Here is a 60948-nt window from a genome sequence, read left to right as displayed (position 1 = left end):
GAGGTCATCTAGGAAAATTGCAAGTCGTATGACAAAATTAGCAATTATTCAAATATCCCTAAAATGTTCTAATCAAATTAACTGAATGCCACGTCATCGTATTCTTCTTGGCCCCACTCTTGACAGTGCAACAAAAGAACTTTTTTTTTTTTTTTTTTGGGGCAGAATGTGCAACATAAGAACTTGATTTGTAGCAAAGTCAATATATTATAAAATATCTCATTTGACCGATCACACTAATGGAGTGTGCAAAAGTAAGTATATGTAACATAATTCTAATGTAAATTTTTTTTTTTTTTTATAGTAAATTTAACACACTATATAAAATAAAGTCAATTAATAAGTTTACTTTTATAAAACTCTTTTGTGAATAGAACACTTCGTATACCTCAATAAATTTTATAGGAACTACTTGACGTATTATGTTAAAAACATTAGTAGGAGAGTCCCATGGAGGTTAGAGGGGGCCATGGCTCGCCAAGTAATTTTTCCTATTGATTATGGTCAGAAAACAATTCTACACTGCACGTGCCCAAATAATTTCTTGGAACATTTATGACTTTTCTCCCTTCAATTTACACTAAATCTTAACACCATTATTTCAGGTGTCTGTTAAATGACCAAGTATAGTCTCACCTCAAGGACAGGACAGGATTAAAGAGACTCCGAAGCCAAATAGGCATGCCATGTTCACGGTTCAAACTGTTCAATTGTCTCAAATGAATCGGGAAGTGTGTCAGATAAGATTATTATAGTTCAAATTTCACGACAGCTTCAGCCGGTAAGCAAAAACTCCAGGATATATGAAAAGCCTCATTTTTTTTTTTTTTTTTAACTACCTCAGAGCTGGAAGCAAAAGGCAGAGACAATCTTTACAAAACGTTTTCTTATCAAAGGATCATAACCTCACTCCAAATCTAAAACCCAGCAATTTCCTCAAATTAATTATTACAGTGGACAACACCCCACTAATCTGCAGGCAGAGGCCCCGTCAGGTTTCCTTTCAATGCCCATTTGAAGGCCGGAAAACTCTATACCCATTGACGCCACATGCCGCATTTGAATAATCTGGATTATAGTAAGGGTAACCATCTCCCTCTGTATTCCTCGTCCCGAGTAGAGATAAATCAGAACCGGCTGCCTGCCACTGATTTAGAACCAACCCATCTACCTGCCCATTTACATAAGGTGATGCATTGCCTTGCGGAATGAAATCCCACATCGATTCATAATGGCTGCCAGAAGAGTGAAGGTGCCGTGGAAACCCAACATCATGGTAACTCCGCGATCGCTCAAACCTGCAAGAGCTATATGCGGAGCCCACATCACTGGATATACTTGTGTCACCAGGAAATGAGAACTGCCTATTCAATACCTGTGGCCCATTGCTGAGAGACTCATAAACTGTGCTCCCTGCTTTCCCAATACTACGTTCATCATCGAGCAAATCATTAATGATATCTAGATGCGGGAACTCATCAGCCAACACACCTTGGCTCTGCTGGCCAGATGTACAGGCTGGGAACTGATTGGATAATTGTCCCTGTGATCCGTTGTAAGCAGGCTTGTACAAACTCAAGTTTTGAACGTCATTAAGCAGGGAAGTATGATCATAGTGCATGTTTCTGCTGGCTTCCCTTTGGGAAGACTCCATCCAGTGAGCTCCAGTCTGTAAAACATCCCGCATTACTATGCCATAGGGAAAACCTGATTTGACCATGGTTGGATCAACCCTCTCAGGGCTCTGGGGTAAAAACATTGGTGCAGATACCAAGGTAGCTGATTGTGAGAAAGCAGAGGATTGATTCACCCCTGAGCTTTGAGATTTGGGATGAGCAAAACCACATGAACCTGAAGCAACAGCGTTACCCACGATGGCATTTCTATAGGACTGGGAAACATAACCATGTGTTGCTGGTAAGGGCTCAGGACCTAACCGGCCAGTTGCACTCATTGAACGGGCAAGTGGTGGGGCTGTTTGAATCCTGGAAACAGCAGGAGCAGTTGGCCTGGGACCAGGAATTAGAGGAGCACTAGAGGGCCTTGACATCACAGGTACTTGCTGTGCCACGGCCTTTTCAGTTGGTTTGACGCTTGCAGCTTTCTGGATCTCAGGTTTGGACATAACACTAATTTGGGAGGCTGGAATCAGCGGTGCATGTTGAGTGTCATTTGAAGAAGCTTTCCCAACCAGAACAGAATCAACAACAATACTATTCTTTGATCGAATGGTTGAGGCTGAATTCCTGGGTGGGCTTCTCGGAGAGGATGGTATTGCTGATGTCCTATCTTTAGAGGTTCTTTCCACATCAGTCTGCTCTTTGGTGCTTAGCTTCTTCTGCAGCGAAACAGCTTCTTCCTATTACATACAAAAAGCAAACTCCAGTCACGTTCAACCCAACAAAATTTTAAAGGCGGAATTTTTATTTTTATTTATTTATTTTTTTCCTGACAAGTAAACAAGAGAAGCGGGTTAAAGAAAAGGGGGAAAAAGGGGGAAAAGTTGAATATAGTAGCTCTCTAGACAAACAAAAGAAGAGACTTTAAGATATAAAACAGTGGCTACGCTGCAAGAATGCGTAGGATGCATTTCTTAAATGGGTATATGCAAATTACATGCACTCAGCATTGGTCAGATTCTATCTTCAAAGATAAAATTGTCTCTCTCAACGTCCTCTCCTGTCCGCCAGAATGAAATGGGAGACAACAAGTAACTAGCATCTTACAAACCATTTTGGCCTAAGAATTAAATACAGATAACAACACAAAATTATAAAATTAGAGAAAATTCATTTAAGAATATGGCTCAATCAATTGCAAAGCTAATCATGCCATATTTAGTGAGTCCACCTTCTTAACCATACGCTGCTCGAAGAGAACAGCCTGAGAGTCGGATTCACCAGCTTTACAACTACCAGATAAATCATTTTGATCCCCTGCATCATCTGAAGGAGCGGAAGGCTGATTATCTATCTCATTTGCCCAACCAGTTCCATCACAGGCAGCTTTACTTCGCCGGTTCCTTCCCCTGTGTAATTAAGTGCAAAATCAAACCTTATATTCCGATTTAAGTAGGTGTGAACAGAAATGTAGCTATATATTTACCTGCCAGGTGATTTTTGGTTTATATAGTTTGGGAAAGAGTTCCCTTATAGGGCCCATTTGTTACCACTGATGGTACAGAGTCTGTAGAACACGTTGAAGAACTATCATCCATTACTGAAGGGCTCTTTCTTTCAGAAACACCATTTTGTTGAATTGATAGAGAACTAATTCCACTACTAGTGGCTTCCATTGAGGGATGAACTTCAAATGTGTCAGTATCCCAATTGACAGGATCAGCATCCCGGTCTTCTGAGTCAGGCTGAAGAACTTCAGGAACACCATCTACTGAATCAGACACATCGGAAACATCTTCTAGCATATCAAGCTTATCAACCATGTGTGACACCTCCTCCACGACGCTGTCTTGTTTTTCATCATTGAGGTTTTCCTGTTGATGATTGTCTTGTACCACCATGCTAGGCCTTTCCTCCCTGCCTTTTTCCTTCCCTCTTCGGTTATTTCGTTTTTGTTTTGCCTGTAGCATTATAAACAAAGAAAATGTGTCAATGATTAGAATAAAACCCACTCTATGTTGTTTGGCATAAACATTGCTTGACCACTTCCAAATTCAATGCAATCTAATTTGGAATAACACCTCTTCAGTTAAGAGGATGTAGGTCAACATCTGAGTTGAATTGACATTGATAAAAAATAAAAAGGCAAATCACTTCATCTGAAAACCACAAGATTTTCCCAAGTCTCACATCTATTTCCACGTAATAATAAAGTTTGGCACAATAACAAATTCAAAAATGGAAATTATTAATTATTACAACTCTTGTGTAAACAAAAATCACTATTTACAAACATTCACTTGAATACCACCAACATATCTGAACATTCCGCAGGTAATAAAGCTGAAAACAAGTGAACCGTTTTAGAATACTAAACTCAAATTTAGTAGAGTTGTGAGAATATTAAACCTTGCTTTTCTTTGATTTCTTTTCCTTTTCAGTTGCTCCACGTTTTGCCTTCTGTTCACTTTCAGCAAGCCATGCTGCTTCTTCTTCACGGATGAGCTCCTCTTGCCTCTTCAAAGAGACAGCTTCCTGGTAGGCAACCTCAATTTTATTGCTGCACGTAAAGAGACAAAACTTAGGGCATCTATCAGTACAGATAAGCAAGTAAACATGTTTACTATCTCATGTGTAGACTCAAACAGAACCTATGATCAAATATCTTAGTCAATAGATATTATCCATTATGACCCATTATAACACACTCAATCAGTCAGGACTCAGAACAAACATGGTTCTGTATGAGTGTCAAACCAAGACAAGCTTGCTTTTTCTTTTTTCACAACTGGCCCATTTTATGTCATTACTCACTCCACTTGAGTTTGCCTATTGCTCCAAGTTAGACTAATCATAGTTGCTGAAACCCCAGTGTTGACCATTGTATGTCATTCAAACTTTGGAAGAAGAATTATGCTACAAACAGTTAGATGGTTAAACAGTATAAGAAAGACAACAACATGAAACCCAAGTTTCTTTCATCCATCAAGATTATAACAAGTTCTTGATAAGTAAGGTTATAACAATTCCTAAAAGGAAATAATCATAAAATAATTCACGCCTATGGGCTTTAACAATATTTTACCCCATATACATGTCTAAAACCACTAATAGCTCTTTTGTAGTAAAAGCACCAAATTTCTGCTCTGCTTTTAATTTCAGAACTATGAATCCTAATTACAACTGAAAATTTTGCTAGTAATGACAAAAGGAAATATCAACAAAAACATTGTAACATAAACGACGCAGAAAAGCTGGAAATCCCCATGAAACTATAGGTAAGATGTGACAAAAAATTGATTTGATTGAAGATTTAACGATATTCACATTGTGAAAAGATTATGTCCCTAAACATTTAAATTAAGTAAACAGAAAGTGAAATATTAGAGAAAAAAATTGCTCAAAATCTTGTCCCGAGGATTGCTTATTGATTGAAAGTTAGATTACATTAAAAAAGGCATCACCAAAAAAGGTTCATGAGCAAAAGAGTAAAGATGAAATTGCATGGAGCAACATTGAAGCATCAATGTTTACAAATACATGCGCTGATAAAGTTTTCCTGGTACAGCACGCTGTTATTCAACACATGAATAACTTCCAATATATTATGTCACCACTGATGTGCAGCAATAAGATTTTTTATTTTTTATTTTTATAAGTAGATACTAAAATGTCAATAAGATGCTGGAAACTGAATATGGAAAACTGGTTATAATGATGTTTATAAGAAATCAGCAAGATGTGAGACTCATTGAAGGTTGTTCATGATAACGAGACATCTTTCAGGAAGCTTGCAACTGAAAATCTGATTTCGTTAAAGTTTTTCTTTTGACAAGTAATTGAAGACTTAGGCCTTGTTTGAGAAATGAGATGAGATGAGATGAGATATTTGTGAATAGTAGTGATATGGTTTGTGAATAGTAGTGAAATTGTTTGAGCTAAGATGTTTTATTGGGTTTTGGAAAAGAAGAGAGAAACAGTTGAATAAAAATATTACAAAGTTAAAATATTGATAGAATATTATTTATTATTATTATTTTTGCTTTGAAATTTAAAAAAGTTGAATTGTTTTTTGTGTTTTTTTTGGAAGTTTGAGAAAGTTGTAATGATTAGATAAAAAAGTTGAATATTTGAAATTAAAAGTGTGTGTTTTGAGTGATGTTTGGGAATGAGATGAGATGGATTCCCAAATGAGGCCTTAATTAAAAAACGAAAAAGGCCTAGTCCAGGTAGATAGGAAGTATACAAGAGGTACACCTAATTAGAAATATGGAAGCTTACCCTTAGAGAAAGAAATAACAAAGGGCAATCAACAGATACCAAGATATCAATCCCTTAAGAGAGAGACACCCCCCTGCGGGGGGCGGGGGGGCTTTTTAAAAGTAAAATTACAATTCTAACTAATTACCTGAAAATATGGGCAAGGACAAATATCTCCACAGTTCTGCAACCCAATTCCGTAAGACGCCTCTCATCACGTTCAATAGAATCTTTATTGAAGTCCTCTCCAGAGTTTCCATCCTGTATACAAAGTTAAAGGAATGCTCTGTCATCAAAAGGTGGACTTAGCACCACAGGACTTCATTTTTGGAATTTCTGGATTCTTGAAAGTTTTAAATTTACTAGTGTTTTCTGGGAATTGTAGTACTGAAATGAACAGTTCTCTATCCTATTATCTATTGTTTTCATTTCAATAAAGTAATACCTCCAGAAAAAATTACTATAGAATGACTGAGCATGAAAATAATCTCTAATTTCCCTTTCTTTTCTCTCTAAATGAAGGGTTAAAACTGCAATGGACTTAAACCAACACCGTGTTGAGGCTCATGGTAATCAGCTTTACACAACTTCATAATCAGTAAAAGGTGGGCTACATGCGGCAACTCACCTTTGTACGATTCTGAGGACCCTTGTCATCTTTTGGTGGCAAAAGATCCATGGCAGCCCTCTCAAGTAATGCTAAGACATCATCAGCCAATACAAATGTATCTTTTTCCACACAAACAATGGGGGCAGGAATTTCTTCAGCCTCCAACCTCCCTTTTTTACTCAGAGTCTGGCCTTCAAGAGCCTTTAATCCACTATACAAGGAATCCATCACCAAAGTAGACGTGACTTCCTTTTCTATAAAGAAATGCTTCACAACTACTTTTAAAATCAAGTCTGTCCTCTCCCTGGACATACGGCGCCTAGCATTTTGGTCGATTCCCAACCAGAAAGCACGGAAACTGCACCAATAGCGAACAATCTATTATCATAAAAACAAAATCATATTGAACATAAACGTAATGAAGTGGATAATCAATAGCTACCCTCACATAAGGCACCACACCCTATCCAAATACAAGTAGGCATATATATCACTTGCAAAATTTAACACACTGCGAAAATGATGCACAACTGTATCATAACATGGCCACAGGAACCAGAAAATCATTTTATTACCCAAAAAACATTGAAAACATAATATCTTCCAACACCGAGATGTTACGTAATTATCACTGAAAACAGAGTTCCCACTTATATGAAATGAAAGATTCAGACATGAACATTAAATACCTTGACCACCTAGCTTTATCATCTATTAACTTTCCAAGCTTGCTTCTTCTCTCTTCTACAAATCGCCGGCAAATCTGCTCCACATTTGTCAAATATACCCTAACAAGTTCTCTCCTATACTGACAATCAAGACAACGAAAGGGCCTGTCTGCTTTCTCCCTTCAAACCATATGCCGAAAAAAAAATCTTGTGAAGATTAGTAACTACAGAAAACTATACAGTGAATGTAAAAGACAACAAACTCATTCAATTACAAGTCAAATACTATAATGAAAAGAACAAGATTCTGAATGGGAAATGACTTGGTGTATAAAAAATCATATGTACAAATAGGATGAGATCAGAATCACAGAGGTTAACTTTCTTTTGATAAGTAAAGAGGTTAACTTTCAAAATCAGGTTAGATTGGAGCATGAGTGCAAAATCAACTATGGACTAAAAAGGGTTAAATGCCTTCAGCAATGCATCATCTTCCTAAAAACATAAGTAAACCCACCAACATCTGTACTAGTATAATATGCCAATAGTTTATAATAGTAAATGGGTCACTATGCACATAAATTGTAAAAGATGCACAAGTGCCACGAGGCATTGGTTGGGCATGCAAAGACAGAATATTCAGTTGCCTTGTGACTACCTAGAATATTTGCTTAATTTTGTATTTAACCCCGCTATGCTTAAAAATACACAAACACAATCAACAACAGGTAAAACCTTAAAAAAGATGATCCTATGCCAAGGCAACTGCGCAAAACAGATAAAACTTATTATTGCCAACGAACGCAATACTATAAATAATAAATCCAAGAGAAGCATCTGCAATATCAAGCCTCTTATGAAATATTAAATATCCATAAAAAGTCACACACAAAACATTTTTGTATAAGAGTGTTTCATAAATCAATAACGCAAAAGATTTCACGAATCAATTAATTATAACACACCTTATGACTTGGACTTGAGCCTTTATTATAAGAGTGTCAGCATCAATAAACCCATCAGACACTTTTGACAGCTCCATGAATTTTTTCCACCCCCAGTCATGCTCTTTCTTCCAGAATCGATGTAAAGTGTCTAAAAAAATTTACGTTTACTCAGTTGCATTGATGTGAGAATATCAAAAACTCCACACCACTAAGCCAATAAACCAATAAACCAATTAACCAACCAGAATATTTTGATTTCTTTGGATCTTTATTCACCACAGCTATGGTAAACTGTGCAAAATGGCTCCAGCCTGTTTCAAAAACAAAATCAAGCTGAATGACTACAAAAAAACTGATCACGAGCTATAATCACCAATGAAAAATTTCAAGAGCATTGCTACATACACGGATCCCGTGTACACAAACGCGGACACATGAACAGTAATTCATGTCTCTTGTTTGTGTGCATGGGATCCGTGTTTTTATCATTTCTGAAATTTCAAACTACTTAGATATCCAAACCTGGAAGAAGTTTGTCATGATTGGCAACACAAAGAAACAAAGAAAGATGATTGCAGACATCACAGCCTTGGGGATAAATTAAAATGTACCTGCCACAAATAGCTAAAAGCTTAGGTCAAAACTACCATGTTATAAATTAAAGTAATTAATAGTTTTGCAAAATTTGTTTATCTGTATTACTGTATTTACCAAACCCTAAGAATTGAAGCAAGCACATGGCAATTTAAAAATGAACTTGTGATCTAACTTCATTGTGGTCTGTGACACATCTATGTCAGCTTGATGCATGTCATCAAAATGCACATGTGGGCACCAAATGGTTGCTAGTTAATTACAATTTGGCGTGGCACGTGACTGCCATGTCATAACCAAGGATAAGATACTTTATTTTTGTGGGCTTCTGTCATTGTCCTCAATGGGACTAGTTCCCATGATTTTCTTGTATCCCTTTCTAGATCCTAACTTGTAACTAGGTGTTCTCCATGTAGACTTCCTGTGTACTTGAGCTTTGCCTATTTACCTGATCAAATAAAATAAAATTTTACCTATAAATAAATTTCAATTACAATTTTTGAAAAAAAGGGAAAAAAGCAATTTAATTTTTTTTTGACAATAAATAAGAATTATATTACCAAGAATAGGCACAGCCCAAGTATACAGGAAGTATACAGAGGAAATACCTATTACACACTAGAAAGCAGGAAACTACGACAGAAACAAATTTAGTACACTATCATCATTCCTTACAATGATCCTAGCCCACAAACTCAAAGTAGAATAGAAAAAATAACGAAGATCTTCAAAAGAACGCTCTGTCTTCAAAACATCTCCCATTCCTTTCAAGCCATAACCACCCATTAAACACAAATGAATCATTCTCCATCTAGCAGCAGCACATTTCCTTGCCTCAACACCACGCCAACATGCAAGGAGATCCACAATTTCCTTAGGCATCACCCAATGTAAACCTGTCCGACCAATAACCTCATTCCACAAAGACTTTGCCACCTCACAATGTAAAAAACCAATTTAAAAATTGGAAGACATTATCTAATGGTGACATGGAACTTACAATCCCGCAATAATCTTATTATAATTAAAAAAAGATACCAATATTCAATCAAATCATTATTCTTTGCAATTAATCAAAAACATTTTAGCATGAGAATGCATGGAAGGACTTGAAACTTACCACTACATTCATCATTTGAATGAATAACAAGTTCCATGCAATGTCACAGACAAATGATCTCATGAGCTCATGCTATTTCTCTCCATCAAAAGTATATAGCAAAATCCGGTATCAAATTAGACATGAATATAAATTAAATCCGGTCTAAAATTTAAACTGTTGACCAAGAATACAGAGACGATAAAACTGACAGGTGGATATGAATGCTAAATATCTTTTCATAAGCATACAAAGTACACATACAGTAGATAGACATAGTAGAAATGCTTGAATATATACGTATGCGTGGCCATTCTAATGGTCGTACATATTTATAATAACAATTATATCCCAAAAAAGCAAAAAAGAAAACTATGCCGAACAACATATTCCAGGCCCCATACCATTTGTAGCCGCCAACCTCAAATTGATTACTACGGAGTTCTCTTTTGTTAATCTGTGAAAATTTCTCTATCCTCCACGTATATTTTCCATATAACTCAGAAGGTTTTGGCCCTATAAAGAAGTAGACATATTTATGAACAATTGATTATATACCAGTTTGATTGAAAAATAACAAGCAGAAGTAATAAAAAAACTTCAATAGGATGGGTTTAACAACAATTATTTGGGAGATGAAGGAAACTTAATGTTAGATAGAGAGCATCCCCATCCCTAAGAAATTGGATTTTAACAACTCTTTTATAAGAATTTTATTCAAAGTATAAGTAACATCATTAAGCTCAAACGTAAAAACCAACCAAAAAGAAATGAAGTATAAGGATATGAGAAGCCCTGTCAATGAGACAATTCAGCAATGAATTATGTGCATATAGAAAAATAAACACAATATTTCTACAATATACTTAAGAGCGTGATAGTTTACATTTATGTTTCTCAGAAGTACGTTTAGAAACCAGAGGGATGCAGCAGATGTCCTTAGAAATTTGAAAATAGATCAATATGCAGCAAAAAAAAAGGTACAAAAAAGCAAAGGATCCGGCATAAGAACAGAACATGAATAATTTAGATGGAAAAGTTTTACATGGCTATGTTGAAGGGTCAGAAGCCCCACCATATTGTTTAAGCACAACAATAATGTAGAATGGAAGACAAGGTATTTCACAGATCGCAAGAAGGACAAATATAAGAAAAGAATTTAAATATCACAAGAGGCAAAAGTAAGTATAGAACAAAACAAAAAAATAATAAAACATGCAGAAAACTCCTAGTCATGGCAAAAAACTTACAAGGTGGAAAAGGTTGCCAATTTTACTTCCATCTAAATACAAACAATAGAACAATCTACAAAAACTCCGTGTGTTTTACAATTTAAAACTATTCAAGAATGTGTTAGATAAATAACTTAAAATACTTTCTAAGGATGTTGGCAAGACAATATTCAGTCGTAATTTCCCCAACTTAGACAAATCCATACTTCAGTTTTCCTTTTCAATGGTTAAAAAGAAACTTTATTAATGAGAATATGCAGAGCCCAAGTACAAGGGACATATACAAGAGCAACACCTATCTGTGACTGGATGGGTCAGAGTTTCGTATAGTCAATAACTTGATATTGTATTATAACAGGTCGATTACACCAAATACACACAACCCTTGCATCACATAGCATAAACTTGCAAGTTCCCCATTTTTCTTCAGTGTAGTTCATGCCCACTACATCTGGTTTTCAGTAGGCACAAAATAAAAAGGAAAGAAAAACGCTTAAATATGTCTTTACACTACTCAGTCGAATGGCATTATGAAAGGGAATTATGCTTCCACATGCTGATTATACAGACTTCAGACTATCAATAGTTTGGTGTTTTAAAATTCATGTTTTAATTCCTCATTATTACACTTTTCTCTGTCGTGTCCTTGACAGCCCACGTGAGTTTCTGACTTCAAAGAAGATAATGCCCGGTCATTATTTTTTGTTTCTATAGATATGTGCCCGGGAAAAAGGGGATAGAAAGACAAAAGGCATACCTCCATCATCATCGTCATCAGTGTCCCAGTATGGAGGTGAAGTCGATGGGGTTCCATTTTCTACCTGCTCGGAAGACCGCCATTCTGCCAATGCTTCCCCAGATTGACAACGCTGCGGCTGCCCGCTTGAAATTCCCTCCATGGACCTTCCCACTCCAGACTCCTCATTTGCAGTCCGGCCATCTCCTACTTCAAAACTCTTTCCACGACACCCTAACTCCGCCCACTAGACCATAAGTAAATCCACAATAAATCAGTCAATATTGGCTCTGAAATCACGCTTTGCATGAAACATATATCAAATACACAATAGTATTTACTATTTATGAAAATCTCACAAAAATTCCAAAAACCAGCAAAGCAAATAAAAAATCACATGTTCTTTTATGTATACCAAAAGCTCGTGGATTGTAGATTCTACTATATTACAAACTCGATAAGTCCTTCTGTTGGGCTGCAGGGAATGCAGCAAAATAAATCAAAACTAGATTATCAAAGTATCAAGTTCCTTTCAATCAGGACATCACGAACCAAAACCTCCACTCAAGTGATCCTATTTCAACTAGTTGCCTCCGATTCTGCTAATTCTATAATTTTGCATACCCTCGACGCAGCATAAACATAAGAAATTGAAAACTTTGTTCTCTTGCAATTTCCCTCAATTATTTTGAAAACGGAAGAAAGCCCAACTTTTAAAATTTTCTAAACCAAAGACCGACCCACACCGGTTCCCCCGAACATTCGAATAGCAGTAAATCCTTGATTCAGGTGTCGATTTTTTATTTTCTAAAAAAATGAAGAAAAATTAAAAGGATTAAAAGAATCAAAGAGATGAGACCCAAAAACCCCAAAACGGCAAACCATCCAGAGGAACCCAATAGCATGAAACACAGGCCCAACAGAACCCACAAAAATAGAGCCGAAAGACCGCTGAGAACAATAACCAATAAGACGATCAAATATTGAAACTCGGAGCCGCCTAAAAGCACCAATACGAAATCCAAACGAATAACCGGAAAACTAAAATCCAGAACAACATCGGCATAGATCGAATGGGCGTGCAGACCTGGAACGGAATCGAAAAACAGAGCTCTGTCAATGGCCAAGGGAAGCTGAGAGATTCAGAGAAAGAGGGAAAGAGAGAGAGAGAGAGGTCGAAGGAGCAGCAGAGGTAGAGAGAGAGAAGGCAGAGGCGGAGCCCAAAAAAAGAAAAACGTATATATTCCAAATTATCTTTTTGAGCAAATTTCTAATTCATTTTATTTTATTTCTTTCAATTAAAAAACAGGGACGCGTGGAGGGTTTTTTTATTTTTTATTTGACTTCTTTGAGATCTTGTTTGGATAGATAAATAATTTAATTTAATTTAATTTTATTATTATATTTTTTTAAATTTTTATATAAAATATAATAAATAATTTAATTTTTTATATTTTAAAATAATAATAATATTAAAAAATAATATTTTATTTAATTCATTTAAAATAATCTCATTTTATTTCATTATCAAATGAATCTTAAATAACTATCTCTCCACAAAGGAAATAATTTATAGTGAATAAAATGAATAATAATATATATATCTAAAAATTTATTTTTATTTTTATATCTAATAAAATAAATAAATATATATCTAATGATAAATTTTTATATTTTTTTATAATTATATAAATAAGATTTAGTTAGATAAAATCACAAATTCAAATCAGATAACAAAAATTAACATTTAAAAAAAGGAAAATGCTATGTTTATCGTTGGGGCTCCCGTTGATAATTTTTTTTTTTAGTTTTTGATTAAGTAAGTATTTTTTAATGATGTTATAATTTTTTTTAAATGTTTAAAAATATTAAAAAAATCATGTAAAAAAAGTAAAAATAAATAAAAAAACATATAATGCATTAGCGTGAGCCCCAGTGAGAGAGCTCTCAGTGATGGGTGTAGACCCATCCTTAAAAAAAATATCATATTTTAAATAAAATGATATAAACACATTAATTGAAGATGGTATTTATTAAGGTTTCTATGAATAATTGAAGATGATATATTTTATTTTGTTAAAAATATATATCATTATTATAGACTTTTGAACTTTATTATCATTAAAATATATAATAATTAAGATATCAATTTTCTTATTTCATAAATATAAATCTTAATGTGGGGGCGGATGTTTTTAGGGTTTGTGAATTGTGATGTAGGGCGAAGAAGGGACCGAAGGGGGAAAGGGTATTTATTGGGCCTGCTTTAGGGGGAAGAGAGGGCTTTTTCCAAACGTGGGTTGGGTCATGACTCCTTGGGTCCGTAGTTTGTACGGACCAAATCTTGATGCTAAATCCTAAAGTATTTCATCTCTCTCTCTCTCTCTCTCTCTCTCGCTCTCGCCTCGAATCGTTTCTGTCTGGGCCTTTTTGGCAAAGCACCGAACACGACGCTACTTCCCATTGCTCGGCACAACCGGTGGCAACCCGCGGTTTACCACTTCGCACAGAACCCTCCAACTCCGCCGCACCGCCGCGCACGGTTCGGACCTTCTCCTTCTCCTTTTTCTCTCTGGCTCTTTACCTTTTTTGTTTTTCCAAATGGATTCAAAGGGAAAGAGAAGACTGGAGAGGTAAAGATGATCGATAGAAACCGATGGGCCCAAATTTAGGAAAATAAAAGGAGTATTTCTTTTTGATAAGTGAAAATAAAAAGAGAATTAATTGAGGGATGATCACTTCGAGGGGATCGGAACTCCAATTGTGATTTAATATATGAAAAAAGGACTCCAAGGGGCCGTACGGAATCTGCATGCTTAAACAGAAGAAAATCGCAACCAGTTTAAATTCTACTATGGAATGAAAATCAAAATTAATTCTCGCTGGTGGGTTAGGCGAACCAGGCTCTGGAAAGGATATCGTTGTGCAGCGGGAAGTTTGCATTGATTGGTTTCGGTGTCTGTGAGATGAGCTGTTCTGCATCAACCACCGGTGCATTGATCACCAGTTATGCACCTAAGACAAGGCCTTTGGGCGTTAAGCCATCTGTAAGGAAAATCCCAGGCCTCGTTCCATCACGGAACGCAACTGACCCTCTGAACATCAAATTTTGATTTTAGCTAAACAATGGAAGATTGGTAATTTTCCTCAAAATGTTCTTGCCGAAAACTTTTTTTAACAGGAACTATCATACATGATACAGTGAAACAAATGTACTCCTACTGCACGAAGGGTATTCTTTGTGGCCAGCATGCTTTGGTGGGTGAGACATGGTTTTCCATTTTTTTCAAAAAAAAAAAAATTGAAAAATCATTTTCACTAGATGGCCGTAGTGTTGGTTGGTTACTTGGTTTGGGTTGAGATGCCTCTTTCCTCTCTCTTTGTGGCCAAAGATTTCTCTTATAAAAACACAAAGTGAGGAGCTTTAGCAATCACTCATATAATTATTGAATGTTCTATGGTTTGGACCACTACGTCTATATGCCTTTCCTAGTTGTTGCTTAGCTGAAGTGTTTATGTTGTAGCTTTGATGGACAATGACGAACCTGTTGACCTGCCTTTTGAAGTTGGTCAAATGACAGAGTCAAGATCATTTATGAAGGGATTTCGTGGTGCATGGTTCCAATGCAAGGTATTTTTTAGTTTTATGCACATTGAATTGTTTTCATCTACTGCATGTTTCTGACACCACACTAGCATCTCTGAGTCTTGGACAATTAATATCAAATCAAATCCTACCTTTTTTTTTTATAAGTAAAAATATTATATATATATATATATATATATATATTAACAGGGGTAACCAAGTACACTGAACATATACAAGAAAACACCTAACCCATACAAAAATGCCCCTAATGACTAAAAAATCTTATGAAACCTACCCAAAATACACCAAGCTTGAATTGGAATGAAATACACCTCCCCAACATCAGCCCCTTGTTTCCATAAAACTAATCCTCCACCTGAACATCCCAATACAAGAGCGTCTTCACAATGCCCTCTCTTTATTTTTCCCTTGACTTGAGCTACCTCCCTTAACATCGTAGTTGATTGCACAAAAAAAGACGCTTTAACTTCCTACTTTTCTTAAAATGTGATTTGGTTTCAAGCACGTGACTCGCCTCAATCGTAGTGAGTAGAGCTTTAAATTGGTCTTCATATTTTCACTGTTCTTCATCTGAAAGCCCTAGGATTTGCTGAAACCCATTAACTTTATTTAGAATCCAATCTAATGGTGAACCCGCTATATCGTTTAATGGAGGAATAGAAACCAAAGGTACGACATTATCCCTAACCACAATACCCAACTGCACTCCCGATTCTAAACCTTCCCCCACATGAGGCACCAACGACAAACCACTAGTTTCCTTCCTGCTATGTTGTTGCTCAACAACTATATGGTTGTTGTCCATTGTTTCATTTGCTACCTTTTTCATTTCTGCATTGATGATTTTTGTTTGTAATTACCTCACTTTTCGAAGGATATGGGGAAAAAATGATAGCTTACTACCGTTTTTGACTAAACAATCATATAGTCATTATGGATTTTTATTGGTGCAAGTTTTTCCCTAACGATTTCTTGTCGGAAATTGTCTTATTTAATCTTAAAGTTTGCATTGAGAGTCAAGTGTCCAAGTATAGTGGCCAGCCTTCGAAAATTCATGCTTGAGACTTGAGGTTTGGGGCTAAACTACAAATTTCCTTAAATTTGGACTTAATGTAAATTTCATCGCCAATTTGGTTTGCTTAGCCTGCATTTTTTTTTTTCCAAATTCAGTTCAATGTGATCCCTCCAACCCTAGTTAATAATTGGACATCTTGTAAGTATAATTGAAACTGCACATGAGGTGGATTGTGAAATGGTGACAAAGTTTTGATATTGCAACCTTAATTTTATGAAAAGTCGTGTTTTTAAGCTTCAAATGTATGTGACTAACTGAAACATAGGAAAAAGGAACTATTTTTATAAACTATTTTTATGGTTGAGACATCTAAATATAGCTGAAAGCATGTGTGAAAAAGATTAAGGATTGGTTTGGATTCAGAGATGAGTTGAGATGGGTTGAGATGGTTTGTAAATAGTTGAATTATTTCTTATATTTTGTGTGAAAATTTGGGAAAGTTGTTTTGAGATTTGAAAAAGTTGAATTGTTTATTATATTTTGTGTGGAAATTTGAGAAAGTTGTAATGATGGGTTGGGATGAGTTGAGGTGGGTTTTGAATGCAAACGAGGTTTAAATTATGAAGAGTGGAGAAAGTAGGCTTTGGTGATATAGGGTCAACAATCCACCCAATGCCCAACAATCATCTTTATATCTCATTTATTTGCAAGAGGAAAACTCAATCTTGATCTCTGGTGCCATATTATGTATGAAACACATCTACCTTCATCAAAACTGATTAAAATGACCCCTTATTATACATGAAAAAACCTAATGCAAATATTTCGATTTTGCTCCTATTACGTGAAAACTTTTTTTTTTTTTTTTATAGGTAATCAAAGATAATATATTCATAGAAATAGGCAAAACCCAAGTACACAGGAAGTATACATGAAAAAACGCCTATCTAGAGGATACAATAGAAAGAAGAAGATCATGGACACTACGCCCGTTACAAACTATAGCCCCCACCTATAGGAACAATGTTTTAAAAAAGAAAACTTGAAGCTCGTCCATTGTTCTCTCTTGATCATCAAAACATCTAGCATTTCTCTACCTCCAAATGCACCAACACGTGCATATTGGTACCAATCTCCAAATTGCCGCTACCTGAGAATCTCCATGTAGTCCTGTCCAGCTTGCGAGGAAATCGACCAATCTCCAAGGCATAACCCAAGACAATCCGACTCTTGAGAAGAAATCATCCCATATAGCCTTGGCCACCTTGCAGTGTAAAAGCAGATGATCAACAGACTCCCCATGCTTCTTACACATACAACACCAATCTAGGACAATAACCTGTCGTTTTCTCAAATTATCTATGGTGAGAATCTTGTCCAAAGACGTTGTCCAGACAAAGAAGGCTGCTTTTGAAGGAGCTTTTGTCTTCCATATGCTCTTCCACGGGAAACTAGACAAACCGGAGTTCGTGAGCTTTTGATAAAAAGAACTAACCGAGAAGATACATTTCTTAGAATGATTCCAATGCAACTTGTCTCCAGAGTCCCCTAGAATACTTGCGGAATATAATGCCGTAAAGAACTCCGTAATAGACTCCAACTCCCAATCATGGGTTGCCCTAATGAAGTCAATATTCCATTGAGGGGTGCCATTTACTGTAGAATGAAGAACGGCAATCGATGCCTCCTTTACTCTTGCAAGCGCAAAGATGGCAGGGAAGGTATCTCGTAGACAATGGTTACCACACCATATATCAAACCAAAAAGGGATATGCGAACCATTGCCTACAACAAAATGTTTATATTCTCGGAAGGTCCCCCAAAGGCTCCTAATGTTTTTCCACAAACCCACTCCATAAGTGCGTCGTACCTCATTCGAGCACCATCCTCCCCAAGCTTCCTCAAACTGAGAATCTATAAACGACCTCCAAAAGGCCTCCCATTCATCTCCACAACCACTTACCCAAAAGAGCTTGATTGAATTTTAGCAAGTGGCGAATCCCCAAACCTCCCCCAGATATTAGGGAACAAACTGTAGACCAATTAACCAGGTGGAATTTGAACTCTTCCCCCAATCCGGTCCATAAAGAATCTCTTTGTAGATTCTCAATGCGGTTAGCCACCTTTGTGGGAAGAAATAAAGACAAAAAATAGGTGGGTAAGTTAGAAAGAGTGCTTTTAATCAAAGTTAACCTACCACCTTTCGACAAGTAAAGCCTTTTTCAAGCAGCCAATCTGCGCTCTACCCTTTCGACTACATCATTTCAAATCCTTTCATATTTAAAAGAGGCACCCAACGGTAAGCCAAGATACTTCATAGGAAGCGAAGATATCTTGCATCCCAAGGTAGTAGCAAAAATCTCCACATCGGGGGTGGCCCCCACTGGCACTATTCCGACTTAGTGAGGTTAATACTCAACCATGACACAACAGCAAAACAAAGGAGTAGCGCCCTTAAGTCTTGGACTTAACCGAGGTGTGCACCACAAAAGATAAGCGTGTCATCAACAAATAACAAGTGAGAAATATTAAGATCACCATTCCTCACCGAAAAACCATGGAGTAACACACCATCCACCAGCCCCTCAATCATCTTGCTGAGAGCTTCCATGATAAATAAGAAAAGTATAGGAGAGAACGGATCTCCCAGTCTCAGGCCACGAGAGGAGTTGAAGAAACCCACCGGAGAGCCATTTACCAAGATAGAGAAACGAGCTGAAGAGATACAAAATTCTACCCATTTATGCTATTTCCCCCCAAAACCACATCTTTCAAGTAAATAAAGAAGGAACTTCCAGTTGATATGATCATAAGCTTTCTCCATGTCTAACTTGCAAAGTAGCCCAGGCTCTCTAGACTTTAATCGACCATCCAATACTTCATTTGCGATAAGAACCGAGTCAAGGATTTGTCTACCTTTGACAAACACATTTTGCGGCTTCGAGATTAGTTTTTCCACCATCGAGCTTAGTCTATTTGCTAACACTACGGATAGAATCTTGTACATCCCATTCACAAGACTAATGGGGCGATAGTCCCTCACATCCCTAGACCCCACCTTTTTAGGAATGAGGGCTAAAAATGTGGCATTGAGGCTCTTTTCAAATCTAGCATTAGAATGGAATTCAAGAAAGACTTGTATAACATCTTCCTTGACCACCTCCCAACAAACTTGAAAGAAACCCAGGGTAAACCCATCCGGACCTGGAGCCTTATCACTTGCCATACCTCTGATAACATTGCCCACTTCCTCTTCTGTAAATGGCCTTTCTAACCACTCTGCACTCTGCTGGTCTAATGTGGAAAAAGACAAATCATCCACTCTCGGTCTCCAATTATGCTCTTCAGATAATAATTGTTGATGGTATTGTTCAATGTGGTTTTTGATAACCATCTGATCTAAAGAAGTTGCCCCATTTACCATCAGTGTATCAATAGCATTGTTCCTCCTGTGAGAGTTAGCCATCCTATGGAAAAATTTCGTGCATTTGTCCCCCTCCTTAAGTCAGAGTACCCTTGATTTCTGTCTCCATGAAATCTCCTCCATCAAAGTAACCCTTTGAAGATCAGCAACTATCGGGCTCTTGCGAATTTTATCAGGTTCAGAAAGGGTTTTGGCCTCCTCCTGACCTTCCAGGCCCTGTAGTTCCTCCATAAGTGAGCACTTCTGCTGAAATACATTGCCAAAAACTTGTTCATTCCACTGCTTCAGGTCCTGTTTCAGCACTTTCAACTTTCTAGTCATAATGAAGCTTGGAGAGCCTTGGAAACTATAGGAAGTTCACCAATGTCTGACCCTGTCTACAAAACCGTCAGTTTTAAGCCACATATGTTCAAATTTAAAATCCTTTCTACCCTCATGGATGCCTCCACAATCTAAAATGATGGGGAAGTGATCAGGACATGAACGGGGTAATCTTTTTTGAGCCACATCCGGGAAGTGTGACTCCCAATCGGGTGTTAGCAAAAAGCTATCAATCCTCAACCATGATGGGCAATCACGGTTGTTGGACCAGGTAAAAGTGCCTCCTGATAGTGGAATGTCCATGAGCTCTTGTTCTGAAATGAAATCAGAGAAATCTCTCATAGCTGAAGTGATGAGAGAAATTCCCGACCTTTCGCTTGGAAAGCGAGAAGTATTAAAGTCCCCCCCCTATGCAACTCGGTAGCTCCCACCAACTAATGACTCCCGCCAGTTCTTCCCACAAAAATATTCTCTGAATCAATATTTGGGCCATAAACCCCAACGAAAGCCCATTTAAAGCCATCTTCTAAATTAACAAAAGAGCATGCAACCAAGAAATCACCCACACACTCCTCCACCCTTTCCACCACCCTTGTGTCAAACATAATTAGAACTCCCTTGGAAGCACCTTTTGCTGGTAGGTAAGACCACCTAATATGTTATCCTCTCCATAAGCTGCGAACTACTTGTCTTGTAATAACTTCCAACTTAGTCTCTTGTAAGCATATGATGTCCCCTTTCCATTGGCGAAATAAATTTCTAACTTGCAGCCACTTATTAGGATCATGCAGCCCCCTCATATTCCATGAAATTATTTTTGGCTTCATGGGACAACCATCTTACCCCTCCCTTTACTACGCTCCCGAGTAGAGCTCTTCTCACCTTCATCCTCTTTCATTGCCCAATCTAGCCTTTTGAGTTTTCTTTCCCTTTTTCTGGCCGAAGCCAAGGAATGATCGGACTTGGCTTGGGCATTCACAGCCTCTACAGCTGTAAGTAATGCCATAAATTCAGCTTCAAAATCCCCAAAAGAAATTCCTACCATATGCTTAATGTCCATCGCTCTCCGGATAACCCAATCTAACACATTGGGATGAAAGGAGTAGAGTGGAGTAGGTTCATCCTCCCCATCCCTGTTAGCCGCAAACAGAACCAAAGAGCCAGTATTTTCGAAAACACCAGGCTCTTCTACCATCTCCGAAACATGGGCTAATGCCACTTGATCCGACACATGGGCTACTGCCTTCGCAGCCAAGGGAACAGTAATCAGCCCAGAAGGAGCCAGCGGCATTGTCTATGCCACTGCTAGGCCCGAAAGCTCAACTACATCAATGGTCGTCTCCAACAAAGCACTTTGTGACAACGCCAGTAGTGACTTCGCCACCAGAGAATCAGGAGCTAGACCAGAACGTGTCGGCGACAAAGTCTGTGCCACCACAAGGGGTGGCTGCCCATCCATAAGCTCCCCGTGCTCCAACGAAGCTTGCCGAGGACCGCTAGCTTCATCGGGGACTTTCGTAGTTTGAGTTGCCATTCCTGTGGCTGCCAACATTTGGGTCGCCGACGTGAGGGACGCCGTCTGATTCTGTTTCTGTGAAGATTTCGGCGATACAAAACAGCTCACGACACTACTCAAGTTGGGCTCGTCAGCACTAAAACCTACCGACACCAACTTCGGCACCCCAGACCTCATCGGTGAATCCACCACCGCCTCCGACGAACTCACCACCAACGACGAGAACCCTTGACCCACCGCCAATGGATGCGACGACAAAGGAGTTTCTCTGTGGGCAACCCTACGTCTCCACGCAAGCTTCGAGCCCTGGGCCTGAGAAACGGGCTTTGCCAACGAGTTGGGCTGCTGGTTCATTGGGAAGTTGGCCGGCAATTGAGGCCCACCAGAAGCAATACCCTTACCCTTACACCCAGAATCATACACGGGCCCATTAAAAGAGCCTTCATCCTGGCCTAACACTAGAAGCTTCTCCCTTTGTAGTCCCTCCTCAACGACGCGTTTTAGTACACCCATATTAAGAATTAACCCACCCACTTGCATCTCCATCTCTGCCAAAGCCAGCAACAGAGTTGCCAAACTTGGCCCCGACAAAGACCTGCGCAAACTTGCTTATTCACAGAGCTGCGTCTTCACCAGAGAACCTGACCCCTCTGCAGGTTTTGGAGCTCGAGACAGAGCCTCCCTGTATGAAGAGAAAACTTCATGCCCCTGCGGTGGAGGAGGAGGCAGCGTCCATGGGTGGTTCCCTCTGTTATCCCTTCCAAACCAGAGGAAGTTGCAGTTGCAGCAATTTCCTTCAACAACTCACCAAAATTCCTCCAACCAACACCTTTCCTCCCTTCCGGTATCACTAGTAAGCCACTCCGTTTCTCTTGACCGAACTCCGATTAGGAGAAGAAGCTCCCATAAGAGTTGCGCTGTCTCTAAATCACCAACACCTGAGAGCCATTTCTACGCGACCTGATGAAAACAGAGGGACCCTTAGAAACTATACCTTCGTCCACCATGCCAGCCAGCCATCCCAACGAGTCTTGCTCAATGAAGATTTGATTTACAGCGCGACAACTGCTCTCAATGATTCTCCACCACTGTGCATTCGTCTTCTTAAACTCAAAGCATTTTTTATCAATAACAACATTCCTACTCGACCCCATCACAACACAACTACTCATAAAATCCTGGAAAAACTAAGCTAAAAAACACTGGTCTCAACCAGCGATAACAGAACACCAAAGGAAAAACACAGCACTTTCCCTCAAGTGTACGGAGAGAAAAAATAAGGAGAGTTACACTGAAAATTATCAGAATAAAATATAAGGGAGTGACTTTTATCCAAGCTTCAACGCATCAAGTGGGTTCTCAAGTACCATATCAAGGCATCGTGCATATGACCTAGGCCAAGATTATCTGATCAAAATCTGAATAATTGAGGTCAGTCCAGAAGTTACTGAAGAAAAACTCACCAAGGTAGGGTCCTCTAGATCCACCCCCAGAGAGTAAACTTTGGCTACACGATGCCATCTTTGGAATGGTTAGGGAAACTTAATGGTACAGAATCGAATGTAGAAGATCTAAATCTATGGCTCAACTGAAGCCCGCCTTTTGATCTAGGCTTCACCTTGATGGGTAGATACTTTGCAGTATCACTTCTGTTTCATTTTATCTAAATAGGTAAATAAATAAATGATAAGATGCAAGCCAAAACAAAATTGGGGTGGAGATGAGGAATTAGAGGATAGGGTGCAGGGAGGGGGTTTTGGGGTTTTTCCCTGCGGAAGATGTGTTGGGCTGTTAGAGCAATGTGGAGGGTGGGGGGAGGGTATGGTATTTGACATTTTTCTTTTTTATGACATCAATGAAGACAAGGTCCTGTTTGCTGCAAAGATTTAAGATCTTTGAGTGAGTGGGTGGCGTTGGCTAGATACAGCTTTTTGGGGTCATCGATGATTCAATGAAGATAGGGTTGATATGCTTCTTGAATAGGTGGAGGGCACTGAGGGACTGGTGATGGAGTTGGCAGGAATGGAGGTCTCAGAGTTGAATGGTTTTGGGATGGATTAATTAGAGGGAGTTGAAGAGGTCTGGTCAGACATTTGGATGTAGACAGGTGGAGCTTCATATTTGCATGTGCCTCTTACCTTTAATTTTTCTAGTAAAAAAATTTAGCAAACCTCAGTATGATATTATGATGCGATTTTGGATCTCAGAAAGTCTCAAGTGATATTTAATGCATGTCTAGTTAATTGATGTGGACAGAGGGATCGCACTGAATGGAATCTGAAAGTAAGTGGAATTGATCAAATTAGAATTTTAAGGGCCGAATGGATAACAAACCTGAACATGGAGGAAGCAGTCTGTAATTTAGCCTTAATTTTCTATATATCATAATATGTGCAACCAGACATATATAGGTCTACTCGCAATCTTGGAGGTGTTATCAAGCACAGTATATGAACCAATTTTGCGTTGTTTGTCCTTACTGTCTTTGGCTCATTAAAAGGACATATCAACTTTCAAGGATTTGATGGCAAGGAATCTTTATGAGAGACAAAGGATGAGCCTGTGGTGGAGAAAAGCATTATATCTGACCCTGCTTTATCTTTCTTTTGTTGGTAGATATGTGTTAGGGACCTTGTTTATTCTTAATGTGAGATGAGAAGGTGGTGAGCTGTTTGAGTTTGTCAACCACACAAAGAATGGTCATAGAATGCAATTTTGATTCCCGATATTGGCTATAAGAGATTCTTTGATTTTAATTGACAGGGAAGCATGCTAGTCGAATCTGTCTGCTGCATTCTATTTCTCTTAGCCGTTGCTTTTTCTAATCTTCTTAGACTATCTGATACCTTGCAGCTTTTCTGAATAGACTACTTGTAGAAGAAAACTCCTTTTACCACCTGCTAGGTCCATGTTGTCTACTACTCTTCTTATGCATGATGTTGAATGATAAGATCATTTCTTTAACTTGAGATGAAGCTTGTCTCTCTGCTTAAGTTTCTTTTTTTTATTTTATTTATTTTTATTTTATTTTTTATGTTAGACCACCTTCTAGTAGATATATTTCATTCCGTTTAATATTCCCTGGCCTTTCCATCAGATAAAGGAGATTGGTTTAAGAAAAGGTCAGATGGGGCATCAATTAGAGTATGTTGACTTTCCTGATGAAAGTAAGTATTCTATTCTGGTGCATGTGACTTAGTTTACCATTGGGTAATATAGTTTTTCTTCTCAAGGTCATGCACTTTCAAATTTTATTCTCTTGAAATGAACATTTTGAAGTTTCCTTTTTCTTCTTAGAATTCGTTTGTTAGCACTTACAGAGAGTTATTTTATTTTATTTTATTTTATTTTTATCAGTAAATAAGAGCTTAATTAAAAATAGGCATAGCCAAGTACATGGAACATATACAAGAGCAATGCCTATGCATCCATGCCTAAAGATACAATGAAATCATGTATGTTCATGCCATTGAAGTCTATTACAATCAACCAATGGAATAAAGTATTAAGAAAAAAATGTTCTAAGCTCATCCATTGTCTGTTCATGATCCTCAAAACTCCGACCATTCTTCTCCATCCATATGCACCACCGTAAACAGATAGGAACTATCTTCCACATAGCTGCTACATTTGAGAGTTACCTTGGATGCCACACCAGCTGGCCAGAAAATCAACTACCCTTCATGGCATCACCCAATGGAGCCCCACTCTAGCAAAGATATCATTCCACAAGCTCATGGCTACATCACAATGCAATCATAGGTGATCCATGGACTCCCCACTTTTCTTACACTTATAGCACCAATCCAATACAATGATTTGGTGTTTCCTTAGGTTATCTAAGGTAAGAATCTTCCCTAATGAAGCTGTCCATGCAAAGAAAGAAGCTTTTAAGGGGGCCTTAGTCTTCCATATTTTCTTCCATGGGAATGGATTTGTAGATTGTGTCATAAGATAATTATTAAAAAAAAAAAAAAAGAAAGATTGTGTCATAAGAGACTTATCGTACAACTGTACAGTGAATCTCCACTTCTTGGACAAAGACCACAATATCTTATCAGCTCCTCCAAGCATTTACAGAAAGTTATTTAGATATCAAAAGTGATTTAGAAAAAGTGTCAAATCAGGACTTTATACAGTGATTTTCTCAAATAAATGGGCCAAAGATCAGTTTTTGGGATATGTTACTAGATACTCATTTGTTACTTAGGCTGGTAGGCTCCCGCCAAAAAACATTTTTACGTTTCCTTATTGTTCCTGGAGTTCGTCTGTTGGCACTTACAGAAAGTGGTTTAAGAAGTGTCAAATCAGCACTTTTGTGAAGTGAATTTTTTCCAATGGGTCAAAATCATTTGTTGGGATATGTTATTAGATGCCAACTTGCACTTGGGCCGGTAGGTTCCCACCCTAAAATCACTTTTTTTGGAGGACAAATAGCGGACACAATCACTTGGTTGGGTAATTAATTAATACATGTAGCCATAAATTATCATGATTGGCTTTTGTGATCCTAATATTATGCATGTAAGCACGTAATGGATATGAAACTCAAACAAATAGATGGACTCATTGTTTGCTTTTCCAATTGACAATGACTAGTATTAAGCATTAGTAGGTGCAAGTTTATTTTAGTTGATGAATACCTGGAAATTTATGAATTTAGTTTGTTTTCTATATTGAATGCTAAAAAGATCCACTTGACCTTCTCACCTTGTTTCTTTTTTCTGTATGAAAAATAGTATTATTCTGTTTTACTTGGTTTGCAGGAATAAAATGGACACAGTTATATCAAAAGCCTAATAAGTCAAAGGAACTAAAAAAGCAATTGATGGTTCGTCCTCAGTTTCCTCGCATCTATCGTGAAAGTCAAATGCCTGATGTCAGTACCATCTTGGAAGTGGCAGTCATTGTTGTTGACTCGTGGCAAGTTGGGAATTTGGTGGATTGGTGGACCGATGGTTGCCATTGGTCTGGAAGAGTAGTTGAACTATTGGGAGACGATAAAGTAAAGGTAATTTTTCTATTCCTGTCTATCCATCTATACCCTCTCTGTATTGAATGCTGAACTTCATTTCATGGTTAACCGTGAGATGATTTGTGCAGGTGTGCTTTTGTCTTTGCTGTTAACAAAACTGATCTTTTTTATGTATAGCCAATTGCTTTTTTATTTTGTTTGGTGAGAAATGTATGAGATGGAACAGTCCTTTATCTCCTTACCATTCAGTCTAACTACTTGATCAGTTGTTTATCTTGCCTTGATGTTATTTGCTTACAGCTCATTCCATCACCAGCCAAGTCTGTTATTTGTTTACTGCAACGACTAATCAAATCTCAATTTCTCATCAACTTCATTGTGAATCTGGTTTTAATGAACAGTCATCTCTTTAATTCCATTCTCAGAGATCACTTTTTGAAAACAGTTCTGAGAGCATGAGAAGTAGAGCAGGAATTATTTTTCTTTGATTTTGTTTATCTGAGTTGGGAACAGGGCTTGCCATTCTTTGAAAAGGGGTTGGCTTAATGTAGTTTTATAAAAATATTCCTAGATTTCTTTTTTCTCTAATTGTTTTGCCCTATGAACTTAAAATATTTCCAGAAACAGTAACTGACAGGTGGTGACCTTCCTAAGGCACTTTGGCCGATTCTGTTTTGTATTAACAATTCTGAGGGTGACCAACTAGTCACATCCAGTTATTGTTTTAGGAAGTCTAGGGGAAGTATTTTTTTTTTATATCATATACTATCAGGAAACTAAGCTTAAAAGTTACATGTTACTAATAAGCATTAGTTATTAGCCAAAAGGAAAAACGAAAGCTTCAGTAATTCTATTTTTTCAAAGTAATGCTGTCCATATAAATGTTTGAGACAATTTATACTACCAGATACATTGCTAATTTGTTTTTCTTATTTTGTATGTTGTTCCTTTTCTAGGTCGAGTTGTTTCCTCCTCCTATGGGTGAAGGACTATCATATGAAGCCTTATGCAAGGACCTACGCCCTTCGTTAGATTGGACACCAGAATGTGGCTGGACAGTGCCTATTCCTTTGGTAGCCTTCTGTACTCCTGTATTTTCACTTTGTATTTGTCATCGAAGTTTTCCCTATAGTACAATTTGATATCTCCTCAAAGTTCTTCCTAATTTCTAGAATCCTTAACAACTGTGAGAACCTTTTTGTTTTTATTTCCAAAAATCTATTAAATGACAAAAAGGTTGGCTTTAACAATATATATGCCCAGAAAAATCAGGAGATGCTCAGAATTAATGCACCTATGCTGGCTTATTTGCTTAGTGGCTATTTTGGTTGTCCAACGTATCATCACTAGTTGGACAATCTGACTGACAGTATTTAGCCTATAAAATTGTTGAATGAGGTCCTTCGTTGTACTGCACCCACAAGACAAGTATACGTTTATCATTTCTCATCTGCATGCAGCAACCATTGGAAATATGAACATACACCTCTGTCGCTATGATTTATTTTCTTTCATCAAGTCAATAGATGATACCGTGGATGGTGTTAGATTTCCGTTCTTTTATGGGTTTAGTTGCTCTGTTTAGTCTGTCTGTTTTTGAAAAATAGGTCCCCTGGAGGAGGAATTCTTCATCTCTCTTCTGTCCCCAAAAAGGGCCTTGCTATAAACTATTCTTTTTATCTAATTTTTAATCAAGTAGATGTAAAATACATCATATATCATATTTTTTTTTACAAGTAAAGTTAATTATATTAATAATAATAGACATAGCCCAAGTACACAAGAGGTACCGCCTATTTAGGAAGTAGAAATGGAAACAAGAAAATCCTGAAGATCAAGGCCATTGAAATCTACAGCTTTGGCCAATAGAAATAAGTGCTAGCAAAAAGTAATATAAGCTCCTCTAATGAACGCTCCTTGTCTTCAAACGTTTGGTCATTACGTTCTTGCCATAAACACCAGAATACAAATAGGAACCATCTTCCACACAGCTGTGATTTGTGGAATACTACACAGCTGTGATTTGTGGAATACCGCCTAGATTTGTCCAATTAGCCAAGAGCTCAACCACTATGGCAGGGCCGCAGACATAACCCAGGCTAGCTATAACCTTCTGAATACATCTTCCCATAACGCTCTAGTAACCTCACAATGCAATAAAAGATGATCCATTGTCTCACCACTTTTTTTGCACATACAACACCAGTTCACTATAATCACCCTGCGTTTCCGTATGTTATCCATCGTCAAATTTTAGCTAGAAAAGCCGTCCAAGCAAAAAATGCCGCTTTGGCGCCTTATTCCTCCAAATCCTTCTCCATGGAAAGTCATTGTTCCACGGTTGTGTGAGAGACTTATAGAATGAGCGAACCGAGAATGTAACTAGAATTTTATTCTAGAGCCATCTCCCAACACAAGTCTAGTGTGACAAGCAAATACCCCCCACCCTCTTCTAATGTGCTTCCATTCTCCCATTCCATAAACCCCACGTACCTCCTTACCGCCCCCCCCCCCCCCCCCCCTTCCCGAGTGAAGCTCACATTCCATTGGACTATGTCACCATATAGCTCCATAAAGTCAGCCACTGATGCTTCTTTTTCACATGCAATCCTGAAAATTGAAGGGAATGAGTCTTTAAGGGCGTTATTTCCACACCATAGGTCATACTAGAATTTTATTCTAGAGCCATCTCCCAACAGTGACGAGCAAATACCCCCCACCCTCTTCTAAAAAGAAAACCTCCATACTAGTCAATCACCAACACTTTCATAAAGCTTCTTGTTCCAAATTATAACACCACAACCATTTCTCAAGTAGGGCCCTATTGAATACCCTCAAATTTCTAATTCCCAGCCCACCAGAAGAGATTGAAGAGCATACATTGTCCCACTTAACCATATATAATTTGAATTCATCCCCCAGACCACTCCAAAGGAAATCACAATGAAGTTTCTCAATACGGGTTGCCACACTCGTTGGAATTGGGAACAAAGATAAGAAATAAGTTGGTAGATTTGACAAAGTGCTCTTGAAAGGTGATCCTTCCACATTTTGATAAATACAATCTCTTCCAATATGCCAATCTACGTTCAATCTTCTCAATTACTATATCCCAAATAGTTTTGGCCCTTGGGGCGACTCCCAAAGGAAGACCAAAGTAAGACATGGGGAGAGAGGAGACCTTACATACTAGAAGATTAGCCAACAACCGGATGTTGCTAATGTTACCAACTAGGACCATCTCTGACTTGGCCAAGTTCACTTTCAAGCCGGATACAACTTCAAAACAAAGTAAGAGTGCCCTCAATGCCCAAATCTAGTTTTGTTCTGCCTCACAAAATATCAGAGTATCATTTGCGAACAACAAATGAGAAATGTTAAAGGTACCCCTATTGGTGTCACCAACCAAAAATCCAATGACAAAACCATTGTTAACCAAGGCAGAGATCATTCTTCACCGTTGATATGCAGCACCTGATCCAATAGCATACCTCTCTCCAAATCCACACCTCCCAAGTAAGTAATAGTAGGACATTCTAGTTGATGTGATTGTAGGCCTTCTCCATATCCAACTTGCATAAGATAACCCAGGTTGCCAGGTTTTAATCTACTATCTAGGCATTCATATTTTAAACAACTTTTAACCATCATTTTAATTTTGAATTTGAGGTAATAACTCTTTGTTCTGTTATAATCGAAAATGACACTTCTTGGGAGCATTTTCAATGGATTGTACTCGTGTATGCATTTATAACAACACATCTTGTAATGTTAATTTTTATGTTGTGCCTTGTATCTTGATATGGTTGAATCATGATCGATATGGTTGAATCATGACACATGAAACATTTTTGACTAAATTCAAAAAAATTAAATTGTTTACATGTAACTGATGCCTTGCTTGTCAATGAATCTTGTATCTTGTAGGGTAGATACTTATTATTTGTTTAATTATTTTTGTATTACTTATGTTTGCAATGCCCGGTGGTTGCAGGAAAATGGAAATGTTCAGTCTTGTGCTCGGATTATTAATCCCTTCAATCAAGGTAAGAATTCTGTTTTTATATTTAGAAGGGAAAAAAAAGGTCCGCAGTTTAGGGACTGACTAAATCAAATTGTTACCTAAGTACATAATTGTTCTCGCAATTGCATTTGAATTTTGGGAACTTTATAATTCATAATCAGAACTCGTTATTTCTATCTGGGGAATGCATTTGCAGTTAATCATCTGCATTTGATGTTTAGTGCATGTCAGATAATTTACTCATATTTATGAGCGGGATGTCACCCTTTGGGCAGGATTTCCTGTCTCTATCGATAATATTATAACCATAGCTTAAAAACCAGACCACTGAAAGAGTGAAAACAAACAAAATGATAACATCGAGGTTTAGAGGTCCAACCGTGGGTCATCCAAAGCTTGCGATGAAGTACAACAGTTGTCTTGTGGTGACCTGATAGTAGTTCTGTGCAATTGGACTTGTATAGTTGGAAGTATGTGATTAGTTACTTTGATCATGTTACCACTTGATCGTTTATCCATTTCTGTCATGCTTCCTTTTGGTTTCTTTAATGACATGGTTTTAGACTTGAATTTGATTGGCTTTGGATAGTTACAGAGGCTCCTGGAAATTTGATGGCCCGTAACGATGACAAAAGAAGAAAGGGGGTGCAGGCTGCAGCAAGAGCATCACTCGAGCGTAATACTTCGTCTTCTTCACATATGTCTGAAAGCTTATCACAACCTTCAGATGGATTTGAACGAATGGCAAAGCGACCTTGGAGCATATCAAAGGATACACGTACATCTGAAACAAATTTCGAGTTAGATATGGTAGATACTGGCATTGGAAAGACCAGTGGCTCTGATAGTGTTTCAAGTTCACATGTTAGAGACGCACCAACTGATACGGTGGGAACTGCAGCTGGGAAGGGTCAAAACAATTACGCTGGGTCTTCAAAGAAGATGAAACACGGAAGCATTTCTTTAAATCCCATGTGTTCTGACACAGTAGAAGCTGCAGTTATGGACCTGGAGGAACTTTTGAACAAAATCAAATGGGCTAGAGCTTTTTTGGAGTTTGGAAAACCACTCTCAGGTACCACGCAGAATCCTTGGAAATTTTTGGAACACAGGGCATCATCAGCTACACCAAAATGAGCGTTAAATTTTATTAAAAGTGAATGTCTACATCATGAAACTACCTTTAGCCTTTATCAGTGGAAGTTTGATTTTCACTTTTTGTGACCTTTGTTAGGTGTGTAGAATCTACTTGATGATTAAGCCTGTGATTGCTGTTAATCTTTAAAAACTTTAAATTAGGTAAATGCCTGACAAGTAGGTTTGTAAATATTTTCTTGTTTCTGCAATGATAAAGTTTTATTGCTTAAATCAAGGCTGAGTTGGGATTACACTTTTATTGAATTGAGTGGTAAATATGACTGATCAGGAACAGTACTCATACAGCTGAGAAAGAATCAAAACCGGTAATGCCAACTTGTAAATATGGCATCTTTTATGTATGCTCCTTTTCATTTAGATGCTGTCATTTTATGTCACACTTAATGATCCTATCATATTTTAAGTGATTATTATTTAAGCGGTGGAAAAATTTATTTGAAATGTGTCATGTCACCAAGTATAACTATATAAACTCAGAATGATAATGGTTTAAGATGAAGAGTAGTATTATTTGATCACATATATATATATATATATATAGGGAAATATTCTAGCCACAAAGATATTACACAAAAATAATCTCACAAACTGATGTGATTTTATATGGTTTGTCAGATTATAAAGTTGTAAAGTAAATCTAACGGATCAGATGAAACCACATCAGTTTATGGGATCACTTTTGTATAATTCGTTTGTGGATGTAGCACTACTCATAAATGGGTGGTGACATATATGCTTGACCTATTTTGATGAAAGAACTTAATTTGATCAAAGTCATTTTTCTATAATTTTTTGTGAAATAAATATTTTAAAATTTAATTGTGAAATAAATATTTATTTTTTATTAATAAAATAGATTTTTTCTTTCTTTTTTAAGGTACCATTTTCTTGATATATTTAATAGGGTAATATTTTCGTAATGTCACATTTTATCCTTAATTTGATATTTATAGTCAAATGGGATAAAATGTTTTGATCTCAAAAAATATATTTACAATAATACGGCAGAATTTGATTTTAAAAAAAGAAAGATTTACAAAGCTATCAACGCGGTTGAAGCATGACATCGGGTCAGGTCAATCGTAGGGTTAAGGAGGAGCTGCCCGTTTCAATCTTTCAGAAGCATTTCAAATTCACTGAAACAATGGAGCCCCCGCCACTGAAGCTCGTAATGCTCCGAGGCCCTCGCGAGGGCGAAACGTTAGAATTCCGACCCTGTTCCACCGTCCGAATCGGCCGTCTCGTCCGGGGCAACACCATCCCCATCAAGGAGGTTGGCATTTCCTCCAAGCACCTCTCCATTGAGTCATCCTCTTCTGGGTCAGGCAAATGGATCCTTCGCGATCTTCACTCCTCCAACGGCACCCTCCTCAACGCCACCAAGATCCTCCCAGACACTCCCTATGATCTCCGCGATGCCGACTCCATCAAGATCGGCGAGTACACCTCCATCTTAGTCAAGATTGACGGCCACGATGAGAGCCAACTGAGACGGAACCCCAGGCGCCGGGCCGCCGAGAAAGACAAGGCGGAACCGATGGCAGAGAATCAGGGCCCGAGGGTAAAGGCTTCTATAGAGAGCGAAGCTAAATGTGATGAGAAAGGTGAGGACTTGGAGACTGGGAATAGAAGGAAGGGTCGGCCGAGGAAAGCTAGGGTTATGAAGAGCGAAGACGTTGCTCAGGAACTTGGTTATCAGGAGCCTGAGAATGTGGGACCCGTGGAAGAGAAACCGTTACGGAAAACAAGTACAAGGCGCACACGGAGTGCAAAGATCAAGGAATCTGGGCCTTTAGAACCGGTTCTCGAGAAGATCCCAGAGAATTTGAGTGGAGAAGTGGAGGTTAAGGGTAAGAAGAACCGAGTCGGGGCGAGAAGAAGGAAGAATTTATGCGAAGAGTCATTGAATTTCGTTCGAGTTGATGCTTCGGAGAATAAGGGAAACGTGGAAGAGACAAATTTCGAAGAAAACATTATAACCGATGTTGACAAAGGTGCTCCGAGTAGAGTTGATGCTTCAGAGAATAAGGAGAATGTGGAGGAAACGAATTCCGAAGAAAATGATAGACTGGATGTCAATAAAGGCGCGGCGACCGGAGTTGATGATAAGGTGGAACGGGGGGCTAGTTCTGGTGTCAAAGAGGAGGAGGGGCTGGATTTGGAGAAGATGACGCTTGGGGACTGGTTCGATTATTTGGAGGTGCATTTGCCAAAACAGATAATTGATGCGACCGAGGAGATGATTGACGGTATGAGACAGAAAGCTAAGCAAGTTCGTGAGTATATGGTGGAGCAGAGGACTGAGAGGGGTAAAGAGCCAGTGCGATAGACCACTCCTCAGTTTATGTGGTAAATTGATAGTTCAATCGGCTTCATCTTTTAAATGTATGTTGCGCAATATCTGCAAATGTGTTTATTTGTCCTTGAGCTATGCATTTCGCAATTAACAATTTGGATCATAAAATATATTTAGTTGATAATCTTCTCTTGGAGTCAAGGATAGCGCAAACTCTACTGTGAAAGATCATTAGGAATCTAGAAGTTCTTCCCAATACAGGAACATAGGCACCTAGTTAAGACTGAAGTAGACAATATTTGGAGCCATGGGGTGGCTGTGTAGGGTAGCATGTGCCTTGTGGGTTGAAGTGTTGAGCTGAGTAGAGTTATCCTTTGTCATGCCTGCAACTGTGGTCGATCTATTGGCTAGCTGGACACTTCTGAGAGGAGTCCCACAAATCAAGGCTGTGTGGAAGATGATCTCGATTTACATTATGTGGTGTATATGGAAAGAGCGCAATGATCGGACTTTCGAAAACAAGGAGTGGTCACCAGAGAACTTAGATCTTTATTTTTCCAGACTTTATTTCTATGGGCCATAGCTTTAGATTTGAATGGCCTGAATGTTCATGACTTTCTAGCTTCCATTACTTCGACCTAGATAGGTCTTATCTCTTGTATATCATCTTGTATACTTGGGTTTTGCCTATCTCTATAAATAATATTATTGATTACTTATAAAAAAAAAAGTGTAGGGTATAAGTCTGGAATTTAGGTGAGGTACTTGCAAGGCTCCTCAGGTCCTACCATGGTGACTGGTATAATTTTCAACAGCATATTTCGGATCTGAAAAACTTCACTGTTATTTTTATGTTGGTTTTGAATCCAATCAATGTAATTGGCAAACACTGTCATGGATATCATGTTCTACATGCCAGTGTCATCGAGGTTTAAGTCCTTAATGCCATGATCGAGAATCTCATGCAGTTAGGTGTTATGAGCCACAACGAGAGAACTTTATACTGGATTAGAACATATAAAAACTTATATTTGCATATTATCGACATCCCTACCATTACCAAGCTTCTACCATGGACTGTCTACTGGTTTGGTTGATACTAGACTTCAGTGTCATTAGTCAACCGTAACTGTCTTTTATGTCCAGATTCACTTCAGTGCTAGTTTGATTAGGTGGTGCATGAAATTATGGTAGCTTGAAACTCTCCCAAGTGCTAATTTGTAGTGATAGGGTGAGAGTGCTATTTTACTTGTTTTTAGTTGTGAGCTTATCTTTCTTGGCCGGAAGGCTTTAAGTTTTCATCATCCATTTAAATCTTACTAGTCGGAAAAAAAAAAAAAAAAAAAAAAAGGTTTTCATCCGTTTCAATAAAAGAACTAGTAAGTCGTGTGTATGAGAAATAGATTCCATGAAGTATCTTGTCTCCACAATATCGTGGTTTGGTTGTATAATTTGCATGTGATCTGTGCGTGTTTCTTCTCTAGAACTCATGAATATCAGATGTCTAACTGTATACTCTGCTTTGGGATCTTGTAAATTGAGGAAAGCATGAGGTGGGATTCCAAGTTGTAAAGGGGCACATCCTATATTAGCGTAAACATGAATACAATTCATGTGTACTTTGTTTGGGAATGGATGGCTCCAACACACACACGCCTGCCTGTAGTGTTGATGTACCCCTTGAATAAAGGTTTATTTAGTGAAAAATATGCTAGACTATCACTTTTTGACACATCTACTCTGTTTCTTTTCCGATCGTTTGAATCAAAATGAATCAATGTTTTAGATTTCGTATCGTACCGGCTGTCCGGCCGGTACAGGTATTATATCCGTTTCATACCGACTCAAATACCGGCTGTACTAGCCAGTACCGTCCTTACCAGCCTCAATTTCGGCCTGTACCGGCCTATATTTCAGCCTGTACAGGCCAAAATATCGGCCTGTGTTTTTTTGTTTCGTTTTTTCAAACTACAAGCTTATTGTTAACCCCCAATTCAGACTAAACTATTTATAATTTATATATATATGTATTTATATATAATTTATTTATATATAGACTATTATTTTGAAATATAATTTTTATATATATTTATATATATAATTTATTTATATATCGACTATCCCGAAACGCTATTCCGAAATGTTATTCCGAAACAGTACTGGTATCGAAATATTTTGTTCCAGTGCCTTGACTGGTACGGTGTCTGGTACGGTATTCAAAATATTGAAATGAATACTTCCTGATGTCAGAATTTCAAAAGCCAGCGAGAGGTTCTTGTATGATTTTATATTATAGTTCACGTTTATTACTTGACTTAGCGTGATGTGAATTGTGATATTTAATTTACAGTAAAAATAATTTTACAATCTGATGTAATTGATTAAATTGCATCAATTTTTAAATTTATTTTTGTGAGATTGAAGAAGTATTTTTCTAAAATGAACCTCGGGGACTGCGTTAAAATGGGTTGGATCAAAGCATACTTCGTGAGCTTATGATTGTATAGAAAGATGGGCTGGACTGAAGAGCAGAGCTTGATGAGCTTAAATTCAAGTAAGCAAACGTCCAATATCATTAAAATTTAGGGAAGCGGTTATAAAGATGAACCTTATATCCTCCTCCTCAATAAAGTCCCTCGCCCTTGCTCTAAAGATGTATCAACCAACATGTTTTTTGTTATTATCGTTTTTATAAGCTCTTAAGCAAATTGTTTAATTATGTGAGAAGAAAAGTTCAGTTTAATGAAGTTACAGGCACGACCTGTCTAACTCGTGTGGTTATGATATGTTGTAGCGTGTTATATTTTAATTTTGGCAGAATACAATGAAATAAGCAATTGAATTTAGAGTGCCGTACGTGTTGATTTGATGCAAAAGGGTGCTTCCCTTGGATAAGTACTTGTAACGAATGAATAAAATATTGTTAGAATATTATTTTTTAATATTATTATTATTTTGAGATTTGAAAAAGTTGAATTGTTTATTATATTTCGTGTAAAAATTTGAAAAAGTTGTAATAATAAGATTAGATGAGATGAAACCATCCAAACAGGGCCAATAAACGAAAATATGTATTTTAGTAACATGGTAATAAATTAATAATGAATATTGTCTATATTTGGCAGCACGATATTGATAAGAGGATAGCAATATGTTTAAGAATTAACCCATTTAGTCACAACTATCTATTTTGCTCCAAACTATGGGGTACAATACCCTCTCCAAAGTTGATGAGACAGCATGCAACAAAGGAATTTGATTCTCGTACCGCAATTAGCAAAACCTCATTTAGTGATCTATGCCCTCTCTTTCTTCAGTTTCTCTAGGCTATAGATAAAAATAGATACAGTTATCATTATTTTTTATAATTTATATATTAAGTTTGAGTACTAATATGTATGTGTGGCTCAAGCTGCTTTTCAAACTGATCATCTGGGTAGAAGAGAAGACACGACATGGCCTTGTGCAACTGCGGGTAAACCCTGCAATTTCGGCTGTTGAACCTTATAAAACCGCAACCATATTTTGCACTGCGTGGTTGCATCTAATTGGCAGCTAGTGATCTCTCTCACTGAATCTGGGCTGAATGTGGGTAAGATCTTTTGTCTAAACGGATTGACTGATAAAGCTCTCTCTATTTTCGGCCGGAAAATGGTAAAGTAAAATCTTGGGTGCACTGACTCACTGGGATTTGCTTTCTATGGAATAGCAGCACCGCTCGACAATATTCTACTATGTTGTTAAGTTTGTAATTGTACAACTTTTAATTCCTTTCGGCTGAAATATGACATTTTCAATCATTCAATGAAGCTGTAATTTACACGTACAGCCTCACTATTCCATAGAAAGCAAATCCCAGTGAGTCAGTGCACCCAAGATTTTGCTTTACCATTTGAGTGGTAAAGTAGCATTTTTCATATTGTCAAAGGGATCGACCTGATCAGACTTGCTTTCAGTTTAATTAGAGGGCTGCTTTGTTTTACGTTGACATGACTTAAAGCTAGTGCACTCGACGTTGAAATGATATCTTTATGTAGGGAGTAGGAGTACTCTATCAACAAGTCGTTTTCACAAATTTGTTCCATTCACTATATATACATGCAAACACACACACACACACACACATATATATATATATATATATTATATAGTTTATCCCTCACGAAATTTGGTGTGTAAAACTTCATGAAGTTGGTTGGATTAGCAACTTCCGATTTTGTTACTTGGATCAAGTACTATACATATACAAAGCTTGTTTGATTAGAAGAGTTGGCCATAAATATGATACCGGAGAGACAATAACTATAAAATTTAATTAAGGGAAGACAAGTACTGAAAACAAAAGTAGCCCATGTTTGCATATTTTATAAGTATATTTAGTGCTCTAGCTAGCATATCCCAACCATTGAGTGCATCCCTTTAGAGGGTTTTAACTTTTAACCAAAGCTTTTCACATTGGTGATTATCATAATTTATGATACTATTATTACTTATTGTCGAAGGGTACTTATAAGTACTGATCATGATCAGAGAATTAGAACATGCTTGATTTTATTGTATGCATTAATTACACGTGTTCAAGATTAATTAATGTTGTTCTGTGACTTACTTTTTCATTGAAGTGGTGACGGAAAAAAAAAAAGAAGAAAGAAAGAACAAATTTCAACTACAGATTAGCTGGAAATCAGGTGCTCTCTCTCTCTCTCTCTCTCCCTCCTCTGACTTTCCCTGACATCACCCAATCAGGGTCCGACGTATACTCAAGCTCATCATAATGACCGCCTCATCTTCTCCCAGTACTCTTTAGTTTCTTTAGAGCTGTTAATTAAACAGCATTATTGTAGTTGGATACAAATCAAAGAGAAGTGAAGGATGTGCTAGATTTGGCAAAAAGGTATAACTCTTGCAGGCCGAGGTTCCATATGGAGTAAGTAATTGCCACAATATTTTGGATATTTCAGTGGTACCCTCCATTGGATTATAATTCACCTTTGCCTTGGGAATTCTAATTTTCTTTCTGTCATCAGCATTTTTCTCCAGGTCAGCCTCCTATTAACTCTCTCTCTCTCTCTCTCTCAACTTTTGAGAGATCAGGTGTTCCTTTAACCGTTCTCTTTCCTGAATATATAATATGATATGAGCTAACTGTTATTGTCTTTTTGATCTTGCTAGCCCAGTCTGAACTGAATCAAAAGCAACCATGGAGAGGAACAGCTTGAGCAACAGTTTGAAAGATGGCAGTTTTGGCACTAGAGCCGTTAAAGACCCCATCAACATGAACAATAACAGCGTGCCTAAAGATTCGGTGAACTGTGGTAGCCAAAACTACGGAGATCATTATGTTAATGGGTTTTCATGGCCTCCGAGATCTTATACATGTAGCTTCTGCAAAAGAGAATTCAAATCTGCTCAAGCTCTGGGTGGCCATATGAACGTCCATAGGAGAGACAGAGCCAGGCTGAGGCAGTCACCCCCAAGGGACGGTCAGCATCCTTTTCTTAATCTTAACCCTAACCCTAGCCCTAAGTTCTCATCCTCATCATCATCATCATTACAATCATCTCAGTCAAGAAGGCTTACACCATTCTCTTTCCCTTTACCTTCTTTAATTTCTCCTCCTCGTTCGTCATTAGCTTTACCATATTCTGCTTCTCTGAGTGAAGGGAAAAAATGGGGTACTCTATTTGCAGGTAGCCTATTTGACTCTTCGTGTCCAAAAGGCATGGACTTAACTAATATGAAGTGTGAAAAATCATATAGTGGGGGCGAAGAATTTGATGGGTCCAAGAAAGGGGGCGGGTGCAAGATTTTCAAGAAGCCTGATCAGATTGTCAGATTAGACTTGGAGATCGGTCTCCTCAGTGACTCAAAGGAGGATATAGATTTGGAACTTCGATTGGGATGCTCTTAGATGGATCTATGAACATTCTCAGAATCCTTTTTTTTTTTTCCCCCTTGACTAATTGCACCAATTTACTATCTGAGATTCTGAGAAGACCAAATAGCGATCGAGATGTGATATGCATAATATTTTTTAACTGAGCAACGTATTTTCCAATGTATTTGGCATCATCATGTACTTCCTATTTTATGCATGGGCGCTTATATGTATTGCCAATAATTTGCCGAAGTACTACTACATGTTCTTTTGAACTATTTTCAATTCAATCTCTTACGTATAATATGGGTAGCTAAAAGATTGAAATAGTTGCCATTCCATCGATCAGATTTATTTTTTTCTTCCATCTTCTTTGTAAGGATTCGGCTTTAAGTTTTGTTTGACTGATATTGTCATCTCATCACGTTTGTTTATTCGCGATAGACGCGGAACTTTTCCACACAATAATCCAGATCAATGTCCTGATGATCTTTCTTTTCTTTGTTCTTTTGTTCCTTGTTTTGGGTTATAGGCCGGGCGGGGGGTTTAATTTCTTCTTTCCTTATGTTTTTATTGTTGGTTTGTGCATCTAATTGTTAGGTTAGCTAGCTATTCCATCTGAAAAAACTTGATGAGTTGACCAAGAGGCCGGGCCGGCCGGCCGCCTAGGTTGGTTGTTTTAGCCATAACCAAGCAAACAATTACCAATCTAGCTAAAGGTGGATTTCTTAAAACATGAGCACCCTCATTGCCATCGGTTGAGCCTAGGGAGATTTGTTTCCCTCATGGTCCTAGAAAACCACTAGATTGCTCTGTAGAAGCCTGATCATGAATATATATGATGATCTTATGTTTTGCAATTTATAATTATATAATGATGAAATTAGCATATCATTAATTTCGTCACCAATTAAGCCCCAACTATATATATATATATATATATATATATATATATATATATATATATATATATATATCTTCTTTATGATTATTATAGAGCGCCTAATGCCATCATGTCATTTTCTAGCTTCTTCATAGCAGCCAACGTAAGAGAGAAACGCAAGCTGACAACTTGAAAAAACCACCCAAAAGAGTACTTAATTGCATGCTTGCAAGCCTTTGTGCCAACTAGTATGCAATTAATCATCAAGGTTTTCGTTGGAGATTGCAAACAAAGAGTATATGTTAGTTCACGGCACACTTGAAAAATTGATCGTTTCTGCTTTCAGAAAAGTATCCATCTTGTCCCAAGCCAACATATATATACATATATTTCATAAAGAAACATTTGCATAGTTATAGTACTACTGTCTCCTTGATATATGGTCAGTACAAAACACAAAAGTAGATCGAGAACAAATTGAAAACTTACATAGAGATACTACTACATGATATATTTAAGCAATCTTTATGATCATGATCCATGTCTGTGGTTACACTATTAATTAAGAGTACTACCGTGGTTGCCATATGTATGATACACGAGTGGGCCGAGACTGAATGCTTTTTTTTTTCCCCCCCGAAATCTGATGATTTGCATGTTCGCGGCAATGCCTGGCCGTCAAACGCCATGATGGCTTTTCCTTAAATGGAATGAGACTTTTAAGTGAGTTCGAAGCATTTCAGAAAACTGAGAGACCCCAAACTCTTGTCTTTCCCACATAGCTTATAAGCAGTAGTACTTGCAAACCACTCCACTAGATCTACTCTCGCTAGATACCAAATTGAATTAATTACTACCCAAAAAGACAGTACTACCGGTTACATATATATAAATTATATATATAAGTACGTACCATGCATTTGCCGCCGGTCGGCCGGATCACAGGCCGGCTACTCGCGCGGCTACTGAACTTGAACCGGCAGACGGGAAGATAGAGGAGTGCGGCAACAGTGTGCATGGGGCCCCTTTCTGATTAGATGATCTAAGCTAAATAGCCTTTGAAATATATTCTAAACTTCTTATTAGTAATCTAATATGTGGAAAAAAAAAGGCCGGTATTGGCAAAGGAAGTGGCGTATATATATTTAATATTGCTCCAAGAGAACATTAATAAACATAAGTGAGATAATTAATTAAGGTACGTACGTACGTAAATCTCACACATGGTCACATGCACTAACAATCATGAAGGTACGTACAAGCTCCCGGAAGCAGTACGTACCTCCCAGGCCAACGCCATGTTTAATTTTTAATTAAGTAGAAGCTCTTCAAGATAATTATATATATGTTTTTAAAAAAAAAATAGATTTACATAAAAAAAACCGAAGGTATGAACAGTAATGTTTCATGCAGTAACCGTACTGTCGTGGCCTTTTTGTTTTGTTTTGTTTTGTACAATGTTCCCATGTTTAAATCACAGTCTATGTCTTTGACTATGATATTACAAATTAATCATTCGCGTGGGGAGGGGAGGGGAGGGGTTTCAATGATCTACTGCATGCTTTCTTCGTGCGTGGAAAAGCATGCATCTAATCATGACTACGTGACAAAGAGTCCCACGTACCGATATCGAAATCAACTTACAGCTAGCTAGGTCGTCGGTCCTTAATGTGAACTAAAAACTGTTTTTGAAAATTGTAATTTTCCAGTTCACATGCATGATAAAGATCACCGTGCCAGTACAAGAACACACCAGAGAGAAAAGAAAATGGTGTTTCATACTTCATATATGCATGAAGACTACGTACGTATGTGAATTAAAGAGTATGACACGGACAGCTGTTCGTTTTGAGAGGCCTCTGATTCTTTCATTTACAATATCGAAGATCTCTTTGGATTTTGTGAATAAAAGTTGGAATTAGAAACCATGGGATCAATCATGTTAGTTATAGGTTGTACTGATGATAATGGGGTCCTCACACGTGGAGGGTGAAAGTTGAGAGAAAGGAGGGGGAGACAATTGGGACGAAGGGGAAGGTGTGGAAGTGATATGTTTTGGTGTAAGATGGAATTAGAGAGAATATTGGAGGAGAGAAATTCACATGCACTTCATTTCTTTATTCACTCATTCCGGCCCCTTTGCTTCACAGCTTTCAGTTGATCGTGCTTGCTTAATTTGAACGACACTCGCGTACGTACGTACCCTGACATCACATGGCTATGATTTTCATGTACGTCCTTTCATTTACTTAGCAATATTATATAATGTTCATATGAATTTCTTTCGATGAAAAAGAAAATAAATGAGTTAGCTAGGGTACTTCCACATGATGATGGTAAAAAAGTACTACACACATGATGAGGCCCGACAATATTGCACAAGAACCGTGCATGATTCGACAGTCTTCATTATATTATATATGTATATATCTTAAGAGTACAAATATATTCAGAAGTACCCATGTGAAATATTATATATTAACATCGATTCCTTTTATACAAAATGTGTAACGTGCATCGTAAATTAAGAATAGAATTCAATGTACAGTACCCTAATTTATAACCAAGATTTACCATTAAGATAGACTAAAAATGGGTCAGATATTAGCATATATATGTAACTTAATAATAAGATCTTAATAAAAGAGATCGATGCACATTATATATATAAGCTTAATCAGCCAAACAGTACTGGGCGAGAGAGAGAGATTCTCACCGAAAGTGGCAGGAGGGATGAAGAAGGCTAGCTAGCTGGAAGCTACTCAAGAATTAAAAAAAAAAACTATGCCTTGAAAATGAATATCTTTTCTGGTTAATGTGGTCCATTTACAACATGAGCAGCGGGATCATATCCTAACATATAAAATAAATAATAAAAATTTATAGCTTCTTATTAGTTTAAACTTTAGGAATAAATAACGATTTCACTTAGTATCAGAATAAAGGTCTTGAGTTCAAATCCTAACTCTATACTCTATCTTATTTAATTAAATATTTTATGTGTTGGGCCACCCATTGAGGAGAAGTCTGGTCCACATGTGAGAATGAGTGTTAAGATATAAAATAAATAATAAAATCTATCTCTTCCTATTAGGTTAAACTTTTAGGATAAGTGATGATTTCATTATCATATATATATATATATATATACACACACTGTAAGAGGATTTCCCCCTTACTCATAAGTCCACTGGGCGCTTGACTGAGAGTAATGGGGTTTACCCCAATACTCGGCCCAGGGCCCAAACTTGCCCACGAAACAAGTCGTCTACAAAGAAAAGTAAACAATGATGGTTGATAAGATAGACAGGCTGACACCGCTCGGCGGCATCCTGCTCATGGGAACTTGTACAGGGCAGAACGGGAAAGACAGAGAACTTTTGATCTTCTGACATGGGAATATTGACGGATCATCGAAGACACCAGTAAAATAAAGCAAATTGGTGGAACTACGCCGCATTAATGATACCACTACTCGAGGCACCGTTACAGAGGCACGCCGTATTGAAAGGACTCTAGCAAAAGGAACAGTAAAAATGACATAAGCTCCATAGGGGCAGGCACGATCTGTCCTCCCAGACTCTCGGTATAAATAGTAATTTCAGGTACGAAAAAGCTCTTTGGTCTTTAAACTCTGTCATTATTTACAAACTTCCAAAATACTGGATTGACTTTGGCATTAGAGACTTCCCGGTCCAAGGCCGCCCTCTCCCAGCTGCTTTCTTCTTTGTTTTCGTGGGCCCAACTTTAAAGACCTGAATTGTTGAAACCTATTTCAAAAGCATACGAAACCCGACATTATACATGATATACTTGTATCTCAACTTTTATGTTCTCTAGATCATCGTTCATGTTAACTTTAGATCATCTGATCCCCAATGACGAAGCCAGCACACAACCACCCCCCCCCCCCCCCCCCCCCCGGGGGGCGGCGGCTCTAATATTTCCCATGCGACCCGTAACCTTGATAATTCTGTTTTATTTCAAGCAATCATCTCTTATTAATCATGTGTATGTTCTGATCTAGATCCAATCTCTCCCTGCCCCCAAGGCTATGTTGCCCATGCGACTGCACCCTTTTCCTAACTTTAATTTGACCATTCTGGTTTAGGAAAAATGATAGATCCCCACCGACCTAGTTTACCCATTCTCCTTAAATGCTGTAAAATAAAAATAAAAAAGACAAAATACTTTAACACTATCGATACAAAAGCTCGGTGACTTTTCCAAGTGGATGTAGCAGCACCCTTCTGTTTTATTTCAAGCAACCATCTCTTAATCGTCATTTATGATCTCTAGATCATCTCTCCAGTGACGAAGCCAGAGGGCCTGCCCCGCCCCAAGTTTCTGCCGTCCATGCGACCCTTTAATATTGCAGGTATATTATTTACCATTTAATATTTTGATAGAAAAAAATATCGAGTTTTAGGGAGATTTATTAGAAAAATAATATATATTTACTTTTAAACACATTTAAAACATAGGAAAAGATAAATAAGATATTTTTATTTGTAGTCATCATTAATATTCTCTAAAAATTTTGGGAAGATTAATTTAGATTATAAATCACAATTTTAAGTTTTATGTTTGCTTAAACTTTATGTTCACACTTTTTTAATTAAAACATTATATGATCTTTTTTGTTATAATTTTTGTGAAATGCCTATTTTATTTAGGTTTTCAATTTATTTTATATTTCTTACTCTTTAATCACTTTTTATTTATTTATTATCATTTTGTTACTGATGTTCCTAAAAAAAATTCAATTGAACTTATTTATTCCAACTTAGAATATTATTTGGCCCCTTTAAAGTTATAATATTCGTGACTTCATCCTTGTCCCTACACATTTCTCAATTATCTCTAGATCATCTTTTATATAAGACTGTTCATTTGAGCTGAGTTTTTAAAAACCCGTCCTGGTCCGGAACCCGGGTTTTTGTACCCTCAAGCTAGCCTTCCGGCCTCCTGATCTACATATTCTTCCTTCTTTTTCTTATGTCATGAATAGAAAATAATGTCTCGTATTTTTAAGAAATATGTCATCTTATTAAATGTCAGAAAAAAATAAAGAAATTTTACCCGTGCATGCACAAGAGTTGAGATGCCGATATATACTCGATCAAAGAGTTGAGGTATAACGCTTAAAAAAAAAAAAAAAATCATTACATATTTTTGCTATATTGGAAATTTGTAGGAAAGAGACCCACAAAGTTTGCAATCTAAATAAGTTATATATGTAGAACTGGGGAAGGTGACAAAACATGGTTCCAATTGCAATTAATTCGATCGATGCTAATCAGTACAACTGAGCTGACAGCAATTCTGGGCAGTCAAGATATGATCCCAGCATTGAAGCCAACCAAGTCAGGCCTCCATGGTTTTCGGACCAGCCCCGAGATTTTCAAACCGGCTGCAAAACAAAGTAAAAAAGAAGAAGAAAAACAACATTAACATATGTTGGTTTTCGACCAAATTAGCATGTATAGCATATGATATTATATAATCATTAATGTTGAAAGAGTCGCTTCTAAATATAAGAATATATATAAAAAATTTTATATACTATACTACCATTCTAATTTCATCTCATTAAGTATGATGTAGTATATTTATTACTATTAAATAATTATTTATTGCATATTTTTTTTATCATCTAATAATAATAAATGTGCCACATACTACTTAATATGATCAAAATAAGATGAGAGTGTGATGTATAATATTACTATATATATATATATATATGCGTGTACAAAGACGGTGGCGTAATTTTAGATTTGGCTCGCGTGATCATCACAGACGTCGACGTTGTTTTCTGATTATGCTGTACATCAGTTCCTTTTTTTTTTTTGGTCAATGATGACCTTATAATATGCCGATTTTCTTTCTAATGTTCATGCATGTTTTTTTCATTTTTTTTTAGCCGAACTCCTTTCTAGATTGGGCAGAAAGAAAATACTTGTGTGCTGAAAGCTAAATTCAATATGAAAGATGTTCAATATCTCTAATGCATGGTCAGCGGAAAAATTGTGATGGTTATGAGTAACTTTGGATCGAGATCGTTCAAATGCAACATTATATGTTCTTATTTGGTTAACTTTCATACCCATGTATGTACCGTGCCCACACCATGATATGGATTAAATAAATCATTGACTTTTTATTAATAAGATGTGACCCCGGACGCCTATAACTTATTTGTAATTTGTACCCAAACATCCAAATTGTTAAGAATGTAATATAAATAATAAAATCTATATATTTTCACCAGTTTAAATTTTTGGAATAAGTGGTGATTTTACATAATATCAGAGTAAAAGTTCAAACTTTAACTTTACACTATCCCATTTAATGAAATATTCCATATGTTGGGCTCACATGTTGAGAGATGGGCTGACCCACACATGAGGGGAGTGTTAAGAATATAATACAAACAATAAAATTTACATATTTTTCATCAGTTTAAACTTTTGAGATAAATGATGATAATTTTACACAAATGATGATAATTATCAAAGTTCTCATTTAATCATTCGAGTTGTTAAATTTGATGGCTAGGTCAATTAATATCTAGGAGTACTATATATATATATATATATATATACACATAATATTTAACAACTCGAATGATTAAATGAGAACTTTGATAATTGATGTTCGCAACACAAAAGAAATGATCATAGTTCAAGGGGAATAACATATTATCCAAGTCCCTCAATTTGTTTAGGAAGTGAGATGATATGAGAATTTTGTGAATAATAGTAAAATATTTGTGAATAGTCATGAAATAGTTTGAGATGAGTACATTTTGGGTTTTGGAAAATGATTAGAGAAAAAAATTGAATAAAAATATTATAAGTTAAAATATTGTTAAAATATAGTTTTATAATATTATTTTTGTTTATGGATTTAAAAAAGTTGAATTATTTTTTATTTTTTATTTTTTATTTGAAAGTTTGGGAAAGTTGTAATGATTAGTTTGAAAGAGTTGTAATAATTAGTTTGAAAGCGTTTGTATTTGAATTATGTTTGAGAATGAGATGAGATCTATTTCCAAACAAGTCTAATCCATAATATTCCTCTTTATTGAGCTGGGCCCATTTAATGGATCGGAATTTGGATATCCAGGAGTTTAATAGTCCAAGCTAGCCCAGTATATATAAACTACAGTCTCCTGGGACTATTTGGAAATTCTGATAACTGGGAATTGAATCATGCAAACATGATCAAATTGGTTGGACTTAGGTTGGATCAAACCTCTTAGGTTGGAAATTCTAATATTTGCACAGCACTCGATCAATCGGTCGAGTAGTAATGGTCATATTTGACGCCCTTCTTCCATTTGTACAAGTTTCTTTCTTTTCGTTTATAAATATATAATATATATATATATATATCATGATTAATATAATTATTTCTAGGTGGGAAATTTAAAATCTTGAAAACGGTAGCCGTCCCCTAGCTCCTATTAATTAATTAAGCACTCATGGCATATATATATATATATATATAATATTATCTTAATTCAGAAAATTAGGCCAAATCAAAATTATTTGATGCCACCCAGCTAATTAAACGCGCTTTTTGCAGGGCCGCCTACAAGACGTACATATAATATGGTAGAGATTTTTCAGTTCAAAAAATAAAAAAAATTAAAGGGTTACTTGCAATTGTTTAATCCAGTTATATACAGGGATAAAATGCTTAGCACAAAATTAAAAGATCAGGCCTGCTCATTCGGCACGGGTTTTTCCTTACCCGGTCCGAAATCCGGATAATTGGATTCCGGTTATCGATTCCAGCCGGTACTCGCATAGAAAAATCCGGATAACTTAATATGGAAGCCGATCGATCATGTCGAAGTACACTAATTTTGTGTACATATATATATATATATATCATGATCAACGTGGTTAATTTATGGCTTCTGATTTTCTTGTTCACATTCATTTTTTAGCATCAACATCGCCTGATCTCTCAACTGCAAGAATTATTATCACATGTAAACGATGAAGATATATACATGGTGCATTCATATATATATGGGGATGAAACCCCGCGATCCTAGTGCTAGCTAGCTAGCTACCTGCAGTAGCCAAACTAAATTTGGCAAGCCATATGTGCAGTTTAAAACTTGGTTTCACTTGTTTCTTTTTTCTACTATTTGACAAGATTCGGACCAATTGATCAACCTAACTCAATTCCTTCTCAGTACCCTTCACCATCCCATATATATATATATGTATGCCTACTTATATATAATAGACTGGACCATGCATTTTTATGCCATGCTTGCTCTTAATGGCTAAGTCGCATGAACAATCTTGTTTGCTGTATTAGAGCCTTGGAGATGGACAGTTCCAAAATAATAAAATGCACCAAGAAAACCTCTCAATGAGAATAAGTACATCATGTGCACAAATCAGATCCGAATCAAAGGTGAGAGATAAATTAGAGAAAGATCGCCTAGGATAGCTCCATTACAGAGCCGGCTATAAGTGCAAAAAGTCCTCAAGCATACGCCAAAAACTATCTCCCTTAATGTAAATCCAACAATAGTCATACTGGCAAAGCCAATGTCTTCTTATTGTCTCTATCCCACCTCCTTTGAAACCCTCTTCGATCCTCTTCATAAAAACCCTACTTTATCCTCTCTTTTTGATCTCTCCCTCTCATCTCTAGCTAGCTAATTGCCACCATCTCCTGATTAATTCTAATACAAACAGAAAGTGATCTTTGTCCGGGTGATTCGATCCAATCTGTACGTATCAGTATTTCTCCTTTCATTTCATAACAAGCTAGGTCTCTGATCAGCATGGAATCCGGCAAGCAAGGAGGCTCGGAGTCTTCAAGCGAAGAGAACGATGGAATAGATCAGCAAGTCAAAGATATTGACATGAGCAGTACCAAACGCTCTTACGAATGCTCATTCTGCAAGCGGGGCTTCACCAACGCGCAGGCCTTGGGAGGGCATATGAATATACACCGCAAAGATCGAGTCAAGGCGCCCAAGCAACACACAACCGGCCCTTCGTTTCCAAATAATTTGGACGAAGACAACATCCCTTCTATCATTTCAGTACCGGTTCCATGCGATCCATCAAACTATAACTTCCCAGCTAATTATGAGGCGCAGAAGAACTCTCAAATGTACTTTCAGCCATCAGCATCAGGCTCTAGACACCCACAAGCAGCAATTTTCCGTCAGAGTGATTTGTCTGATTCAAGGTCCCAGTCCTGGAGCATGAACCAGGAACTTTTGAGCGCAAATTTGAGCCTTCGAATTGGCCCCATGCATGCAGATCAGGAAGATAGAAGGAAGAGGGGAGTTAACAAAGCCGATGAAGTGGACTTGGAGCTTCGACTAGGTCATGATCCATATTGAAATTTACTGTTATTATCAGTGAAATAGTTAGCTAGCAAGATACATGCATCTATATATACCATACACAGCATATATTGTACAGTGGCGGACTTCTTTCTAAAGCTTACTAGCTACATGATTAAGACATGGGTTTCATGAAATTAATTACATAGATTATAGTTGAATTCCAATTTGTAAATATAAGGACGACACACACACACACACACACACACACACACACACATATATATATATATTGAAAGTGATCAGGAACAGATCATCAACATGAAGACATAATATTGTTGTTCAAAGTTGCACGCACATGCAAAGAATGGAAGGGAAACTGGAGAAGAATTTTTTAGGTAATTATATATACTTAACTTGTATTTATTCTATGTAATCATGATGTTTTTAAGTTTTAATTGGCTGCTTTTAGGTTGAACTTAGGCATTCTTTTGATTATTTGTACCTAATTGTTTAGCGGAAATCCTTCAATATTAATGTTAATGCACATGATCAATGATCAGCATGAATTGCTTTTTATTGTCTTTTCGATCCCTTCATGATCATGACATAAGTACTTGATCACGTTGTTGAAAGAGAGAGAGAGAGAGAGAGAGAGAGAGAGAGAGAGAGAGAGAGATGTCCCTATGATTAAGTACTAGAAAAAAATATTATGTTTACTAGCTATATTACATATATATCGTTTGATACGTACCTTCCAAATTCACATTTTTCATCAAAATATAGTTTCACATGTTTTTTCTCTCGATCGACATGATTAAGTACTAGTGGCCGAGATCAACATACATATCTTTTTAATTCTTTCATTCTGCATTAATTTTCTTTTTGGAAGTTCTAATTACATTCAGGACTTTCGTACGTACACTTGCACGTGCCATGAACATTAATGCATGAGGCTTTAAACCCAATAATATATTCATGCAGTAATGAAATATTTGTTTTCCTGAAGTGGCTTGGAAGATCGTAACCAATTAATTCGGTATCAAAACAACAGAGTTCCACATGACACAAATATTGCATGGGTATTAATGGAATATTGATGGCGATTGCGTTTCTTCTCTGAATTAATTATATATGGTGCTTAATTTAATGTTACATCATAATTCAATACTGATCATGTGCTGTTTCTTCATGCGGCTCTAGGAATTTGCCCCTCCCCCCCTCTCTTGTTTGCGTTTGGGAAATTTCTCTATATATGTTTGCTTACCCACATAGTAAATTTAAAAGCTAGCTGGAGTTTTTCTGTTAATTGTGGTTTCTTTTTTCTTTTCACTCTCTCTCTCTCTCTCTCTCTCCTTTTTTTTTTTTTTATATCAGTCAGACTGGAAATTGTTTTTTCGTTTCACGAAGATTGACAAACCGCGTGAACCCCCAAGCTGGCATGATGAAAAAGGGTATAGGAATGCTGTATATGTGAAACTATAACTTTCACAGACAGTTATGGTCAAATGGGATCGATACCTCTTAATTCGTTTAAAATCTTTGAGTATGAATGAATATATAGTGACATGCAAAATACTAGAAAGGTTATATACATCAAATATAAATATATGTATGTATGTATATATATATGTATACATATATATATATATATATATATATATATATATTCCACTACTTGCCAACCATTTACACTCAAATAATCCTGTAACGGGTACAGGCCGTCTAAGATTCCATACATGAGGAGAGAGAAGAGAGATCACATTCATTCACCGACGTTGTTTGCTGTTAATTTTGAGCCATAACATGATGTTATATAAATGAGGTAATCAAATTGATCTCTTCATATATAATAAATACCATGAAATCTCATAATACGGATACATGGCACTTCTCAACTTATCATAGGATGCTGTACGTGACATTAAAAATTAATATTGCGTACACAAAAATTTTACTATCATGATATGACGTGATAAGTTGCGAGAACCGGATGAACCTGTCGCAAAATTTTGCCTACTAATAGACCTATTTGTTAGGTTAGGATAATTTGCTGGTGGCAAATCTCACCTCAATTCGGATATACAAAGCTGCAGCCACATTCCCCGTGCCAGACGATGGAGTAGTATCACTCGGCTTATTCTTTTAATCGCTATTGGAGAATGAATCACAACAGCATACAAATAAAGGAAAAGAGGTTGCCATCACATGACATTAATTCTATTGCTCACATTTATGTTTGTAATTCTGTTATTTGTTTTTTATTTGCTGAGTTGTATATAGAGGGCACTATTATCTTTTCATAGCTAGAGTTAGTTAGAATATTATTTCCTCTTTTGTATATATGGACGTATTGTTTCACTCAAAAGGTAATACACGAGACACAGAGAATATTTTCATTTTGCAGCTTGCTGTTCTTCCTCTGTGCTCTTCCCTTCCATTTTATTTTGTTACATGGTACCAGAGCACCATTGATCCGATGGCTAATGTAGAAATGGAAATATTTCAAAATCTTCCCCAAATAGATACCTCAATTTCTCAGATCCATTCAACCCATTCCGAATCGAGAATAGTGATAATCTAGCTGCTGCCTTGGTTTTTGATCTTCTCATTGTTGATAACTATGTCAGCTGGTCACGTACCGTTAGTCGTGCTCTTCATGCCAAGAATAAACTAGGTTTTATCAATGGCACATTGCTTAAATCGATTACTTCCTCAGACCCTCTTTTCGAAGCTTGGGAGAGATGCAACTATTTAGTTGTCTCATGGTTGCAAAATTCTGTAAGTTCCTCTGCGAAATCTAGCTTGGCTTTAGTTGATGATTCTCGAACTTTGTGGTTGGAACTTCAAGATCGATTTACTCAACAAAACGGTCCTCGAATTTTCCAACTCAAACGAGATTTATCTAGTCTATCCCAAAATCAAGATCCTGTTAACATCTATTTTGGTCATCTTAAAGGACTGAGATGAACTTGCTGTTTATGATCCTATTCCTGACTGTGAATGTGGCAAATTAAAAATTCTTCATGACCGATATGACCGTGATTGTGTCATTCAATTCCTCTTGGGTTTGTCTGATTCTTATTCTCACACCAGAGACCAGATCATGTTGCTTAATCCTTTACCTCCTCTTAACCGTATTTTCTCAATGGTTCAGCAACGAGAACGCCAACATCAAATCATTTCCACTCCCAACCCCTCTGATTCCATAGCCATGCAAGCCAAAACCTTCTATCATTCTTCCAAAATCCCTGCCAAATTCAGTAACCAGAAAAAGAATCGCCCTTATTGCTCCCATTGTAAAATCCCTGGCCATTGCTTTGATACTTGCTTCAAGGCAGGTAATGCTGATCCACCACAATGCACACATTGCCACATGACTGGTCATAGCATGGAGAAATGCTATAAATTAAATGGTTATCCCCCTAGACATAAGTTCCATGGCAAAACCAAACATGTTGCAACAGCTGTCACTCACCCTCGAGCTCATTCAGACAGTGACCTTAATGAAGACTCAATTGACTCCGTGGCTCTCACCAAAAGCCAGTACCAGCAACTCATTGCCCTTTTGCATTCCAAGGACACCAGCTCAACCATGGCCTCACTAACAGTAGCTTAACCTTTTGCTTCATCTTCAAATAACCAAGTTAGCTCTTCACGAGTTTCTGGTATGGCCACTTGTCTCTCTACTCACACACATCACCCTTCACAGCCACACACTTCATCTTGGATACTTGACAGTTGCACCTCCCTTTTCACATCCATTACAACCACTACTTGTTATCAAGTCAAATTACCAAATGGAGAAGCTGTCCCTGTTACCCACATTGGTGTAGTAAGACTTTCTGACCATTTGGTTCTACATAATGTCCTATGTGTTCGTTCATTTCATTTCAACTTGTTGTTTGCCAAGAAACTTGCCCAAGATAATTGTTGCTGCCTAATTTTTATGTCCAATTCTTGTTTTCTCCAGGACTTAGCATCTTGGACAACGATTGAGATGGGTGAAGTTAGAGGCAGTCTTTATTATCTCCTCAGGTCACAAGTGTCACCTTCAGCTCTAGTTGATGCTTTGCTCAATTTCATTCAACAATATCCTTCCATCTCTGCCTCTGCCACTCATAAAAATGTCATTTCTGACTTATGTCATTATCAACTTGGCCATATTTCTTTTTCAAGATTAGTTTTGATTACTGATACTATTGTAAGAAACAATTTGAAATTCAATGATCATACATCTTGTTCAGTTGGTCCTTTAGCAAAACAACACCGTTTACCTTTTTTCCAATCACAACATTCCTCTTTACATGCCTTTGATATTATCCACTGTGATATATGGGGTCCCAACTCCACCATTACAAATGACGGATCTTGATATTTCCTCACCATCCTTGATAATTATTCTCGGACAACTTGGGTTTATATGCTTAAAAATAAATCAGACACAAGATCTTGCATTGTCTCTTTTTGCAATTTAATTGAAACCCAATTCAAAATAAAAGCGAAGGTTCTTAGAAGTGATAATGGAACCGAGTTCCAAATGAGAGAATTTTTAAAAAACAAAGGCATTATACATCAAAACAGTTATGTGGAGACTCCCCAACAAAATGGAAGAGTGGAAAGAAAACACCAACATATCATGAATGTTGCTCGAGCATTGAAATTCCAGTCAAACATCCCCCTTCAATTCTGGAATGACTATGTTCTCACAGCAGTTTATCTTATCAATCGAACACCCACCCCTCTTTTGCAAAATAAAACCCCTTATGAGACTCTTCTCAATGATCCACCAAAATACAACCATTTAAAAGTGTTTGGATGCCTTGCTTATGCCTCTACTTTGTCTCATGAGAGGAAAAAGTTTGATCCTCGAGGCAAAGCATGTGTGTTCTTAGGCTATCCTTTTGGTGTCAAAGCATACAAATTACTTGATCTCAAAACTGGGCAAGTATTTTTGTCCCGAAATGTCCAATTCCATGAAACCACCTTCCCATTTCATCTCACTCATTCTCATTTCTCTCCTATTTCCGTATATTCTCCACTTCCTATTCTTTCAAACCTACCACATTCCATACTAGTTTCCCTACCATCAATTCCTCAAACACCTATCACCTCCACTTCAGACAGCCCTTTCTCTCCAATTGTTTCCCCCTCCCCACCATCATTTCCATTCCTAATCCACCACCCTCCCTACCTTTTATCCCTTTCCTCCTCAAAGGTCAACTAGAACTCGAAGTGCCCCTCAATACCTGCAGGATTTTCATTGCCAAAGGATTGCACTAATTGCATCCATTCCAGAGTTGAACAAGTAGCTACTGTCCTCTTCAGGTAAGCCTTTTTTACTACACAACACTCTTTCATACCATGTTTTTTCACCTCCACATCAAGCTTTCTTAACCACCATCTCATCACACATTGAACCCAAGACTTATAAACAAGCCCTTAGGGACCCTGGATGGTGCAAAGCAATGGATCTTGAGCTGGCTGCCTTGGAATCAAACAATACTTGGCAACTCACTAATTTACCTCATGGGAAAATTCTCATTGATTGCAAATACGTTTATAAGATAAAATACAATTTAGATGAGAGTGTTGAAAGGTTGAAGGCACGGCTAGTAGCTAAAGGCTACACTCAACTTGAAGGGGTGGATTATTAAGAGACATTCTCTCCTATTGCAAAATTGGTCACCGTGAGATGTCTTCTTGCAATTGCATCAGTCAAAGGATGGCATTTACATCAATTCGATGTAAATAATGCCTTCTTATATGGAGATCTTCATGAAGACATTTACATAAACAAACCCCTTGGTTACACCAAAGAATCTCCTCACTAAGTTTGCAAATTATTCAAGAGTTTATATGGCCTCAAGCAAGTATCGAGGTAACGAAATTTCAAGTTCTTAACTGTTTTAATTGACTCAGGTTTTTCCCAATCTAAGGTTGATTACAACCTTTTTACTCAAGAAACACATGGCCTCTTTGTTGCCATCCTTGTGTATGTTGATGACATATTGGTGGCAAGCAATGATCTTAATTCTGTCCATGCATTGAAGTCACTTTTATAGAGCAAATTCCAGATTAAGGACCTAGGGAAACTAAGGTATTTTCTTGGCATTGAAATTGCAAGATCCTCCAAAGGCATTTATCTATGTCAACGAAAGTACACACTGGACATCCTAGCAGACTCAGGCAATCTCGGCAGCAACACAGCTAAAGGTCCAATGGAACAAAATCTTAAATTGACTCAGTCTACTGGGATACCACTACATGATCTAAGTATTTATAGACACATGATTGGTCGTCTTCTATATCTCACTATATCTCGACCTGACATCGGCTTTAGTGTCCAAACTCTGAGTCAATTCGTGGCCACCCCCACTGATGTTCATCTCTTGGCAGCATAGAAAGTGCTTTGATACCTCAAAACTGCTCCTGGTCAGGGACTTTTCCTCCCTAGTTCCTCCTATTTTCAGCTTGAGGCATACTGCGACTCTCCAGATACAAGAAGATCCGTTAGTGGCTATTGCATGTTCCTTGGCTCTTCTTTAATTTCTTGGAAGTCCAAGAAGCAAGCTGTTGCTTCTCGATCCTTGACAGAAGCAGAATATCGTTCCATGGCAGCCACTTGTTCAGAATTAACATAGCTCAAGTTCATTTTGGCTGCTCTTCAAGTTCACCATCCACAAGCTGCCCTGCTCCATTGTGATAACCAAGCCGCTATACATATTGCTGCGAATCCCATCTTTCATGAACGTACTAAACATATCGAGCTCGATTGCTATTTAATTAGAGACAAAATTCAAGATGGCAGTGTATGCACTCGTTATGTCCCCAGCTCTGCTCAGGTTGCCGATACCATGACCAAAGCTCTATCATCTAAAGTCCTCCACCTTCACTTATCCAAGATGGGAGTCATAAATCTTTACGCTCCATCTTACCGGGGGGGGGGGGGGGTTATTGGAGAATGAATCACAGCAGCATACAAATAAAGGAAAAGTGGTTGCCATCACATGACATTAATTTTGCTGCTCACATTTACATTTGTAATTCTGTTAAATGTTTTCCATTTGTTGAGTTGTATATAGAGGGCACTATTGTCTTTTCATAGCTAGAGTTAGTTAGAATATTCTTTCCTCTTTTGTATATATGGACGTACTGTTTCACTCAAAAGGTAAGACATGAGACACAGAGAATATTTCCATTCTACAGTTGTTCTTCCTCTGTGCTCTTCCCTTCCATTTCATTTTGTTACAATCGTCGGGCCAGGGCATAAAAAAGCCATAATATTGAAGGCTCGGGCTATATATAAATATATAAATAGATCAAGTACATTATTATGTATCAATATCAAGCACTCGATAATACCTTAATTTATATGATTCTGAAGAGGAATTAAGCAGCTCTGAAAAAGTAACATGCACTACATATCCATGGCATGAGGCTCTACATATTTAGGCATTACAAGAAAATTATTTATTTGTTGCCAACTATTTTCTGCGAAAATGAGTCTATTTTTGTCTCAAATAGTCATTCTCGTCTCAAATAATCTGTCTCAAATACCCTTTTTTTGTAGTGCGTGCACTCCAGTAGCCTGATCAAGGGCATAAATACAACAGGTCTGCTGGCCAAAACTTGTCTCTCATTGTTCATTCCCTTTTTTTTTTTTTTTTATCATATATTCCATTCCAATTCACATAATCCTTGGATTCCTAACGCAATTTTAATGTGCAGCTCATGAACTGAATGATATAGAAAGCGTAGCATGTATGGGTTATTTAATTGTTGCACAAAGCATGTTATGTACAAAATGTCCTTATTTTTGTTTTTTTTTTCAATTAATAGTAATTAATGATAAGGAACCTTTAATGAGCTAACACAAGTTTTTAATAAAAAATAATAATTACAAGATGGACCACTGTGGGCTGATTCACCTGCGATAATAATAACGAGGATCATGTTCTTGTTCTCTTGGATGGGCCAGCAGGATATGGAGCCACAAATAATAATAATAATTACCCCGACCAATCTAGATATTAGGATATATGAAAATATTCAAATGATTATATAAAAATAATATCATAAATTAAAGTGGCATGATATAGTTCATCAAGTTGTAAAGTTATTTTTATTATAAAATAAATCTAATAGACTACTGAATTTACGTCAATTTATTGAATTACTTTTATGTAATTTCTTTATGATTATAACAATACTGAAATGAAGATATACAAACCAAGAAACCAAGAGGAGAGACTTTGCATATTAGTTAGAGAGGAAAGCTTTGCAACAGCCCTATTGCTATTGGGCAAAAAAGCCCACCAACGGGTTGGCTACACGTAAGATAAAGGATCTATAGCATAATAGAATGGAAAGTAATTGATTAATTCATCAATAGAATAAAATATTATAATAATATTATTTTTTAATATTATTATTTTTTTAGAATTTGAAAAAATTATATTGTTTATTATATTTTGTGTGGGAATGATGAAATGAGTTGAAGTGAGTTTTAAATTCAAACCACCCTTAATCTTTTTCCATAAAATATCAAATTGTATTTTCTACATGTGCATGACATATTTGAAAATTAAAAGTTTAAAATTTAAATTTTTGAAAGATGGTTGATTGTCATTTTTGATATGAATAAAAGTTTAAATTTTAAAGTTTTGAAAGATGATAATCAATCATCTTTCACATATACATATTTTGTTTGAAAAATTTGAAAAGTGATTAATGCTCTTTTTGACATATGTAAAAAATAGATGATTTTGTTTGAAAATTTTGAAAAGTAAATAATTCTACGTTTGTCATATGCAAAAAGTAAAATATTAAGTTTGAAAATTTTGAAAAGTAAATAATATTATCTTTGACAATTGTAAAAAAAGATGAAGTTTTATTTGAAAATTTTAAAAAGTAAGTTAAGCTCATTTTTAACATATAAATCTTTTTAAATATAAAAATAAAGTCTGCAAAACGTGATCCACGGATGTAGATGAATGGAGAGTTTGGGTAAAGGGATGAGATGGTGTAGGTAAATGCATAGTTAGTCACATAACATGCTAACGTGAGGAATGGGATTGGAGGGCTGTGTCATGTTTTCTGCCACGAGTTAGAACGTTCAAAATTCAACTGTACATTATGGCCTGTGTCATGTTTTCTGCCACGAGTGACCAAAAAGAAGTCAGGTTTTGTCCTGAAGCATGAAATACCCCCCGCAGCATCCACGGCTTGTACACGATCATGACCATCCAACCCCCCTACTCCCCTGGGGGTTGTTTAAGGAACCCTAGCTGTAGCTCGAACTTAAGCGGCCATGACTAACAACCACCCAAAATCACATACCTGCATGTGTCTGCAGTCTGTCTGCCTGTCTGTCTGTCAAGAAGATACTGACCCACAAAAAAAAAAAAAAACTAAATTAAAGCCCCTTAAGCGCGCGGGAGGTCATGCATTCCCATTTGCTTTGTTACACACTTTCTGCACTTTTGGGCTCACATGTGCTTCTTCAGGAAATTCCCCTCTTTTGATGTCAAAAAGTTCCTTTAAACCAATTAGGAAAATCTGGGTTTTTTTTTTTCTTTTTTCTTTTTCAACTTAGAGGCAAGAAAACAAATTCTATCTCTGTAGTTGGTGGAAGAGATCTCCTTTACAGGTGGTAGCAATGGATATGGCCCCTTTTTCTTGTAACACATGGGGTGCTTGCATAAACATGTGCGTATGATTTTGGGATGTCCATTCTGTGCAGGGCCGGACCCCTCCCACGTAAACCTCTTATTGAACAACAGAGGGATGGGTGAAGTATAAAGGTCATACGCCATGACTTTCACAATAAGCATGATTATTATGTTCTGCATCACATGAAGAATATGGATTATTGTTGGCCAAAGGCCTCAGGCTTATTCTTTTTCTTTAAAAGTCATCTACTCTTTGATATATATCGAATACCGGCGGCTTGACAATGTTGTAATATGGGGGAAAAAAAAAAAAGAAAATAGATCGAGACTATTATGAACCAAGAGGGGAAAAACAAGGAAATCAAGTGAAGATACCTGCATACAGGAGAGAAAGGACCTACAGGGAGAATAAGATTTTTATTATTTTAATATTTTTTTGGAATTTTAGAGAGATGGCATTGGATTCGTTTGGAGAGAGAGAGCGCTTAATTTTATAGAATAATTTAATTGTAAACGATTATGCGTATTAATATGTGCATTTATTCAATATGATTGGTCAGAAAATAAATTTTATTAAAAATAGTATTAATTTAAATTTAAAATATAAAAATAACAATATTAATATACAGATTTATACGTAAACTTATTTATACATACAAAACTATAATTTCACTGTCTCCCCCCGTTGAAAACAAAGTAAGTGTCGTTGGCTAAACGTACTAATTATTTTCATCGATGTTAAAGGTGGTGGTTTGGGTAAAACCAATACTGGGCGGCATTGAATTAATCTACACTTGTAATCATACTGTCAATTCTGCAAAATCCAGCTAGCCCACAGGATTGATTTAGGTGGGAATAATTATATTGATCGGTTTGGAGATGCTCGAAACCTGCAGCTAGCCTGATTCGACGACACTACTCTCAAGTTAAGGAGAAACCCCTGTCTGCCTGCTTCGTACATGGCCTACAAATTAAAGAGATAATGGCCTTGAGCGAATAGAAAGGAGACCTCCATTTCTTTATTTATAGCTTTTGGGTGCTGTACGTTCATGACCCAAATATCAGTGTTTCGATCGGA

The 60948-nt window shown here is 37.1% G+C and overlaps 5 protein-coding genes across 13 annotated transcripts; 4 read left to right on the top strand and 1 right to left on the bottom strand.

Annotated features, from left to right (window-relative positions):
• Positions 1-802: 802 nt before the first annotated feature.
• On the bottom strand, positions 803-12989 carry LOC121245838 (TNF receptor-associated factor homolog 1a-like). Its single transcript, XM_041143718.1, is given in 14 exon segments — positions 803-2359; positions 2851-3028; positions 3106-3148; positions 3151-3580; positions 4029-4179; positions 6028-6140; positions 6508-6847; positions 7179-7337; positions 8123-8252; positions 8347-8415; positions 8627-8715; positions 10202-10313; positions 11787-12012; positions 12853-12989. Coding segments are annotated over 13 exon segments (3312 nt in total). The 5' UTR covers positions 11929-12012; positions 12853-12989; the 3' UTR covers positions 803-1003.
• A 1161-nt stretch (positions 12990-14150) lies between these two features.
• Positions 14151-32018, top strand: LOC121245867. 9 transcript variants are annotated; one of them, XM_041143765.1, is made up of 8 exons: positions 14151-14307; positions 14660-14902; positions 15290-15396; positions 24749-24818; positions 26418-26662; positions 27583-27699; positions 30612-30672; positions 31240-32018. In XM_041143765.1, the coding sequence occupies exons 3-8, from the start codon at positions 15295-15297 to the stop codon at positions 31785-31787; spliced, it is 1143 nt and encodes a 380-aa protein (XP_040999699.1). In that variant the 5' UTR covers positions 14151-14307; positions 14660-14902; positions 15290-15294; the 3' UTR covers positions 31788-32018. The 9 variants fall into 9 exon arrangements, with proteins under 9 accessions (XP_040999699.1, XP_040999702.1, XP_040999701.1 ...); XM_041143768.1 differs by lacking the exon at positions 14660-14902 and having other exon boundaries at positions 30621-30672; positions 31246-32018; XM_041143767.1 differs by lacking the exon at positions 14660-14902 and having other exon boundaries at positions 30621-30672.
• Positions 32019-32839: 821 nt separating this feature from the next.
• LOC121245862 (FHA domain-containing protein At4g14490-like) lies at positions 32840-34305 on the top strand. Its single transcript, XM_041143753.1, has one exon. It carries the CDS (start codon positions 32869-32871, stop codon positions 34135-34137), a length of 1269 nt encoding a protein of 422 aa, XP_040999687.1. The 5' UTR covers positions 32840-32868; the 3' UTR covers positions 34138-34305.
• Positions 34306-39251: 4946 nt separating this feature from the next.
• LOC121245883 (transcriptional regulator SUPERMAN-like) lies at positions 39252-40311 on the top strand. The gene is made up of 2 exons (XM_041143790.1): positions 39252-39587; positions 39795-40311. Exons 1-2 carry the CDS (start codon positions 39305-39307, stop codon positions 40013-40015), a joined length of 504 nt encoding a protein of 167 aa, XP_040999724.1. The 5' UTR covers positions 39252-39304; the 3' UTR covers positions 40016-40311.
• A 9154-nt stretch (positions 40312-49465) lies between these two features.
• Positions 49466-50435, top strand: LOC121245888 (transcriptional regulator SUPERMAN-like). Its single transcript, XM_041143797.1, has one exon. The coding sequence runs from the start codon at positions 49684-49686 to the stop codon at positions 50251-50253; it is 570 nt and encodes a 189-aa protein (XP_040999731.1). The 5' UTR covers positions 49466-49683; the 3' UTR covers positions 50254-50435.
• Positions 50436-60948: the final 10513 nt, after the last annotated feature.

Source organism: Juglans microcarpa x Juglans regia, chromosome 1S (genome assembly GCF_004785595.1).
Source record: "Juglans microcarpa x Juglans regia isolate MS1-56 chromosome 1S, Jm3101_v1.0, whole genome shotgun sequence".
Taxonomy (NCBI): domain Eukaryota; kingdom Viridiplantae; phylum Streptophyta; class Magnoliopsida; order Fagales; family Juglandaceae; genus Juglans; species Juglans microcarpa x Juglans regia.
This window is presented reverse-complemented; position numbering and strand designations above follow the sequence as displayed.

Bases quoted from the DNA above. Each gene is read 5' to 3' on its own strand.
- LOC121245862 (XM_041143753.1), top strand. From the start codon at position 32,869: ATGACATCGGGTCAGGTCAATCGTAGGGTTAAGGAGGAGCTGCCCGTT.
- LOC121245888 (XM_041143797.1), top strand. From the start codon at position 49,684: ATGGAATCCGGCAAGCAAGGAGGCTCGGAGTCTTCAAGCGAAGAGAAC.
- LOC121245867 (XM_041143764.1), top strand. From the start codon at position 15,295: ATGGACAATGACGAACCTGTTGACCTGCCTTTTGAAGTTGGTCAAATG. The intron at 15,397-24,748 runs GTATTTTTTAGT...CCTTTCCATCAG, and splicing joins GTGCATGGTTCCAATGCAAG to ATAAAGGAGATTGGTTTAAG. The intron at 27,700-30,611 runs GTAGCCTTCTGT...TGCAATGCCCGG, and splicing joins GGACAGTGCCTATTCCTTTG to TGGTTGCAGGAAAATGGAAA.
- LOC121245883 (XM_041143790.1), top strand. From the start codon at position 39,305: ATGGAGAGGAACAGCTTGAGCAACAGTTTGAAAGATGGCAGTTTTGGC. The intron at 39,588-39,794 runs GTCAGCATCCTT...CTCTATTTGCAG, and splicing joins GCAGTCACCCCCAAGGGACG to GTAGCCTATTTGACTCTTCG.